Source organism: Hippopotamus amphibius, chromosome 1 (genome assembly GCF_030028045.1).
Source record: "Hippopotamus amphibius kiboko isolate mHipAmp2 chromosome 1, mHipAmp2.hap2, whole genome shotgun sequence".
NCBI lineage: Eukaryota > Metazoa > Chordata > Mammalia > Artiodactyla > Hippopotamidae > Hippopotamus > Hippopotamus amphibius.
The window spans coordinates 75,527,092-75,599,180 of record NC_080186.1 but is presented as its reverse complement, the minus strand read 5'-3'; positions in this window follow the sequence as shown (position 1 = coordinate 75,599,180).

The window sequence follows — 72,089 nt, the reverse complement described above, 5'->3', positions numbered from 1 at the left end:
TGATTCACTGATGTATTTATTTAACACAATATATCAAATGATCATTTCAAAATATAATCAATATAAAAATTATGAGAAAGATAGTTTCTTTTCTTTTTAATACTGTACCTTTATTTTTAAATTACTTTATTTATTTGGCTGCGCCACACAGCTTGCAGGATCTTAGTTCCCCAGCCAGGGATTGAATCTGGGCCCTTGGCAATGAAAGCATGGAGTCCTAACCACTGGACCACCAGGGAATTCCCCTGTACCATACCTTTAAAATCCAGAGTTTGTTTTATACTTACAGTTCATCTCAATGCAGACTGAATCCCCATTTCTAGTGCTCAATGACCACAGATATATAGTAGCTATTCTTTTAGATAGGACATTTCTGGGGAATTGCATGGAGAGAATGACATAGCCATTAGATGGGAAAAAACTCTGGGTTATTGAATGACTATGGAGAAGTGTTATACACCGCTGATCTACACCAAACTGTAATGTGAGTAAGAAAGAAACTTTTGTTAAGATATCGAGATTTCTGGGTTTGTTTGTTATCAGCTAGTGCACTGTGTAACATTAGATTACTGTACAGTAAACATTCACTACCTTGCTCCATGTCTTCTCTTGAAGGAGGATCCACTTGCCCCAGAAGAATGAGGAACATATAGAGAAGTCATGAACTGAACCTGTGATTGGCAGTTAAGCTGAGTCTAGTCTAGAACTGTTGAACATCAACCTATCTGCAAATGTGTGAGCAGGTAATACATGCTTATTGTTGTATGCAGCTGTGTTTTGGGGTAGCTTGTTGTACAGCATTATTGTGACAAATAGCTGAACTAACCTAATAGAATTTCATTTCTCATGGAAGAATCTCCAGCCCTTCACCATTCCATAGCCCTCCCTCTCTGTGGTACTTTCCTATGTTGCATCTCCTCTGCTGTCCTTTCTTCTCTTTTACAGCCACCTAACCCATATCCTTCTGTGTTAGCATCCACTGTTGGTCTGATTTTGTTTTATAATTATTTATACCTATAACTCAGAGATTAGCAACTTGAGAATTTATAACTTAAGATCTGAATATACAGTCAGCCAACAACTTTTAAAAAAACTTGATATATTCCAGGCACTGTTATAGTCTACAAGAACACAGTAGCAAACAAGAACTGTTCTCATGATACTTACAGTTTTTGGTTGGGGGCGGGGGGTTATAGACAATACACAAGTAAAATACATGGAGATATAATATTCATATAAAGAAAAATGAAGAGGAATTAGAGATTGGAGATGGGTTATTTCTATAAAAATAATTTCATAAATCCATTATTCTATACCCTGAAGAAGTATAAACGCTTTCTAAGATCTTTGCCCATTACTTGGGGAATATGTTCTTATTGTTCTCTGTGCCTTCCACCAGCTTTCACTGAATTAGTTGAGTTTAAGGATAATTTTTGTCATTTTGTTTGTGTCTGTTCTACCTTGCATTAACTGAGTTAATTAAATTAGTATCACACAAACCATTCACACAAATGTGTGTGTGTGTGCATGTGTGTGTAAGACCTTATTGAAGATTTTGAGGATATGGAAGTATTTTCATCACAGTAACACAATTTAAAATTCAATATTAGCTATTCCTTATCCTAAAAGTAACAAAGATATACCCTAGCCTCCTGTCATATATTTTTTTTTGCTTATATTTTTCTGTATTCTTTTGTTCTAATCTCTGAATTTTTTGTTTTGTTTTATTTTATTCAGAAGAGCAATTTACCTAGCCCTTTCATTTCCTTGGTTATAACAACCCAGGCCCCCAGAGTCTCTATTTTCTACTAAGTGGCTTACAAAGTTAATTTTTCTACATTTGAAAACACTGAGGTTTAGAGGCATTGCATTATATGCTCAAGGTCACACAGCTAGAACATGGTGGGACTGAGATTTTGTTCTAGTCTGTCTGAATTTAGAGCTCATGTTTGCAAAGTAAAAACAAATTTCAGTCACATTTAAGTGAGCAAACACCTTATTTTTTAATTTTTTTTGATAAAATTATTTGCTGCCTATCTGCCTATAGAAAGTAACTTAATCTAGTCCCTTTCATGTAAAATCATTCATACCATATGAACTCAGTGAAATAGGAATTTACACATAGACATATTGGTAAAGTCTAATTCCACGGGGTTATGCATTGTTGGACATCATGGGGAGACATGTCTTATCTGTGGCTATCCTCTGTCCATTGCTGGCATCCATTGAGTTATAAGTCATTTAGCCCGGTCATGAGGCAATGGCCACTTTTTTTGACATATCTATTGTTTGTGTCCTTTGTCTTTCCATGGTCATTGACGGAATGTGCCACACTGTACACTCTGACCTGGCTCTTCACCATATTCTTGAGCCTGTCCCAGTCAGCCTGCTCTCTCTCAGTCACTTTCATGCCCTCTGAGAAGAAAGTAAATATATGCTACTTCCCAAAGTAATACGTAGGGGTACTTCAAGACTACTCTCAGGCCCATCTACTTATACATCTTTCTCAGGCATTGCCTGGCAGGCATGGTCTCCTAAACATGTTCACATGTTTAATCCCTGGAACCTGTAATTTACCTTACAGAACACAAAAAATACTTTGCACCTGTGATGAAGGTAAAGATCTTGAGATGAAAGGTATATTCAGTTATCCATTTGGGTCAAATATAATCACAGAGGTCCTTAAAAGTGGAAAACCTTTCCCAACTGAGGTCAGAGTGAGATGTGACTAAGAAAGGACAGTCATAGAGATGAGACAATGTTAGCTTTGAAGAGGGAGGAAAGGAGTCATAAGCCAAAGAATGAAGGTGGTCTATAGACTCTGGAAAAGGTGAGAAAATGGATTCTCCCCCAGAGCCTCCATAAAGGAATATAGCTTTGCTAAGACCTTGATTTTGTCCCAGTGAGGCCTGTGTTGGACTTCTAACCTGCAGAACTGTAAGACAATAAATGTATGTTGTTTTAAACCACTAAATCTGTAGTAATTTACTTCAGTGGGGAAAGAAAACTAATATACTTGGCAATATACTGGACCAAGACTTTTCTGTGAGGCATGCCAGCTCTCAGAAGATTCCAAGATTCCCCTGAACTTTTCTAAGGATTCTAAGATCCTTTGCTCTGGGAATCATCCTGAAGAGGGACAGGATCCCAGCACTTTCCTTTACTCACAACACTCGACAAATTTCCTTGTATTCTTCACTAATGATAAAACATCTCCCTGCTTTTCCTAGTTAACTGAACATTTTCAGTGGCTCTTAAAAGACCATGCAGTTTTTCTAACACTGTCATTTATGATACAAAATTTATGTCCTATGTTCTTCATGCTTTTTAGCATTTTAAAAAAATTCAAATATTGCTTTCTATAAAGAAGTCTATTTACTCCAAAGCCTTGGCATTCAGGACTATTGATTCTTTTTTTTTTTTTTTTTTTTCCTGTAATGTATCCAGTTTTATTTTCTCATTGGTGCAGTGTGACAAAAGTTTGGCTGTTGCCTACTATATTCTTTTTTTAAAAAAAAACTTTTATTGAGATACAGTTAACAGACAATAAACTGCATATAGAGTGTACAATTTGGTATTCCAATCTCCCAATTCATTCTCCCCAACCCTCCCCTCTTTCCCCACTTGGTGTCCATATGTTTGTTCTCTACATCTGTGTCTCTGTTTCTGCCTTGCAAACGGGTTGATTTGTACTATTTTTCTATAGTCCGCATATATGTGTTAATATACAATATTTGTTTTTCTCTTTCTGACTCACTTCACTCTGTATGACAGCCTCTAGGTCCATCCATGTCTCTACAGATGTCCCAGTTTCATTCCTCTTTACAGCTGAGTAATATTCCATTGTATATATATACCACATCTTTTTATAGGACTATTGATTCTATACAGAGTTTCAAGAACATATTTTACAAGTTGGAAAGTTAAATAATAATTCTTAATTTTGCTGTGCAGTTTTGCAAACCAAACCAACTTACAGCTTACAGAGAAAATTCAAACATTGCCTGAATAAGGGCAAGGATGGGATGTCTTATAGTATTCATAGAATTCCTTGTTTATCCTTTTAATTTTCATTAGATCCATAGTAATGACTCCTCTTTAATTTCTGATATTGGTAACTTGTATTCTCTCATCTGTCTCTGTCTCTCTCTTGTTAGTCTGGCTAGGGGTTATCAATTTTTTTTTATATTTTTAAAAATCACCTTTGGAGTTCCTTGATTTTATTTATTATTTTCCTATTTTAAATTCCATTGATTTCTATTCCAGTTTTTATTATATCTTTTCTTCTGTTTGCTGTAGGCTTAAATTGCTATTCCTTCTTTAGTATCCTAATGTTCAAGCTTGATTTTAGACCTTTATTCTTTTATAAAACATGTATTTAATGCTATAAATTTCCCTCTAAGTATTGCTTTCACTGCCACCCACAAAACTTGATAAATTGTGTTTTCATTTTCACTTAGTTCAAAGTATTGAAAAATTTCCCTTGATTTCTTCTCTTGACTCATGTGTCATTTAGTAGTATGTTCTTTAATTTTCAGATATTTGGAGATTGACCCAGTATCTTTCTCTTATTGACTTTGAGTTCAATTCTATTGTGGTCTGCAAACATACTTTCCGTGATTTCTATTCTTTAAAGCTGTGTTTTAGGGCCGAGAATGTGGCCTATCTTGGTGAATGTTCCCTGTGAGCTGAAAAAGAATGTGTATTCTGGTATCGTTGGATGGAGTATTTTATAAATGTGATTTAGATCAGTTTGATTGATAGTGCTATTCAGGTCAAATGTAGCCTTACTGATTTTATGTCAGCTTGATCTATCAATTACTTACATCTATCAAGTCTTCAACTGTAAGAGTGGATTTGTTTATTTCTCCTTGCAATACTGTCAGCTTTTGTTCCTATATTTCAACACTGTTTTTAGTTGCATACACATTTAGAATTGGTATGGCCTATAGAATCGATCCCTTTAATAGTATATAATGTCTTTTGTCCATGATAACTTACCTTGTTCTGAAATCAGATGTGTCTGAAATTAATATAGCTATTCCAACTTTCTTCTGATTAGTGTTACCATGGTATATACTTTTCTCTATCCCTTTATTTTATAGACCTATCTGTGTCTTTACATATAAAGTGAGTTGCTTGCAGACAACATTTAGTTGGGTGTTGTTTTTTAATCCACTCTGACTTTTAATTGGTGTATATAGACCATTCACATTTAAAGTAATTTTTGAAATATTTGGATTAATATCAACTGTATTTATAACTGTATATATTCATTGCCAGAGCCTTCTTTTTCTACCTCTCATTTTAATTGAGCATTTTATATTATTCCATTTTTATCTCCTCTCTTAATGTGTCAGTTATACTTCTTAAAACTTATTTAATTGTTGCCCTAGACATTACAATACGTATTTTATAAATAATTTAAGCCCTCCTTCAAATAACCCTATTCTGCTTTATGAATAGTAAGGTACCATAACAGAGTAGTCCCAATTCCTCTCTTCTGTATCTTGTGACACTGCTGTCATTCATTTAACATCCATATTCTATAATCACTCAATACATTATTATTATTGTTATTATTTTAAATAAGCAATTATTGGTTAGACCAACTAAGAATATGAAAAACAAAAGATTTTATTTATTCATTTATCTGTCTCTGGTTCTATTCCTTTCTTTATATAGATCTGAGTTTCTAACATAACATTTTCTTCTTCCTAAAGATCTTCTTTTAATATTTCTTGCAGTTGCTGCCTTTGAATTCCTTCAGTTTTACTTGCTGATAAAGTATTTTTGGTTAGCCTTTGAAGGATAATTTTGCTGTATATATAATTCTGGATTGGTGGGGTTTTTTTCCCCAAGTATTTTAATATTTCACTCCACTCTCTTCTTGGTTCTGTGGTTTCTGTTGAGAAGTCCACTAAAATTTTAATCCTTGTTCCTCTGAAGGCAAAGTGCTTTTCCCTCTCTGCCCTCTTTCCATATGTTTTCCCCTTTATCTTTGGTGTTTTGTAGTTTGACTATTATAGAGTTTTTATTTTGTTTTCTTCTGTTTGTTCTGTTTAATGTTTTCTGAGCTTCCTGGATCTATGGTTTGGTGTTCATCATTAATTTTGGAAAGTTCTTTGAGTAGGGTATTTTCCACTACTCTTGGAGGAAAACATAAGCAGAACACTCTGACTTAAATCACAGGAAGATCTTTTTTGATCCACTTCCTACAGTAATGAAAATAAAAGCAAAGATAAACAAATGGAACCTAATTAAACTTAAAAGCTTCTGCATAGCAAAGGAAAGCATAAACAAAACAAAAAAACACAAAATGGGAGAAAATATTTGCAAACAAAGCAACTGACAAGGGATTAATCTTCAAAACATACAAACAGTTCATGCAGCTTATGTCAAAAAAACAAACCACCTAATCAAAAAATGTGTGGAAGATCTATATAGACATTTCTCCAGAGAAGACAAACAGCCAAAAAAGCACATGAAAAGATGCTCAACATCACTAATTATCAGAGAAATGCAAATCCAAACTATAGTGAGGTATCACCTCATACCAGTCAGAATGGCCATCATCAAAAAGTCTACAAACAGTAAATGCTGGAGAAGGTATGGAGAAAGGGAGCCCTCCTACACTGTTGGTGGGAATGTAAATTTGTACAACCATTTTGGAGAACAGTATGGAAGTTCCTTAAAATAGAACCAAAAATATGATCCAGCAATCCCACTCCTGGGCATATATCCAGAGAAAACTCTAATTTAAAAAGATACATATATCCCAATGTTCATAGCAGCATTATTTACAATAGCTAAGACATGGAAGCAATCTAAATGTCCATCGACAGATGAATGGATAAAGAAGGTATGGTGTATATATGTACAATGGAATATTACTCAGCCATAAAAAGGAATGAAATAATGTCATTTGCAGCAACATGGATGGACCTAGAGATTATCATACTAAGTGAAGTAAGTCAGACACAGAAAGACACATATCATATGATAATTTTTATATGTTGAATCTAAAAAAATCATACAAATGAACTTATTTACAAAATGGAAATAGAGTCACAGATGCAGAAAACAAACCTATGGTTACCGGGGGGAAAGGAGGTGAGGGATAAATTGGGAGACTGGGATTGACATATACACACTACTATATATAAAATAGATAACTAATAAGGACCTACTGTATAGCACAGGGAACTCTACTCAATACTCTGTAATGACCTATACCCATATAGGTCATACCAAAAGAATTTTAAAAAGAGTGGATATATGTATATGTATAACTGATTCACTTTGCTGTACACCTGAAACTAACACAACATTGTAAATCAACTATACTCCAATAAAAATTTTAAAAAAAGTTACAGGACAGAGATATGGGTCCATTAAAAGACTGAGACTTAATTAAAAGATTATGAAAAGGGGAAATAAGATTGCAAATGGAATTAACATTGTCAATAAACTGATCTTGAGATGGAGACATTATGCTGAATTTTCCAGGTAGGCCCAATGTAATTAGAAGCCTAAGTGAAAGAGAAAAGCAGAGTGAGATAACCAGAGTGAGAGAACCAGAGTGATGGCCGCTTGTAAGGATTCAGCCAGATATTGGTGGCTTTGATGATAGAGTACATAATGGGGCCACTAGCCAAGTAATGCAGGTAGCCACTGGAAGCTAGAAAATACTTCTGACTTTCCCCTAGAGCCTCTAACAAAGGAAAGCTAGCACCTTGATTTTAGCCCAGGGAGATGTATTTGGACTTCTGACCTCCAGAATTGTAAGACAAATTTGTATTATTTTGTCACTAAGTTTGTGATACTTTGTTATAGCAGCAATAGAAAATTAATGTAGTTCCTCTTACCCAATGCAATATGTCCTGTTTTCAACAAAAAATCAAAAGGCACAGCAAAGGGGGAAAAAATCACAGCTGAAGAGACAAAGCAACCATTAGATTCAGATATGTTGGAATTATCAGGCAGAGAATTTTAAGTAGCTATGTTTACTATGTTAAGGAGTCTAAGGAAAAGTAGGCAACATCCAAACACAGATGGGTAATTCAATCAGAGAAATGGAAATTCTAAGAAAGAATCAAAAGGAAATGCTAGAAATCCAAAATACCGTAACAGAAATGAAGAATATCTTTGGCGTGATCATCAGTAGACTTAACACAGCTGATGAAAGAATCAGTGAGTTTGAAAGTCAGTCAACAAAAACGTTCCAAATTGAAATGCAAAGAGAAATAAGAATGGAAAGAAAGTTTATAAAATAAACGTAAGAATTTCAAAAGATGTAACATATTTGTAATTGGAATAACAGAAGGGAAAGAAAAAGAGTAGAAAAAATATTTGATGTAGTATTTTCTACCTCAAAATCTTTAATCTATTTTGAGTTTATTTTTTTGTATAGTGTTAGTGAGTTACTTTCATTCTTTTACGTGTAGCTGTCCAGTTTTCCCAGAAGAACTTATTGAAAAGACTGTCTTTTCTTCATTGTATATTCTTACCTCCTTTACCATAGATTAGCTGACCATAGGTGTGTGATTTATATTTCTGTTTTTGTGCCAGTACCATAGTGTTTTGATTACTGTAGCTTTGTAGTATAGTCTAAAGTCAGGGACTCTGATTCTTCCAGCTCTGTTTCATCCCCCCCCACCCCTGCCCCCAGGATTGCTTTGGCTATTTGGCGTCTTTTGTGTTTACATATAAATTTCAGAATTTTTTCTTCTAGTTCTGTGAAAAATGCCATTGGTAATTTGATAGGGATTGCATGGAATCTGTAGATTGCCTTGGGTAATATAGTCATTTTGACAATATCAATTATTCTAGTCCAAGAACATGATATATCCTTCCGTCCGTTTGTGTCATCTCTTATTTCTTTCATCAGCATCTTATAGTTTTCAGAGTAAAGATCTTTTGTCTCCTTAGGTAGATTTATTACTTGGTATTTTATTCTTTTTGATGCCTTGGTAAGTGGGATTGTTTCCTTAATTTCTCTTTCTGATCTTTTGTTGTTAGTGTATAAGAATGCAAGAGATTTCTGTGTATTAATTTTGTATCCTGCAACTTTACCAATTCATTGATTAGCTCTAGTAGTTTTCTGGTAGCTTCTTTAGGGTTTTCTATGTATAGTATCATGTCATCTGCAAACAGTGACAGTTTGACTTCTTCATTTTCACTTTGGATTCTTTTTCTTCTTTTTCTTCTGTGATTGCCATGGCTAGGGCTTCCAAAACTATATTGATTAAAACTGGAGACAATGGACATCCTTGCCTTATTCCTGATCTTAGAGGGAATGCTTTCAGCTTTTCACCATTGAGAATGATGTTAGCTGTGGGTTTGTCATATATGGCCTTTATTATGTTGAGGTAAGTTCCCTCTATTCTCACTTTCTGGAGAGTTTTATCGTAAGTGTGTATTGAATTTTGTCAAAAGCTTTTTCTTCATCTGTTGAAATGATCATATGGTTTTTATTCTTCAGTTTGTTAATGTAGTGTATCACACTGATTGATTTGCAGATATTGAAGAGTCTTTGCATTCCTGGGATAAATCCCCTTGATCATGGTGGATGATCCTTTTAATGTATCGTTGGATTTGGTTTGTTAGTATTTTGTTGAATGTTTTTGTGTCTATGTTCATCAGTGATATTGCCCTGTAATTTTTCTTTTTCTTATGGTATGTTTGTCTAGTTTTGGTATCAAGATGATGGTGGCCTTATAGAATGAGCTTGGGAGTGTTCTTCCCTCTGAAGTTTTTTGGAAGAATTTGAGAAGGATAGGTGTTAGCTCTTCTCTAAATGATAGAATTCTCCTGTGAAGCCACATGGCTTTTGTTTGTGGGAAGTTTTTAAACCACTGTTTCAGTTTCAGTATTTGTGAATAGTCTGTTCATATTTTCTATTTCTTCCTGATTCAGTCTTGAGAGAGTGTACCTTTCTTCAAACTTGTCCATTTTATTGGCATATAGTTGTTTGTAGTACTCTCTTATGATCTTTTGTATTTCTATGGTGTTAGTTGTAACTTCTCCTTTTTCAATTCCAATTTTATTAATTTGAGCCATCTCCCTTTTTATCTTGGTGAGCTGGCCTGAGACTTTCATAAGTGTTTCTTCTTATATAGATCCCTCTTCCCCTTATGTGAGATAGAAAGTCTAGAGGGTGCTGGAGAGTAATTTTATTTTGCCCCTGGAGAGTAGGTTTTTCTTATGGAGAGGACTCTGGTATTGTTTCACAGGGATTACTCTTTTCCTTCCCCTGCTAGAACCATGAGGGGATCTTTCTTGGCTCTTCACCATGAGAATCTAGTAGGTTTCCTGGAGGTAAAGGCTATAAAAGTTTGGATACCTCCAGGAATTTCTCATATTCACACTCCTCCATACTCATCCTCCAACTGCAGTGCCTTCCGCTTCAGGTAAGGAAATCTTGGCTGTGACTGTCTGGAGTTTTTTGTTTCTCCAGATTTCAGGGTGGTAGTTTGCTCTGTAAATTCACTTCTCTGATAGGTTCAAGAAAAGTCATTGAGTTTGTTTGTCTAGATATTTCTTGTTGTAGGATGACAGCAACAACTTCCAAGTTCTTTATATGTCAGAGCTAAAACTGGAAGTCACCTGTACCTGTTAAACTCTATTCATCTTTACCTTACTTTCACTTAGGTTTCTCCTCACAGAAATATCTTCTGAGTTTTTCATCATTATAATTCCCCTTCCTCAGCAACGGAGACTCCAGTAACCCTTTCATTCTCTGCTTATAGCCTCTGACCTCATCACCCACCCACTAACTTTCCATATATCTTCTTCCAATTATGGGTCATATATTTCATGAAATACTTCAACTTTCTGTATTCTAAGAGCCTCCTATAGACTTCTGTTCAATTTCTTTACAAATTGTTCACTTGATTTTCCTATACCCATCTAACTGTTGTTCTCTTCTGGTGAAGTGTAATCATCATTCATTTTGCCTTCTCCTTTCTTTTGTTTTTAAAAATTATTTATTTATTTAATTGAAGTATAGTGGTTTTACAATGTTGTGTTAGTTTCAGGTGTACAGCAAAGTGATTCAGTTATATATATATATATATACATATATATATATGTATATATATATATTTTTTCAGATTATTTTCCATTATATGTTATTACAAGATACTGAGTATAGTTCCTTATGCTATACACTAGGTGCTTGCCTTTTCCTTTCTTACCTTCAATTCACCGGATGATATACAACAATGCAAATTTATGCTCTCTTACCTGAGCTGAGTCTTTAGAACAACTTTCAACCCGTTTACTTATCTTCGATTCACTCCTTCTCCCACTACATCACTAAGTATTGTAAGTATGTACCTCTTTCCTGAACCCCTCTTGTTCTAATCTTAATAGATAGCATATAAATCCTTTCAGCAAAAATTGAGGCCATCAGTCAAAATCTTCTTCAACTTCTCTTTTTCTCTATCATTGACTCAGAAATGGCATAGGCACTATGTAATTGACGAGGAAGAATAAGATATGGTCCCTGCATCAAAGGAGCTTTAAAAAATTACGTGCTTAAGTACAAAATGAGTGTTATATGCAGCAAGTCCTAAACTTTGTACTGTTTTTAAAACTTTAAATGTATTATTTTCTTTTATGCATAAAACCACTCGGAAGGTGAATATAATTATTACCCTCAGTACATAAACGAGTGAACTGAGAGTTAAGAGATGTAATTCGATGGAGATGCTGAGTGAATAAATGGTAGAATGAAGGCTACAATCATGTCTGACTTATAATAGACTCCATTATAAACTTAAGTGTAGTATTTTGCTAATAGTTTGTTGATTCTCTTCTATGCCACCTCTCTGGGTTATCCCAAACCTCTGGAGGAATGCAAAAGCAGTCAAGAATTCCCAGCAGTGGGCTACAGATATTTCCTTGAACCTTATTCATAGCCTCAGTAAAGCATATGTCTCTCTTTTCCCAGCTGTGGATTCCTGATTTCTAGAGTTTCTTTCCAAGCAGCAAAGTGAAAATGGATGGGTGAGATATAGCTGTATAATAATGGGACTTATTACTAATCCTGCCTCTGACCAGTAGCAGGAGAAACAAAATATCAGTAGTAGTTGAAAACTTCCTCAAGCAAACAGGCTAAAATCATCCTTTTTTTAAAAAAATGTAAGTTATATTCTTTCATTTGTTGGCATTCTTTTTGTCAGGAGTACAAACTGTTTCCTGTACCTTCTCATGGATGGAGCCTTCTTACCTGTGTGAGGTCCTCCCACTTTTTACTTTTATTTCAAGTGCATGTAGTTTTTCTTATTATCAAAACATGAGGCTCGCCTTTCACAGATATCTGAAAGAGGAATATACTTAGTGTAGCTTTGACTGATATCTTTATACCCATCTAATTAGAATCCCATCATGTTCATGGCTACTGTCACTCCTGTGGTTAAAATCAAACAAACAAACAAACAAACAAACAAACAAGCAACAAACAAACCAAACCACTGGAAAATGCAGCCTGCTTTCTCTTCTTGTTTTGACTCTATCCTCCTCAAAATTTGTATAAACTGATTGTTTCTTCCTAAATTTACTACATAATGCTTCCTATTTCTACTAGCTAACTTGATGCCTTCCTTTCATCTTCTCCCTCAAATTATCCTTCTGATCAATACTTCCCACTTAGCATTCTTATTCAAGCATAGTCTTGGAGTGCATAAACTATCCTTTAATTGAAAGTTATACCCTTCTGAGAGCTATAACACTTCCTTTAGACATGACAGCTTAATATTTTGCTTCAAGATTTTTTTTAATACTCAGTAGCAGAGGCCTAAGACTTCTTCTGCAGCTTTCAAAGTACTTAACTTTCAACCAGGGACTTCCTTAGGTAAAGGGACAAGGGATCATCAGCATCAGTATGCTATTCAAATACCACAATTCCCATCAGTCACTTCTTTGCCAATTTTAAAAAAAGATCTTTGTTTTGTTTACAGCTGATATAGAGTTACCTGCCAAGTATGATTTCAAGCATGTGCCTACTGGGCATAAAAAGAATAGAGATGCCACACATTAAATCTCAAATATATTTCTCTCAGCTCATCAGAGTTGTCTTTTGAAAAAGGTAATATAAGTCTCTGAATTATTATAAACAATTATAAATTTACAAAATATTATGATGGGCCTGTAGTTGTCATTGCTAAAAGGATTTAGAAAGATATTACTCAAATACTTAATCCCTCTCTCTGCACGAGTGAAGAATTTTCCTTCATGCTTTTTGGGGAGTGTGGGTCACCTGTGAAACTTTCAGAAGCAAATAGAATTTTTTTTTTGAGATATAAGTGACATACAATAAACTGCATATATTTAAAGTGTACAATTTGATATATTTTTTCTTATTAGTAATGTATATATGGTAATCCCAATCTCCCAATTCATCCCACCCCACCTCACTCCTCCTCCCACTTTCCCCACTTGATGTCCATATGTTTGTTCTCTACATCTGTGTCTCTATTTCTGCGAGAATTTTTAAATACAGAAATTATCCAGTTTGTTGTCATTTCTATTATTGAAATAAATTGCTATCCCAAAACTGCAAGCCTGCAAGATTTCTTTGTTTTCCACTTTAAGCAAAACGTATTCTGAGTAGACATTACCTAAGCCAGTATCTATGGAGTGACTACTATAGGAAAACTACTTTTGGAGGAATCAAGGAAGCAAGATCTTATGTAAACTTCATGAATTCCCAAAACAACTTTTAAAAATAGCAGTTTTAAGCAGAAGAACCCTGTTAGCTCAAAGTCCTTGAATATACATTAGTCAACTGGTATCAAAACTAGATTGTTTTGTACCAGTTCTCTCCCATATGAAATTGTTTGGTGCAATAAGAACGGACTCAATAGTTTGTTGGCTGTAATGAGAGGCAAAGCCTGGAGAAACACACCCTTAAGATGAGGTGAAGGATAGATTGTCTTGAAATGGGAGCACATATTGTAAAGAACACTGAACAGCTCCTCAGGACACCCTGGGTGCACATTTTACTTCAGGTTACTTTATTGTGAGGTACAGTCTAAGCAATCTAATGTCTCAATTCCAGGAGCTTCTAAACAGCGCATATTTTGCTCTGGCAAGTCTTTACATTGTGTGTGTGTGTGTGTGTGTGTGTTGCACACCATTCTTATTCTTATTAACTCATGAGGCTTGGCAACATGTGATACGACAAAGACTTCAAATATATAATCATTCTGGCTTTCAGGGTCTTAGACCAAAGTGGAAGCTAAATTTGATAGTTCTTTGCTGAGAAAGATGGGTAGGTCCCCAAGGTGCAATTTTTCTGACATGGTTGACAGTGTATTATGAGAATATTTGGCTTGGTGTTCCTTCATATAGGCACAGTTATCTTTCATGAAAGTTAGGCACAGGAATAAAGAAAGGAGTGGGAGTATGTGGTGGGAAATTAGATGGTTCAAATTAATCAGGGATAGGAGCTAGTTTAAACAGAGAAGTGAATATTCTTGAATGGCACCTAAATTCTTGAGACTTAACCTGTACTCGCTGCATAATTTGCCTAATTCACATTCATGAATAAGCAGAAGAGATCCAGTAGAATACAGAATTTAGAACCAGGGAAGCCTGAGCTGGAATACCAATTCTTCTATTTATCAGTAAAAAGACCTTGAACAATGTAAACAATCTTTTTCGAACACCAACATCCTCATCTGTGGCAGGGGAAATGATAATGAACAATTCTGAGTTTTGGTATGGAATATTATAATATATGCAGAGTTTCAAGTGTTTATCTCACAGTAGGCATTTAGAAATGATACTTATATTTCTCCTACTGCCCAAAAAAAATAGGGTTATGTGTGGTATTGTTTTGTTTTTGCATTTCAATTTTAAGGCTCTTAAGGTTATGGTATTTTAAAGAAATTGCATTCTTAACATTCAGTTCTCTAGGAGGATGTCTGAATAGTCAAGTTAATGGCATGCACCTAAATTTGAATCTTCTAATACATCCTCCAAAAACTATATGAGAGGGATTAGCAAACGTATTTTGTAAAGGGACAGAAAGAAAATATTCTAGGCTTTGTGAGCCACAGAATCTGTTATAACTAATTTATTCTGCTGTTGTAGTGTGAAAACAGTCATAAAAAAATGCACAAATAAAAAAAGCAAGACTTTATTTCAGAAACAGGTGGTGTACCAGATTTGGCCTGGGAGCCAGAGTTTACTGAATCCTGAAGAAGAAGAACAAATATAACCACACAAATCCCATACCTTTAGTATAATTATAAGTCAGAGAAATTATATACTTTAAAATGCCCACAAGTAAAAATTAAACATCATTTGCAGTGGAGCTATTTCTTGGATCTTTATCACAAGCCTTTGCAGAAAGCAAGATGGGTCCAGAAATATTGTGGAAGAAAGTAGAAGGAAATGAAGGGCCTGGAACTGAACTAAAATCAACAACAGAAAGAGAAAGCCAGTCTATGTAAGGAAATACTGAAAAGAGAGTTCTGGTAATTTTGAGCACTGAGTATAAGAAAGATAGTTACTTAAAGGTGAGGGAGGCCTATAAAGTGGCAATTGGAAGGGCAACATTTGTGAAGAGAGTAAAAAGAACAAAAGAAACACATTTTGGAAATTGTATGGCGAAGAGAAAAAGAACAAGGGAGGAAATTTATGATCTTGTAAGATAAAATAAAATTTCTTCACTACCACCCCTCAAAAAAGGGCCATCTAAAAAGAAACTGTATATTGTAACATTGACAGAAAAGTGCTCTTGAAATAGCAAGCTTTCAAACCACCCCAAACTGTCATCCTGTTCACAAAAATGCAAAAGTATAAGCAGCTTTATATATAAAAAGGTACTATAAGAAAAAAATAGAACACATGAATTCTACAAATTTTTCAGATGAACAAAATCCCACTCCCCAACCCCTAATTAACCAGGAGGCAGAAGATAGCTGTAATATATAATTCCATACTGAAGCATATGTCATCAAAGAAGTACATGAAGAAATAGCTTATATCAGATATTTTAGAATTTAGTACAAAAATGAGCATAAAACAACAAGAGAAAATAAATTAAGAATGGGTTGAATTCAGGAAAAAGTAAGAAATGACAAAATCATATAACAAATGAAGACTGTTACACGAAATCCAGAAGGAATAGATTTGAATAAAACCAAGATACTCTAAATAAATTCATAAAACAACAGTAAAAACATAAAAAGAATCAGAAATAAAATAATACTGTCAAAGAAGATACAATGTAGTAATGACTGGAATCTCTGAAGATGAAAAATTAAACATTGAAAGAGGATTAATGTTTAAAATTCGGATAGAAGAAAAATTTCCTGAAATAAAATATATATGTAATAAAATATTTATTTACTTATTTATTAAAAGGACCTACCAGGTACCTGGAAAAATTGTCCAAGAATTACCAACTCTGATATGTATTCAAGTAAAACTACAAGTTATAAATAGAAGATTCTCAGGTCCTCTAGAAAAGCAACATGTAAATCAAGCTATCAAAGGGGTGCATTTTCAAGAAGCTTGAAGAAATAAAATGTGAATCAAGGATTTTATAACCATCTGAGTTGTTCTTTAAATATCATGGCCATATAAACGTAGTTGTAAACTTGCAATAACTCAAGGAATATTGTATCCTTGAGCCCTTCTTGGGCCAAACTATTACAGAGTGAACTTCATCCAGCCAAGAAATTACTAGAGAAATTTTACAACAGAAGTTTTTAAATTTAAAATATAAGATTAATAAAAGTGAGGATGGGTAGAAGAATAATGTATAAATATATGCTCTTAGAAAATAGAAATAATGCAGTTAAAAACAGGAGTAGGGAGAAATAATGAGACAATAGAATAAGCTCATTAATAATTATATAAGCAATATTTGAAAGTTAAAGGGTGCTATTAGATAGTAAAAGATTAAATAAGAAAATAGGATTATAAGGAAATTTTAACAATTGTATAAGTGCAAAAGTAACCAATACAATCAAAACATAGATCTTTCTAAGTACCAAAAGAAACAAAATTAAAAACAAGGAAAAACACATAATGTAGGTAAACAAACATGGAAAATAAACATAGTATATGTAATATTTATATTAAAATTTATCAGTTGTATTAATAAATATGAATGGGCTTAACCAAATAAAAAGAGATTTTAAATTTGGTCCACAAAATAGATCTAAGTATGTGCTTTATACAGGAGACAAACCTAAAAGTGATTTATAAAGAGTGGCATTGGAGGGAGTGAGAAACATATGGAGGGTCTGCACCGCAGCACAGTGTTCCCGGACTGAGACGTCTATCCTCAGCTGAACAGAGGCTCCGGGAGCGGGAGCGTGGGAACTGGAGAGCTGGTTCAGGGTGAGAAACATTGTTGCCAATAAGGTGACGGACCGAGAGGACAGGAGGGAGGAGGTCCATGGTGAGGAGGCCCTGCCCCTGAGAGCTGCCCGGCCATGATGGCTGCCGGAGGCTGCAGGCTCACAGGCGGTGGGGAGGAGCCGCGTGTAGCCTCTCTCTCTCTTTTGGCGTCTCTGAAACAGGCAGTGGAGAGACACCCTGTGGGCCACCTAAGGTGCTCAGGGATAACAAGCACCCTCAGGCACTCGGGCGGGGCTAGATTAAAACCCCTTGGAACTCTGGCAGCAGGGAGGCTGCCTAGAAGAAAAAACAAACAAACAAACAAAAAACCCGAGAGAGGCCCAACTCTAAGACTTTCTGTTTACACCTGAGCCACCGGTGTCCCTCTGCAACAGGCACCTCCAAGCCCGACTGAAACAATAGTGCGCCACTGCTCACTCACTCCCAGGGGAAGGAGCCACTATTGTACCCTCTCCCTCCCCACACACCGACGCTTAAAGATGAACAATAAAGAAACCTCTGCTGGTCACAGAATAATGCAAAAAACCCCAAGGCGAGTAGAAGGACACTTACAGCTGAGACTCTAAGGAAACAGAAATATTAGTATCGATCCCATTGAACTGGTCCATTCTGGGATCAGTTCTGGATTTTTTTTTTTCTCTCTCTTTTTTTTCTCTTTGTTAATTACAATCTTAGTCCTAAGGGATCTGCAAGTTTTATAACATAATTTTTTAATTCTATTCTTTATTCTATTTTTATTGTTTTGCCTTTTTATATACTTCTATATCTAGCTAAGTTTTTGGTAGTACGGACAATATATCTCTCATACTTTCGTTTCATCCCTATCTTTTATACATTTCTATTCCTTTCTTTTTATTTGCATATTTCCAACCACACTATGCTCTTCTGTTCCCCTTTCTTCCAGCCATTTTAAGTTTATTTTATCTTAACATACTTATAAGCAACACTATCGATCTGCTCAGACTCCTTGCTCTATTCTCCAGATGATGCACCACCTTGGTATTTAATATTAGGTTTTTGTCTTTATCTTAGTACAACTGTCTAATTTCATTCTGAGAATCTCCATTCTGTCTGGTGGTACTCTAGCTCTTTTCTATATTTGATCCTAGCTTACAAAATCTCCCTGGATTAGTGTTTGTATGTGTAAGGTGTTATTTGTTTGTTTGTTTGCTTTTGCTTTTGTCTCTGATTTGTTCTGTTTCAGTTGTCAATTTCTGTTGGGTTTCTCTTCGAATATCTGATAGCATACTGGGGTTCTGTCAGGTCTTTCCAGAGCCTTATGTCCTAATGGATTCCGTAATTGTGTGTCTTATACATGTATGTGTTTCCTAGACTTAGTATTTGCTTAATCCAATACTTGGACATTAGTCTGAGGCTTGGACAGTCTTCTATAAACAACTCTATCACCAGGACAAGCAACTCCAAAAGTTTGGACAACCATGAGGAAACAAAGAAACACCATGCAGGCAAGGAAGCAGGAAAAAAACCCACAAGACCAAATAAATGTGGAAGAAATAGGAAAAATGCCTGAAAAAGAATTCAGAGAAATGATAGTAAAAATGACACAAAATCTTGATAACAAAATAGAGAAAGTACAAGAAACAGTTCATAAGAACTCAGAAAAACAAACAGCAATGGATAACAAAATAAATGAAATTAAAAATACTCTAGATGCTATAACCAGCAGAATGACTGAGGCAGAAGGATGAATAAGTGAGTTAGAAGATAGAATGGGGGAAATAAACGCCACAGAGCAGGAAAAAGAAAAAAGAATAAAAAGAATAGAAGAAAGTCTCAGAGACCTCAGTGATAACATTAAGTGTACCAACATTCGAATTATAGGCATCCAGGAAGAAGAAGAAAACAAAAAAGGGTCTGAGAAAATATTTGAAGAGGTTATAGTGGAAAACTTCCCCAACATGGGAAAGGAAATAATTAACCAAGTCCGAGAAGCACAGAGAGTCCCATACAGAATAAACCCAAGGAGAAATACACCAAAGCACATATTAATCAAACTAATGACAATTGAACACAAAGAAAAAATATTAAAAGCAGCCAGAGAAAAGCAACAAATAACATATAAGGGAAAACCCATAAGGATAACAGCTGACCTCTCTACAGAAACTCTGCAGGCCAGAAGGGAATGGCAGGATATTCTGAAAGTCCTGAAAGAGAAAAACCTACAGCCAAGAATACTCTACCCAGCAAGAATCTCATTCAGATTTGATGGAGAAATCAAAACCTTTCCAGACAAGCAAAAGTTAAGAGAATTCAGCACCTCCAAACCAGCCTTACAACAAGTGCTAAAGGAACTGTTTTAAGTAGGAAACACAAGAAAAGGAAAACACCTACAAATACAAACCCAAAACAATTAAGAAAATGGTAATAGAAACACACATGTCAATAATCACCTTAAATGTAAATGTATTCAATGCTCCAACCAAAAGACACAGACTGGCTGAATGGATACAAAAACAAGACCCTTCTATATGCTGCCTACAAGAAACCCACTTCAGACCTAGGGATACATATAGACTGAAAGTGAAGGGATGGAAAAAGATATTCCATGCAAATGGAATTCAAAAGAAAGCTGGAGTAGCAATCCTCATATCAGACAAATTAGACTTGAAAGTAAAGACTATTACAAGAGACAAGGAAGGACACTACATAATGACCAAGGGATCCATTCAAGAAGAACATATCACAATGGTGAATATCTATGCCCCCAACATAGGAGCACCTCAATACATAAGGCAAATGCTAACAGCTATAAAAGGGGACATCGACAGTAACACAATAATAGTGGGAGACTTGAACACCCCACTTACATCAATGGACAGATCATCCAAACAGAAAATAAATAAGGACACACAGCTTTAAATGACACATTAGACCATCTCGACTTAATTGATATTTATAGGACATTCCATCCAAAAACGACAGACTACACTTTCTTCTCAAGTGCACATGGAACATTTTCCAGGATAGATCACATCTTGGGTCACAAATCAAACCTCGGCAAATTCAAGAAAATTGAAATCATATCAAGCATCTTCTCAGACCACAACGCCATGAGACTAGATATCAATTACAGGAAAAAAACTGCAAAAAATACAAACACATGGAGGCTAAACAATTCACTCTTAAATAACCAAGAAATCACTAAAGAAATCAAAGAGGAAATCAAAAATATCTAGAAACAAACGACAATGAAAACACAACCACCCAAAACCTATGGGACGCAGCAAAAGCAGTTCTAAGAGGGAAGTTTATAGCAATACAGTCCTACCTTAAGAAACAAGAAAATGATCGAATAAACAACCTAACCTTACACCTAAAAGAATTAGAAAAAGAAGAACAAAGAAACCCCAAAGGGAGCAGGAGGAAAGAAATCATAAAGATCCGAGCAGAAATAAATGAAAAAGAAAGGAAGGAAGCCATAGCAAAAATTGATAAAACTGAAAGCTGGTTCTTTGAGAAAATTAACAAAATTGGTAAACCATTAGCCAGACTCATCAAGAAAAAAAGGGAGAAGATGCAAATCAACAGAATTAGAAATGAAAAAGGACAAGTAACAACGGACACCTCAGAAATACAAAAGATCATGAGACTACTTCAAGCAACTATATGCCAATCAATTGGATAACCTGGAAGAAATGGATAAATTCTTAGAAAAATACAATTTTCCAAGACTGAACCAGGAAGAAATAGAAACCATGGACAGACCAATCACAAGTACGGAAATTGAGGCAGTGATTAAAAATCTCCCAACACACAAAAGCCCAGGACCAGATGGGTTCGTGGGCGAATTCTATCAAACATTTCGAGAAGAGCTAACACCTATCCTTCTCAAACTCTTCCAAAATATCGCAGAAGGCAGAACACTCCCAAACTCATTCTATGATGCCACCATCACCTTGATACCAAAACCAGGCAAAGATGTCACAAAAAAAGGAAATTACGGACCAATATCACTGATGAAAATAGATGCAAAAATCCTCAACAAAATCCTAGCTAACGGACTGCAACAGCACATTAAAAAAATCATACACCATGATCAAGTGGGGTTTATCCCTGGGATGCAAGGATTCTTCAATATACGCAAATCAATCAACGTGATACATCATATCAACAAATTGAAAGATAAAAACCATATGATCATCTCAATAGATGCAGAAAAAGCTTTTGACAAAGTTCAACATCCATTTATGATAAAAGCTGTTCAGAAAATGGGCATAGAAGGAAATTACCTCAACATAATAAAAGCCATATATGAGAAACCAAAAGCCAACATCATTCTAAATGGGGAAAAACTGAAAGAATTCCCTCTAAGAACAGGAACAAGACAAGGGTGTCCCCTCTCACTATTATTATTCAACACCGTTTTGGAAGTTTTAGCCACAGCAATCAGAGAAGAAAAAGAAATGAAAGGAATACAAATTGGAAAAGAAGAAGTAAAATCGTCACTCTTTGCAGATGACATGATGTTATACATAGAAAACCCGAAAGACTCTACCAGAAAACTGCTAGCACTCATTGAAGAGTTTAGTGAAGTAGTATGATACAAAATTAATGCACAGAAATCTCTTGCATTCCTATACACTAACAATGGAAGAGCAGAAAGAGAAATTAAGGAAACTCTCCCATAAACCATTGCAACCAAAAGAATAAAAGACCTAGGAATAAACCTGCCTAAGGAGGCAAAAGATCTGTATGCAGAAAACTTTAAGACATTGAAGAAAGAAATCAAAAATGACACAAACAGATGGAGGGACATACCATGTTCCTGGATTGGAAGAATCAACATCGTGAAAATGACTGTACTACCCAAAGCAATTTACAGATTCAGTGCAATCCCGATCAAATTACCAATGGCATTTTTCACAGAATTAGAGCAAGAAATCTTACAATTTGTATGGAAATGCAAAAGACCCTGAATAGCCAAAGCAATCTTGAGAAGGATAAATGGAGTGGGTGGAATCAGGCTTCCTGACTTCAAACTCTACTACAAGGCCATAGTGATCAAGACAGTATGGTACTGGCACAAAAATAGAAAGGAAGATCAATGGAACAGAATAGAGAACTCAGAAGTAAGCCCAAACACATATGGGCACCTTATCTTTGACAAAGGAGGCAAGGATATACAATGGAGAAAAGGCAGCCTCTTCAATAAGTGGTGCTGGGAAAATTGGACAGCAACATGTAAAAGAATGAAATTAGAACACTTCCTAACACCATACACAAAAATAAACTCCAAATGGATTAAAGACCTACATGGAAGGCCAGACACAATAAAACTCCTAGAGGAAAACATAGGCAGAACACTCTATGACATCCATCAAAGCAAGATCCTTTTGGACCCACCTCCTAGAATCATGGAAATAAAATCAAGAATAAACAAATGGGACCTCATGAAACTTCAAAGCTTTTGCACAGCAAAAGAAACCATAAACAAGACTAAAAGGCAACCCTCAGAATGGGAAGAAATAGTTGCCTATGAAGCAACAGACAAAGGATTAACCTCCAAAATATACCAGCAGCTCATGCAGCTTCATACCAAAAAAGCAAATAACCCAGTCCACAAATGGGCAGAAGACATTTCTCCAAAGAAGACATACAGATGGCCAACAAACACATGAAAAGATGCTCAACATCACTAATCATCAGAGAAATGCAAGTCAAAGCCACAATGAGGTATCACCTCACACCAGTCAGAATGGCCATCATCACAAAATCTGGAAACAACAAATGTTGGAGAGGATGTGGAGAAAAGGGAACTCTCCTGCACTGTTGGTGGGACTGTAAGTTGGTACAGCCACTATGGAAAACAGTTTGGAGGTTCCTTAAGAATCTACAAATAGAACTACCATATGATCCAGTAATCCCACTCCTGGGCATATACCCAAAGAAAACCATAATCCCAAAAGAAACATGTACCATAATGTTTATTGCAGCACTATTTACAAAAGCCAGGACATGGAAGCAACCTAAATGCCCATCAACAAATGAATGGATACCGAAGATGTGGCATATATATACAATGGAATATTACTCAGCTATAAAAAGGGATGAGATGGAGCTATATGTAATGAGGTGGATAGACCTAGAGTCTGTCATACAGAGTGGAGTAAGTCAGAAAGAGAAGGACAAATATTGTATGCTAACTCACATATACGGAATCTAAAAATGGTACTGATGAACTCAGTGAGAAGAACAAGGACTCAGATGCAGAGAATGGACTGGAGAACTCGAGGTTTGGGAGGGGGCGGGGGGTGAAGGGGAAGCTGAGACGCAGCGAGAGAGTAGCACAGACATATATATACTACCATGTTTAAAGTAGATAGCCAGTGGGATGTTGTTGTATAACAAAGGGAGTTCAGCTAGAGGATGGAAGATGCCTTAGAGGACTGGGACAGGGACGGTGGGAGGGACTCGAGGGAGGGTGGGGGGGGAGTAAAGTGAGGGAGGGAACACGGGGATATGTGTATAAAAACAGATGATTGAACCTGGTGTACCCCCCAAAAAAAATAAATAAATAAAATTAAAATTAAAAAAAAAAAGAATATTGATAGTACCCAAAGGGGAAAAAAAAAAAAAGAGTGGCATTTAGGAAGAGCAAGGATATCCACGTAAACGAAAGCAATAAAAAAAAGATATGCAATCGTGATGACAAATAAAGTGAAATTTAAGGGAATGAAAGTATTGAACATAAAAAAAAGTAGTTGTAAATTCTAAAAGTCACAAATCATAATGAAGATATAAAAATTAGTAATTAGGCATAGGAAGAAACACACTGATAAGAGCAAGCTTTAAAACACCAATCTCAGTACAAGACAGGTCAAATAAGTAAGATAAAGAAAACCTAACAAAGTAATAAATAAGTTAAGAGTTATGATAACATAGTTACTATTGTTAATACTAGAGAATAAAGCTTATTCTCAAGCCTATGTTGGGTATTTACAAAAATCAATTATATATTAGTTAACAAAGAGAGTATCAGAAAATTTAGTAAATTAACTCTGTGGTCATAATGAAATAAACTGAAAATCAATAACAAAAATATTTTTCACCTAAGTATTAAAAATACTTCTATCAAACAACTCTTGGGTGAAAAGGAAAATGCAAACAAATTATATATTAAAAAATCCGTGATGAAAACAGTTTATATCAGAATCTATGTGTTACATGAAAGGACTGAGTTGAGAAAAATATTGATATTACAGCTTTGAAAATATAAAAATAAAAGAATGAAAACAGATGTATTAAAGTCTCAACTCAAAAAACTATATAAAGAATGAAAAAAATGAAAGCTTAAGAAAGGAAACTATAAAGCTAAAAAGAAATTAATGATTTAGCGATTTGAAAGTCAGTATATATAACTAAATGAATAATGAAATTATTCATTCATAAATAATGAATAAATGAAATTTTGGCTTTTGGAGAAGAATTAACAAAATAGACTAACCTCTAGTTAATCCTGAAAAACTGGGAGAAATCACAAGTAATGCAAAATAAGAAATGACAAGGGAAAAGTAGTTATGGAAACAGAAGAAATTCTAAAACAATCAAAAGAGAACTATATTGCTAGCCTCTATGCAAATATGTTTGAAGATCTAGATGAAATGGATGATTTCCTATAGGAATACGTTTACTTGTTTAATTGAACCCATTAGAGATAAAAAATTTAAACAGACCAATTTTCACAGAAGAGATATCAAAAGTTATCAATAAACAACTTCAGAAGGGAATTCTATCAAATATTTAGTAGTCCTAATGCTACATAAATTGTTCCAGGACAAAGGAAGTCAAGGGAAATATCCAGACTCTTCTTAGAAAGCAAATACAACCTTAGCAGCTAAAAGTAGTAAAGATAGAACAAAAAAATTACTGGTCAATGTCATGTAAAAGTATCACTGCAAAAAATGCTAAATAAAATATTAGCAATCAAAATCCAACAGTACAATAAGAAAATAAAATACCCACAACCCAGCATGATTTATTCTAGGAATGCATCTTTAGTTTAATATTTGAAAATCTACCAATGAAATATACTCTATTAATAGCCCTAAGGAGAAAAATAGAATTAATGAATATTTTCTTAACAAATATATGTATGTATAAACCTCATGGTCTTAGAGGCAGTGTACCTACCATATTCACTAGTCTTTAACATTATACTAGAGGTATTAGCAAATGAAATTAGACAAGAGAAAACATTCAGAGTTATCAGAATTGGAAAAGAAGTAAAACTATCTTTATTTGCAGGTAATATAATAGTATATCTGGGAAATACTACAGAGTCAGTGATAAGATCTAAACAATAAAAGAATTCAGTAAGATAGCTGGTATAGAATTAACATACAGAAATGAATGATTTCATATTCACAATAAACTGGGTAGGGGATATAATGGTAGAGAAACCCCACTTACAATAGTAATGAAGAAGATAAAGTATCAGAAGTAAACTTTAAAAGAAATATGCCTTTGTTGTGCAAAAGCTTTTAAGTTTAATTTGGCCCCATTTATTTATTTTTGTTTTTATTTTCATTACTCTAGGAGGTGGGTCAAAAAAGATCTTCCTGTCATTTATGTCAAAGAGCACTTTTCCTGTGTTTTCCTCTAAGAGTTGTATAGTGTCCAGTCTTACATTTAGGTCTTTAATCCATTTTGAGTTTATTTTTGTGTATGGTGTTAGGGAGTGTTCTAAATTCATTCTTTTACATATAGCTGTCCAGTTTTCCCAGCACTACTTATTGAAGAAGCTGCCTTTTCTCCATTGTATATTCTTGTCTGCTTTGTCATAGATTGTGGGTTTTTCTCTGGGCTTTCTATCCTGTTCCATTGATCTACATTTCTGTTTTTGTGCTAGTACCATACTGTCTTGGTTACTGTAGCTTTGTAGTGTAGTTTGAAGTCAGGAAACCTGATTCCTCCAGCTCCATTTTAATTTCTCAAGATTGCTTTGGCTATTCGGAGTGTTTTGTGTTTCCATACAAATTGTAAATTTTTTCAATCTAAGTCTGTGAAAAATGCCACAGAATTTGATAGGGATTGCATTGAATCTGTAGATTGGTTTAGGTAGTATAGTTGTTTTCACAATATTGATTCTTCCAATCCAAGAACATGGTATATCTCTCCATCTGTTTGTGTCATCTTTGATTTCTTTCATCAGTATTTTATAGTTTTCTGAGTACAAGTCTTTTGCCTCCTTGGTAGGTTTATTCCTAAGTGTTTTATTCTTTTTGTTGCAATGGTAAATGGGATTGTTTCCTAAATTTCTCTTTCTAATCTTTTGTTGTTAGTGTATAGGAATGCAAGAACTTAAAAGCTCTTGCACGGTAAAGGAAACCATAAACAAGCTGAAAAGACAATCCTCAGAATGGGAGAAGATATTTGCAAACGAAACAACAGACAAAGGATTAATCTCCAAAATATATAAACAGCTCATGCAGCTCAATATCAAAAGAAAACAAAACCCAATCAAAAAATGGGTGGAAGGTGTAAGTAGATATTTCTCCAAAGAAGACATACAGATGGCCAAGAGGCACATGAAAAGGTGCTCAGCATCACTAATTATTAGAGAAATGCAGATCAAAACTACCATGAGGTATCATCTCACACCAGTCAGAATGGCCATCATCAAAAAATCTACAAACAATAAATGCTGGAGAGGGTGTGGAGAAAACGGAGCCCTCTTGCACTGTTGGTGGGAATGTAAATTGATACAGCCACTGTGGAGAACAGTATGGAGGTTCCTTAAAAACCTAAAAATAGAACTACCATATGACCCAGTAACACCACTATTGGGCATATACCCTGAGAAAATCAAGTTCAAACAGTCACATGTATGCCAGTGTTCATTGCAGCACTACTTACAATAGCCAGAACATGGAAACAACTAAATGTCCATTGACAATAACTGGATAAGAAGATATGGTACATATATATAATGGAATATTACTCAACCATGAAAAGGAACAAAATTGGGTCATTTGTAGAGATGTGGATGGACCTAGAGTCTGTCATATAGAGTGAAGTAAATCAGAAAGAGAAAAACAAATACCTTATGCTAACGCGTATATGTGGAATCTAGAAGAATGGTACAGATGAGCCTATTTGCAGGGCAGGAATAGAGATGTAGACATAGAAAACGAATGTCTGGACACAGTGGGGGAAGAGGAAGGTGGGATGAATTGGGAGATTAGGTTTGACTTAAATATACTACCATGTGTAAAATAGACAGCCAGTGGGAATCTGCTGTATAGCACAGGGTGCTCAGCTTGGTGCTCTGTAATGACCTAGATGGGTGGGATGGGTAGTGGAGGGAGGTCCAAGAGGGAGGGGATATATGTATACATATAGCTGATTCACTTCATTTTACAGCAGAAACTAACACAGCATTGCAAATAAATTATACTCCAATAAAAAAAAGGAATATGCCAAACACATGAAAAACACTGCATGGTCCTAGATACAAAAGTAGACTTAAATAAATGAAGAGATAGTTCTTATTTTCAAACAGGATAAGTCACTATTATGCAGATGTCAGTTCTCCCTAAGCTAATTTATAAATTTAAAGCAATCCCAATAAAAATAAAATTTTTAAATGGAGTTAGACAAGTTGATAATAAAGCTAATATTGAAAATAAACATGCAAGACTAGCTTGGGAACACTGGAAAAGAAAAACAAGAGACAGCTAGCCCTCCCAGATATTAAAACATGCTATAGTCCTCTTTTGTTAAAACAGTGTGCTACTGGTACATCAATGGGTATACAGTCCAGTGGGATATAATAGGAAGTCTAGAAAGAAACCAAAGTGCATATGGAAATTTGGTTTATGATGGTGACATGACAAATTACTGGGAAAAGGTGGACTTTTTGAAAAATGCGTCTGGAATAATTGAATGGACTTTTAAAAACCAGTAAACCAGTAAAACAAAATCCATTTCTCTAGTTTACATAAAAATTAACTTCAAATGGACAAGAGCTGTAAATGTAAACTAATTAAAAATTATGCTAGAGGAAAACATAGATAAATTCCTGTATAACCCTGGTATAGGTAAATACATTCTTAACTATGCCTTGAAATCTAGATTCAGTAAAAACAATTAATACATTTGACTATGCAAATAGAAAAGCTTTGTATAACAAAATCAAATGACAAAATGAAATGATGTGTTTGTAACCTATATCTCAGGTAAAAGAGAATTATTTCTAGTTTATAAAGAACTCTAGAAAATGGAAAAGAAAAAGACCTTATATAAAGTTGGCCGGAGACATGAACAAGCAACAAACATATTGAAATAATCCTTTAACATAAGAAAATATATTTATCCTCACTTATATTAGGAAATTGAAATTAAAATATTTCTTACCTGGGCTACAGAAACTCACCAGTGCAGTGTATTTTGTTTGTTTCACATCTTTCAGGGATTACTGTTCTTTGTTGCCTGGTGTCCCATGTCCTGAAAGCCATTTCTTCTTGTATTTTCTCTCTTTATTTCATGGGGCAGGAAGGTAAATCTAGTCCCTGTTACTACATCTTCCAGAAGTGGAAGTCTCTTTGATTTGAGCCATAGCTTATTGCTTGCTTGACCTGGAGATTTTTACTAACCAGCAAATGTCTCGAGAGGAAATATTAGCTGGAGAATGTCAAGCTCAGTTTTAATGAGATTTCTCTTTTCTCCAGGATATTGGCACTTAATGACCTAGCTGCCTTGGTTGCTTGCAGATAGCTTTACATGGTTGTTTATTTATCCAGTATTACAGTTGTTCTTAGTAGGAGGTTGGTCTGATAAAAGCTTTTTCTTTTTAGCCAGAGGCAAAAGACTCAGCCAATAACTCTTTCTAATATGGCTCCCCACACCCCATGCTTTATAGTCTCTTCATTTGGAACTCTGATACTCTATGTATTTTAATGTCTTTTTCATATATACTACCTTGTATATTCTCTGTGTTGAATTCTTTATTTTTAAATGCCTATTCTTTAATTTATGAATTCCATCTTTAGCTGGTTAACCTATTAAGTTTTAAATTTCAATTAAAATATTTCCAGTATGTTTGTTTTGTCTTTTTTTCAAATCTGCCTGGGCCATGTTTGATAGTCTTTTATTTCTCTTGTTATTCTTTCTTTTAGTTCTCAAAACATATTTTATAGTTTATGTCTGATAATCCTAATATCTTCAGATTTTTGTTTTTTCTATAGAATTCTCATTTCCTAATGATTTATTTCCTTGGTTTTCTGTAGTTTCTCTGTTGTTAGATAATTTCTGTGGAACTTCATTTGTGGGAATTCCTGGTTTTTATGTGCCTTATGTCACAGGGCAGTTGTATTTTCTTTTGCCTGGTACTGGTTGCATGACCAGCCTGTGTCTTTTCAAAACTGTACTATTGATCTCTTAGGAAAAGGGAAGACTTACAGGTAGTGTGAGTCCAAGCCGTAATACTCTGTGAGTGCTGGTTAGGAACTTTAGGGGAGATTTTTCTATGCTATACCCAAACCTTCCTTACTTTCTATCTCTATTTGTTTGTTTGTTTTAGTTTACCACTTGGTGATACCTCTCTTCTGGAGTTTTTGCTTCATTGAGTGTTTCTGATCTGACCTCCCACAATGATTGGCAGCAAACGTTTTCTCTTGTTCTTGATAGGTATAAGTGGCTGCCCTGTTAATATCTAGGCTCCTGAGTACTCAGGATTGGAAGATAGCCCCACCTTCTGAGAAAATGAAAACCATGGAGCTCACCTATATTTAGAAATCATGCTCTTTTGACAGTTTGGGCTTCAGATGATTTCCCTTTATTTCTATTTCATTCAGTGTTAAAAATGTTATTTAAATGTAAACAGTCATTGTTAAACATTATTATTATTATTTTTTGTACTGGAAGGATTTTACACGATCTAGTCTACCATCTAGTCCCCATGAAGTCTCTCCAACCTATGTATCATACTGCAATCCAGGTTTATACTCAACTGCAAATATTATCAGATCTCTCATATGTTCAAAGCATTTGATTCTTCCTTAATGTCTTCAAAATCAAAGACACACTCCTTTTCAAGGCAACTGATTTGACTTTCTTCATGATTTGATCCTTGCTTAGCATTTTAGCTTGAACTTATATAACTCTTCCTTCCCGTCCTTTTTTTCTATTAAAATACTTGCATTTCTTCTCATACAACATCATTTATCATGACTGGGTGCCCTCGTCTGTTTAACTCTCAGCCAGAGATTTGATTGTAGTTTTTGTTGATTTGCTGAACCCATGTCTTAGGATTGAAGTGATGCTTTGTATAACATCTAATAGGAAGCATCCTACTCCTTTCCCTCTTATTCACCATGTTCCATCTGTCCTCTGACTGTATCCTGTCTTTAAGTTGTAGTGCTTAATCATACTGAGAACAAATTGAGGTCAAAGATTTTCTTTTTTGTCTCCACATTCCCAGTACCTATTTTGCTACCTTCCACATGTTAAGTCCAACAAATATTGAATGAATGAATACACTTGTTAAAAATCTCATTACTTGATCCAGCAGCTTTAATTGTTATTATTATTATTTCTTTTGTCACCAGTTTTTAACAGAGAGTGTGTAAAGAATGTTATTTTATACTTTAGTTTTCTTGGTGATTTTTGTATTTTGATAAAACACTTTTCCACATATGACCACATTTTGTGCTTGAAGAAATCCTCTGAAAATTAAGTAACTCCTCCAATGTTTAACAAAAGCAACATTGTCTAGACAAAGAGGTTTTTTAAAAAAATTCCAAAGCCAGATTTAGCCCTGCCCACATCTGCTAGTCCATGAGAATCATATAATCTGAAGTCACTGTTAAAGATGTCAAGATGATAACAATGTGTGATTCTGCTGGTTGCTGACTTGGTGAATATTTCTAAATCGTTCCTGTTCTCTTCATTGTACCTTTTATTTTACAGTTTCAAAAAGTTTTGTTCAAATCAAATTGGGTTTTCTTAGTTTTTCTGTGGTGCAGTTTGTATGCTAACAAAATCAATTTAGTATTGATATTTTTCTCCTGGATAACAGTCATTTTCTCAGTGCTTTGATGACATCAAAAGAGATTTGATTATCAAAACTTTTCTCATGATATTTACGGGGAGAAGGTCAAAAAATTTTTAATATGTCAGATTAAAAGGCCAAGGACATAAGGACATTTTATTAGGTAAAAGATGTGGATTTTGGACATTACTTAAAGATACAGGAGCTAAATGAAGTGGGGTGTTTGATCTCCTTGTGACCTAGTTATAGTGGTGAAAAATTAAATATATGAAAGCAAGGAACTTAGATAGGGAATATAATAAACACACAGATCATAGTCTACCCAAGTTTATCTCAGAAGTAAAGTAGCAAAGATGTTTGAGCTCATAACTGAGCTCAGAACTGCTCACTTGTTTTTTCTTGAAGTGAAATTCAAATAACATACAATTAACCTTTTTAAAGCATACAATTCATTCATTTAGTGCACTCACAGTGTTGTGAAACCACCACCTCTCTAGCTTCTAAACATTTTCATCATGTAAGAAGAACATCTCTACCTTGCACTCCATAAGTAATCACTCTCTATTTTCCCCTACTCTCGTCTTCTGGCACCACTAATTGATTTCTGTCTCTGAGGATTTGCCTATTCATGATAGTTCACGTCAAAGAATTCATACATGTGATCTTTTACATTTTGCTTTTCTCAGCATAATGTTTTTTAGGTTCATTCAAGTTGTAGTATATATCAGTATTTGATTCCTTTTTATGACTGAATAATATTACATTGTATAATACCCCACAATCTGCTTATCCATTCATCTGTTGACAAACATTTAGGTTGTTTCCACCTTTTGACTGTTGTAAATAGTGCTGCTCTGAACACTCAGGAACAAGTGTTTGCTTGAGTATATATTTTCAGTTCTTTGGGGTATATACCTAGGCGTAGAATTGCTGATTTAAATTGTAATTCCATGTTTAACCTTTTGAGGAAACACAAAACTATTTTCCAAATTTGCTGCAACGTTTTACATTCGCATTAGGTATGTGTGAATTTTCCTATTTCTTCACCTCCTCACTAACACTTATTAGTTTATGTATGTATGTATGTACAAGGGTGAGTCAAAAATTATCTGCACTCTGGCTGTAGAATTTATAGAAGTTTAAATATTACCAGAGTGCGGATAATTTTTGACTCACCCTTGTATGTATGTATGTATGAACTTAATAGCCTTCCTAGTGGGTGTGAAGTAGTATATCACTGTGGTTTTGATTTGAATTTCCTTAATGGCCAGTTATATTGAACATCTTTTTATATACTTGCTAGCCATTTCTATATCTTCTTTGGAGAAATGTCTATGTAAGTAGTTTGCCTATTATTTAATTGGATGGTTTGCCTTTTTGTTGTTCAGTTTAAGTGTACTTTATATATTCTGGATACTAAACCCTTATCAGACATATGATTTACAAATCATGTCTTTTATGATTTTATCTTTTAATTTATCTTTTGTTGCTTGTGCTCTTGGTGTCAAATCTCAGAATCCATTGCTAAATCCAAAGTTGTAAAGATTTATTCTTTTTTTTCTTGTAATAGTTTTATAGTTTTAGCTCTTACATTTAAGTCTTTGATCCATTTTGGTTAATTTTTATATAAGTTGTAAAGTGGGGGGTCCAGATTCACTATTTTGCATGTGGTTATCCAGCTTTACCAGCATAATTTATCTAAGAGACTATTCTTTCCCTATTGAGTGACCCTTGTCAAAATTAATTGTCTGTGTGTGTATGGGTTTACTTCTAGACTCTCAATTCTATTCCACTGGTCTGTAATTATATCCCTGTGCCATTGCTACATTGTACAGATGATGTTTTGTTTACTTTTGGTACATGAGTACCTCCCCAAAGCAAGAGAGGCTTTCCCTTCTTCCTACTATCAAATGACAGAAAAGTGACATTACAGAGTATTCCCACCTTTCCTAACTCTAATGCCTGCCAAATATCTGTGACAAGAGATGAAAAAAAGATGGGTGACCACATTCATAAAATCAAATTGGCGTATGGTGGTGGAAAATGAAAGTAGACTTTATAGTCCAACATACTTAGACTGGAGCCCTAGTTATCAGCTATAACATCTTAAGCATGCAATTTTACCATCTTGAACCTTAGTCTGTATTTCTGTTAAATGTGGATAGAAATACCTACCCTGTAGTATTTTTGTAATGAGTAGGCATAATATATGTAAATTTCTCCTAGTTCAGTGCCAGACACAAAATAGTTTTAGAAAAAAATAAAAGCTATTAATAATAGCCTAAACCTTGAAAAATGGTCTTCTGCAGACCTTAGAAAAGCAGCCCATCTTACCCAATTCAAATTATGCTTCCTAGGAAAATGGCTTCTTACCTGCTAACCATTAAATGTTGGCTTTGAGTGTCAGGAGTTAGCTGCTTTTCATTCAGATGCCAGCAGTTGTATTTGTGTGTGTGTGTGTGTGTGTGTGTGTGTGTGTGTGTGTATGTGTGGACTTCTGTGAGTATATATCCACTCTGCTTTTGTTTTACGTGTGGAGTCTGTAATCCTAGATTCAGTCACTGTCTTCTATTTCTGTGCTGTGTAAATGTGCCCAAGATCTGTAAAAGACTATGTTGCATATCAATAAAAACTAGAGAAGTAATCCATTACTGGCAGTTGAATGGGGGTCTTCTGACTACCATCCCCAGACTATCCAGTTCTCAGATTTGTAACCAAGCCACTTTCTTAATACAATTGGATTGTAGGTAAGAGAATTTAGAACTAATTTTATTTCTTTGGAAGTATTATTTTATTTCCATTGCTCCTCTGGTACCAGATACATTGTTAGTAGGATATGGTCTCATTAGAGAGCCAGAGATTTGCATATAGTGAGACCTGGGTTCAAGTCCACATGCCACCATTCACTGGCTTTATATTCTTCTAGAGTCATTTTACCTCTTCAAACCTCAGTTTCTCATTTGGAAAAGAAAGGATAATTACCTCATAGGGCAGATTGTAGGAATAAAATGCAATAATTGAAGTGAAAGTGATTTTTCAAACATAAAGCATCATACACATGTGAACTCTCATTATCATTAACATTTTGTACTATTGATGAAATTGTGAAATTTTAAATTAGAAAAGCACCTTATAGGCCACTTTGCCAATTATACACCACTGTATTTGCCTCTCTAGCAAGGCTTATATACTGCTTTGCAGAGTGATAATATTTATTCCTTGCAATGGATGCTTGAACATGGTACCATTCTAGTGTGAAGTGGTATATCCAATTAAAAATTTGAGCCATTCAAAACAAGCCACACTGTACTCGGTGGTCTGCATAAATGACTTTTTTACTTTTGGAGGCAATTAAAAGCCTTTTGTGAATCCAAGAAAGAACTGGTTCTTTGGAGTTGGCTTCATTGATAGTCCAGTGCCAAGCTCTCTGTGGGAGTACAGAGAATGCCAATTGGTCCTAATGGTAACTTGGCTAACTTCCTGTTCCTTGTGCTTTTATTCTCCTGTTTAGCTAAGACAGACTTCTGCAGTTTGAGCACAGGGAATATGGAGACAGGACATCTTTAAAAAAGAAACTTAAATACTGTAATGATAACTATTATTTATTTTATTCCCCCATCTCTAATACATGTTATCATCTTCAATATAGTAGTAGGTTATTTGTGTATTTTTCCAAAGTATAATTAAAGACTGTGTCAGAAAGTAAGCAGTTCTGAGATTGCCATTGGTAGAGGAAAGACAAATCGTTTGCTTTTCCAAATTCTTGATGATAAACAATGTAAATATGAAACAATAACATCTAGTAACACGAGTAAATAAGTTTTGATAATGTCTTTCTATGCTGGAGAGTTGTGTGTTTGCATTCAGTATTCACTCTCTATTATAGTAATAACACCATAACTTCTTTGGAGAATCACTTTTCCTTTATTCTTAGTTCATGCACTACATTTATTACTTCAACAATAATTTATTTTAAATTAAAAATTTAATCTTGAGATAATTTTAGATTTACATGTAGTTATAAGAAATAATACAGGGCTTCCTAGGTGGCACAATGGTTAAGAATCCTCCGGCCAATGCAGGGGACACGGGTTCGATCCCTGCTCCAGGAAGATCCCACATGTCGCAGAGAAACTAAGCCTGTGTGCCACAACTATTGATCCTGTGCTTTAGAGCCCGTGAGCCACAACTATTGAGCCTATGTGCTGCAACTACTGAAGCCCATGCGCCTAGAGCCCGTGCTCCGCAGCAAGAGAAGCCATGGCAATGAGGAGCCCACGCACCACAATGAAGAGTAGCCCCCACTCACTGCAACTAAAAGAAAGCCCGCGCACAGCAAAAAAAAAAAAAAGACTCAACACAGCCAATAAAGTAAATAAATAAATAAATTTATTAAAAAAACTAAAGAAAAAGAAATAATACAGAGAGGTCCCATAAATGCTTCACCCAGTTTCTCTCAGTGATAATGTTTTGCAGAACCACAGATGGCTGTCTTCTTGCTGGGTCTTCACATGGCAGAGAAAGCGAGAGAGGAAGCAAGCTCTCTTCTGTCTCTTCTTATAAAGTCATTAGGCCCATCATGAAGGCTCCACTATCATGACCTAACTACTTCCCAAAAGCTCCATCTACAAATACCATACGATAGGGATTAAGGTTTCAACATGTGAATTTTGAGGGAGACAAACATTCAGTCCATAGCTGCTAATCTTGTTCCTTTGCCTTACCACATTAATTTTAGAATAGTCTTATTGGCATCTATAAAAATCTTGCTGGGACTTTAACATGAATTATCCACCTGTGTGTCCATTTTGGGAGAATTGATATCTTTAACATATTAAGTCTTCCAATTCGTGAACATGATATATCTCTCTAATGAAATAAATCTTTGATTTCTTTTATTAGTACGTTGTGTAGAATTGTGTTAATTCTTCTTTAAATGTTTAGTAGAATTCTCCAGTGAAATTATTTGGGCCCAGTGATTCCTTTTTTTTGGAGTTGTTAAATTATGAATTTGTTTTTCTTAATAGTTAGAAGACTATTCGAATTATCTATTTCATTGGATGAGTTGGGGTCGTTTGTGTTATTTGAGGAATTGATACACTCATTTCATCTAAGTCATCAAACTTATGGGTGTAGAGTTGTTTGTAGTATTTCCTTATTATTCTTTTGATATCTTCAGGGTCAGTAGTGATCTTTCCTGTTTCATTCCTGATATTAATAATTTATGTCTTTTTTCTTCTGTTATTATCACAACTTCACCACTCTTTTCAAAGAACCAGCTTTTTGTTTCACTGACTTTGTTGATTTTTGCTTTTTATTACTTCTCATTCTGCTTGCTTTTGGTTTATTTTGCTCTTCTTTTTCTAAGTTTTTGAGATGGGAGCTTAGACTATTGATTTGAGATTTTCCCTCTCTTCTAATATAAGCATTTAGTGTTATAAATTTTCCACTCCATTTTAGCAGTTATCACATTGCATTGCAGTTGACTGACTTTAGTGCCTTAGTTTCGTCTCACAAAATTGTTAGGAAGTATTTTCATTTTCATTCACTTCAGTGTACTCAAAAATTTTGTTTTAAGTTCCTCTTTTGCTCATAGATTATTTAGAATTACTGTGAGTTTGGAGATTTTCTGCATCTTTGTGTTATTGATTTCTCATTTGATTCTATTGTGATCAGAGAACATTCTGTATAATTTCAATTCTTTTATATTTGTTGAGGCTTGTTTTATGATCCAGAATACAGCTTATCATGGTATATATTTTGTGGGTCCTTGAAATAATGTATAGTCTGTTGTTGAAAGGAATATTTTAGAAATATCAATTAGATCAAGTGATGATAGTAACAACTTCTAAATTATTTATACGTCAGACTGAAATTGACTAGTCATTTACATTCCTGGTATTTTTTTCCATTTTGCACTTATTTTAAGGTGTAACTATTCAGGGATATCAACTGAATACCTGGAATGTTTACTGAGTTTGTTTACCTCAGTAAATTCTGAAATCCAACATCTGCCTTCTCAGTTTTGTAAGACTTCTGAAAGGTTACCTCCATTTGTCAGCCTTTTAGCTTCTAGCCAATAACTTGAGGAAAACAGTGCCAAATATAGATCTTACTATCTTCTCGCCCTTCTCTCCTTCATGGGATCTTGGCTACTGAAACCTTTTGGAAACTCTCTGGGGTGTGTGTGTGTGTGTGTGTGTGTGTGTGTGAAAACATGTTTTTGAATCAAAGTTTCTTCACTTTTCCTACTTAGTTAGCAGTAGAACTAGTTTGATACAAGAATAGCCAGAATTGGAACTCTTAACAATTATTTACTGAGTACCTATTATCTGTCAGGTACTCTTCTAGAATCCCTACTATAGATTCTCTCCCTTAATGGAGCTTAGATTCAAGTGGAGCTTACATTCAGTGCAAGGAGGGCATATCACTAAAACTCAGGCAATCAGAATAGTGTCTCACTGGTAAGTGGTTTCTTTAGTGATATGCTTTATGAAAAAAAAATGTCCCAGTTAGAGAGATTTTAAGGGACTATTGTTTAAAAGAAATATTATTTCTTCAGGACATGGAGTTAAAAGAATGTAAGCCTGAAGATGCTGGGTTGCAAGAGAGGAGAGAGTTTTTTTTTTTTAATATGCAGAGGCATGAAGTCAACATAGAGAAAAGCAGGGCCAAGAGTTGGAGAGAGTCACCATACTGATAAAATTGTTCAATTTCCCAGCACTACTTCTGCGTACATCAGCCATGTGAAGTATATTGGTTTTGCTTAAGCCCATCTAATTTGGGTTTTTGTCACTGAAAACTTCATAAACACAAATTTTAACTAGCAAAGTCAATGGATACTTTTTGGTACTTATTTACTTGACTTCTTTCCGTCTTTGGCTTTGTTTGACTTTCTTTCTTCTTGAATTTTCTTTTCCTTTGGCTTTTATGATATCACTGTCTATTGGTATTCTAAGGTTCATAGTAGTTTTCCTCAGACTCCATCCCAGATTTTTTTTTATCTCCTCTCTCTTTTAACACTTGTATCCCTCATGTTTATATCCATGGTTCTAGGTCCTGTCTTATCTAAATGAATATCCTTGCATATGTTAACTAAATGAACATCAACTAGAATTCATCCAGAAACCTGAGAGTTAGTTTTGACTCATTGATTTTACCTCTTAAATGTCTTTTATTTCCATCCCTTGATTAGATTTAACCCTGCTTCTCTATATTAACTTAGGTTTCATAAATTTTCACTCGTGTTAATTAACAATAGCCTTCCAGTCTCATCATTTTCTAAGTAGTCACCAGCGTGGTACGGCTTCATTACAAAGTGGACCATGACATTTCCTTACATTACACATAGTCAGTAGCACCCAGGATATGATCCTAGCTGACTTCTTTGTCTTCTCAACATTTGTTGATCTTCCTTTCCACCCTTTGCTCTTGTGAGACAAAATTGCTTGGAGTCCCATGAAAATAGTTATGCTTTATTATGCTTTGGTTTCATTGCACCTGCTATTCCCTATAAAATGTACTTTTCTGTGTGCCAGTCTGCTGAACTCATGATTGTACTTCAAATCACAGCTCAAATTATAAACTCCTCTTTGAAACTTTTTCAAACTCTCTCAGGCAAAATCAGGTAGTTCTCTCCACATACATTACAGACCTAGTATTATTCCATTACAGGACTTATCACATTACATTATAACTGACAGTAGCTCTGCCTACTTCCTAAAGAGAAAATTTAATTCATCTAAGGAGAAATTTTAATTCATCTTTGAATTTCCAGCATCTTGAACAGTATCTGACAGACAGTAGGCACTCAATAGTCTAAGTGAATGCACTAGATGATTGGGCAAGTCTTATTATTTTTATACTCTAGTTAAGTAGGTTGTGACATAGTTTAACTTACTTTTTTCACTTATAACTTTACTTATGGACAATTACTATGTTTCTCATTTTTTTAATCCTGAAAATATCTTCAGAAACATTAAGGAAATAAAACTATATGCTTATACCCATCTATTTAATACCTATTATAATATTGGGTTGGCCAAAAAGTCTTACAGAAAAACCCAAACAAACTTTTTGGCCAACCCAATATAAAGCTAATCACAATCCCAATCATATGAAAGGGATTTATTACACTCAGTTTTTTAAACAGATGGGTAAATTAAAGTGAAGAGAGTTAAGAAAATTGCTTAGGGATATGAGACTAGTAAATTTTGGAAGTGAGACAAGAACTTAAATTTTTCTAACTCTGAAATATTCACTTTTTTAGTACAACACAATTTGCTCTTAAAGGCCAAGGGGATAAGCATACATCATCATGCTTATCCTTCTAAAATGTTAAGAAGTTTTGAAGGATAGTATAATGAGCCAAAATTTTATCATAGGGCCGATTTTCAACATCATTGCTAAATGCCAAGAAAAATCATTATGCATTCCTACCTGCTTCAAATCTTTCCTCAGGTGTCTTTTTATTCAGGCAACCTTATTCGATCCCTTTTATAAACTTAACTGCTACCCACCTCCCTAACCCTTTCACCACGCTGTCTTTTTTCCAAAGCATTTATCTTTTAGCTTAATAACAAATCAATTTATTATTTATATTATTATTTTCTGTTTTGCATCCACTTGAATTTAAATTCCACAAGAGAAAAAAATTGTCTGTTTTGTTTACTAATGAAAACAGAATCAATAAGAGGGTCTTGGATGTATTAGGTGATGGTTTAGAAATAAGTGAATAATAATAGATTCACTCATATATAAAGTGAATTAAGAATAAATAAGCAAATGAATGAATAAAAAGACATGCAAGGCCAAGAGTAAAATAAATAAAGCTGACAGGATGTATCTGCAACATTTCTTAGAAAAAGTCAGTTAATGGAGCGTTTGAGAAGCTTGGATATTCAGAGCTGTTTGACAGTAATGCTTGCCAAATATAAATAGGTTCTTACAAATTTAGAATCTTTGTGAACAAACAAAATATAAACAAAACATTTACCTCATTCCTACCCATGACTACCAATTGAGGAAAGAAAAGGCTAAAACAAAACTCCCAACTGAATTAAGTAATGGTGGATTGTGAGACTGGCAGTATTTTTATATGTAGCCTTTATCCTTTCTTCAGCTTCTTCCCAAGAAATGAAAGAAAATAAGGAAGGCAGAGCCATAGCTCAATGTTTCTTTCTGATGAGATGATTTAGGGCGGTTATCAGAAATAGCATTTGAGTTGTTAGAATCAAATAGAGCTCAGGTGAGGACTCAAAGTGGCAAGGGATAATTGACAGACAGAGCGGGAAAATTAATAATAGAAGACTAAATTGGTTGTACTCCCATCAGGGATTTTTATTTTGTTTTTTTTAATATTTGGGAGAAATAGAAAGAGTATTTATGAATAGGAGTAAATCACAATGTCTTTTCTAGAAGTTTAATCTATCTGGAATTGATTTTAATGTGTGGTCTGAGGTAGGATCCAGTCTCATTTCTTCCCCATGTGATTAACCCATATATATTTTCTATGTATTTAATGTACATATATATATATATATATATATGCATGTGTGTGTATATATATATACACACACATACATATATTCTGTGTTTATAAAACGTGTGTGTGTATGTGTATACTTTATGTTTATGTTATACTGGTCAATTTATCTATCCCTATGCCTATACCACACTGCATTATTGTATTGTAAGTCTAGGTATTTTATTCTTTTTCAAGAACGTTTTGAGTAATCATGAGTTTTTGTCTTCTATAGAAATTATGGGGTCCTTTTGTAACATTCTACTTGAACACTGTACTTTTCAGAGATGGCTCCACCAATTTATCTCATCCCAAAGGCTTCTGTTACAATCTGACACTGATTCCCCTCTATCAGGAGTGTGGTCTATGTTCTCTCTTTTTTTGAATCTGGCATAAAAGCTGTTAGAGCTTCCACCTGGCTCATGCTTCTTGGGAGTCCTGAACAGACATGTACATATAATGTCTGGCTACCCTAACCTCATCGTTCAAATGATATGAACTGCTCTAGTGTTTAGGTGAACAGAAACTAGCAGTTCTTACTGAGTTCAGCCCAAATTGCAGATTCATGAATTAAACAAATATTTCTGTCATTTTAAGCCACTGACTTTTCAACTGGTTTGTCATACAGCCAGAGTAATGGAACATCTCAACATTCAACACCACACACACACACACACACACACACACACACACAGCCACCCTTGATTGTTCTGACTTTAGTAATAATTGCATTGAATCTATAGCTTAATTTGGGGAGAGCTGGTATCTAATTGTCATTGATAAGAACTTTGCAACCCATGAACATGATATACATATTTTTATATATTGGGACTCTTAGAAGTCTAGTCTTTCAATAGGTTCATAATTTTCTCTGTAAAGGTCTCATGCATTTAGATTTTTCCTGAATATCTTATGTTTTTTATGCTATATTATATCACACTTTATATTGATTTTTTTCTAACAAGTAATTACTCATTAGTAGACATCTTTTTAATAGTGATTTTGCATCTAGTTCCTTGCTAAATTCTTATTAATTCTAAAAATTCACTATTAATATTTTGTTCTCCACATAAACACTTTTTCTAACATTTCTGATTATTAACAATTTATTTCTTCTTATCTAAGGCTTACATATTTTAGCATCCTTCATAGATTCTAAGATACCATTGATTATAAAATGCACAAAATACATTTATGCAAAAATGTAAAAAATGCACCTTATTATTAATAAAAAACTATTTTTTTCCTTGCCTTACTGGGCTGATTTGGATTGCCACTATAATATTGAATAGAAGTGGTGAAAGGAAGCACCCTTGTTTTATTCACATTTTTGTAAGGAATGCTTTCAGCTTCAGGTTTTTTGCAGGTTTTGGAAATACAAGTCTATTACTGAATTTTATTGAATGTTGAATGCTTCAACTGAGATAATCATTTGCTTTTTCTCCTGGTGTGATGAATTATGTTAGTTTATTTTTTAAAAATAATAAGTAACCTCGCATTCCTAATATAAGCTCAACTTAATTATTATATATCATATTTCTTATGCATTACTGGATTCAGTTGGCTAATAGCCAGGGTAGGATATTTGTGTCTTTTTTTTTTTTTTTTTTGGTGAAATTTTTCTTTACTTTTCCTTCCTTGTACTATCCTATTAAGTTTTGGTATAAAATTTAGTATGAGGTATTTGTATCTATGTTTGTGAGCAAGATCTGTCTTTATTTTTCTCTCTTGTATTGTCCTTTAAAGGTTTTGGAATCAAATTAACCTAGGATCATAATATGAAATGCAACTGTTTCCTCTTTTACTTTATAATCTGGAATATTTTGTTTGATAATAGATTTGTTTGTTGAATATTTTATAAAATACATTCAAACTTGCAAACTAGGTCTTTTGGGCCTGTAATTTTGTGAAAAGATTTTGACATACTGACTCAACTACTTAATGGTTGTAATTAATCCTAGTTGGGCTCTCTATTTCTTTTCAAATGAGTTTTTATTGCATTTTTAAAGAAATGTATCTATTTCATCTAAGTTTTCAAACTGTTTTCATAAAGTTGTTCAGAATATTTACTTAGCTTTTAAATATCTGCTGAATGTACAGTTATGTATCTTTTTCATTTACAATATTGCTTATTTTGCTCTCACTTTTGATTAATGAACTATTAGTCAAAGAGATCAGAGAACTATTTTGACAGTTTTTTAAAGATCCAACATATGTATTTTTTAAGGATCACTATTTTGCTCTGTTTAAAAACATTTTTTTCTTTCTTTTAGTTTTTCTTATCTTCTCAAAATGGATTATTTGCTATTTAATTTTTAGTTAGTCTTCTAAGTTTTAAGCTTTTATATATTTCATTCTAAGAACAGTTTTGAATTGTACTATTTCTCACTAGTTTGAAGTCCTAAATATTTTCTAATTATCATTATGATCCTTTAACTCATGAAGTGTGTTTATTAATTTCCAAACTCATGATGTTTTACTATTTGATGTTTTGTATTGATTTTAAGTTAATTGTGTTGTGGTCACAGATTGTGACATAAATAATACTAATCCTTTTAAATATATTTAGGTTTGACTTTTTGCATAGCAGAGGATCAATTTTCATCAATGTTCCATTGTGCTTGAGAAGAATGTACATTCCTTTGGTGTTAGTTTGCAGTGTTCTATGTATTGCCATTAGATCAATTTATTAATTATTTAATTTAAATGAATTCTATCTTATCTTTTTCTGCTTAATCTATCAATTGCTGAGAATGCGATACTAATCTACGCTTATCTACTATAATTGTATATTTCTCCATTTCTTTTTAGTTCTCAAATTTATACCATATATATTTAAGGTTTTATATATATAGATTGTAGAATTATGTCTACATAATGAATTAAACCCTTTATTATTATATAGTACACTCTATCTCTTGCAGTGTTTTTTCCCTTAAATGTGTTTGTTTCAGTTATAGTTATGTATACCAGTTTTATCTGGTTTACCATTTGCATGATAGAAAATTTCCATTTTTTTCTTTTACCTTTTAATATTCTAATGTTTCAGGTTTATGTAGTATTTAGTTGTACTTATAAAATTCAACATGACAAACTTTCTTTTTCATCTATTTGGTCTATTGATATATTTTATTGAGGTATACTTTCTAGAGAGTAAATGAAACAGGTCTTATCTATACTACATTTAACATAATTACAGATTTACTTAGATTTAAATTCACCATCTTTTTGATTTCTATTGTTACTCCTTGTTCTATTTTTTCTTCTCTCTTTTCTTGCCTTCTTTTGATTCACTGCTTTTTTTTGGTCTATCATTTCATTTTCCTCTTTAATAGTTTGAATTTATATATTCTGTTAATGCTCTTCATGGTTATCTGAGAAATTATAACATGTTCCCATATCTTATCAAAGTTAAAAACATTTACCCACAGCTCGTATTCAGAATATTTGATACTAGCACACGATGAGCTCTGATAATTTTAAATGGAGGTTGAACAGTCTGAACTGATAGCAGCCAAAACATCTGATTATCAGCTCTGCCTGTCTGCCTGCTATAATATACACATACCTCAGGATACTTTACCTCCATTCATCCTTTCACACCTTATATGCCATTGTTGTCATATGTTTTAGTGTATTATTTTAAAATATTATGTTTTATTCATTTTTGTATGTCAAAATATGTTGAGAATATTTAAAATATTTACAATTCTTTTTGCTGTTCATTACTTCTTGAAATTCAGACCTGCTTTGACATCACATTTCTTCTGTCTGAAATATCTTCTTTATAATTTCTTTTAGTGAAAATTTGTTGGTGGAAAGCTTAAAACTTTATTTTCCTGATGTCTTTACATTCTCTCCATTTATGAAAATAACTTTGCTATAATAGTCTAGAATAAGAGTTATTTTCCTTCTTTATAATGAAAATATAATCTACTGTCTTGCTTCCATTGTTGTTGAAGCTAAATCATCCATCAGTCTAACTGATTCTCCTTTGAATACAATCTGTCCTTTCTGTCTGATTTTAAGATCTTATTAACATTCTACAGTTTCAACATTCTTCTTACTTGGAATATTTGGGGTTCTTGAGTTTCTGATATTACAATTGCTTAGTTCCCAGCCATTATCTATTCAAATACTGTCTTTGCCCTATTCTTACTCATCTTTGCTATGGAACTCCATTAGATTAGCTTTTCCCACCTTTTTTTTTTTTTTTTTTTTAGCTTTTCCCACTTTATCATTCACATTTGCTGATCCTTATTTATCTCTCTGTGCTATATTCTGAATAATTTCTTCAATGCTATCATTCAGTTTACTGATTATCTCTTTTGCTGTGTCTAATTTGATTTTAGGTATGTCCATTTATTTTTTTATTTTTTATTTTTTTTAGTTTCTGAAAGTTCTTTTTTGTCACTTTTTGAATAATTTTGTTCTTCATTCATAATATCAAACCTCTATTTTAGTTATTTGAATGCATTAAACATGGGTGGTCAATACATTGTTTCTGCTAAATTTAGTATTTAAATTTTGTGTGAATCTGATTCTGTTATGTTTTTTCTGCTTGGTTTTACCTCATGATGCATTGTTTTTCTCCTTGTCAGTTTACTAACTCTTGATAATTAGGTATAATTTTTCCAAGGACACCATAAGTTCTTGGATAAAAGAGAGTTGGTCTAGGTAGAATTGGTGTTTGCTTCTGGCAGGTATCTGGAGGCCTTACCTGATTAGAACCAGTCCCAGAAAATTCTCAGCTTGAGGCTTTTCTGACCACCAATGTACTATGAACTCAATTCACAAACAATATGAGGTCTAGCTTTTGGTTAGAATTTCTCAGGGAAGGTGGTTTTTATTCACTAACACAAAGTTTTGAGATCATCAATTTTTTTGAGTGTGTGTGGCCTATCAGAGAAGGGATGGTAGAGTATTGCCCTTTGGTGCTTTTTTTTTTTTTTTAAGAACTTTTATTGAAATACAGTTAACATACAATAAACTGCATATATTTAAAGTGTACAATTTGGTATCCCAATCTCCCAATTCATTCCCCCCAACCCTCCCCGCTTTCCCCACTTGGTGTCCATTTGTTTGTTCTCTACACCTGGGTCTCTATTTCTGCCTTTCAAATGGGTTGGTCTGTACCATTTTTCTATAGTCCACATATATGTGTTAATATATGATATTTGTTTTTCTCTTTCTGACTCACTTCACTCTGTATGACAGTCTCTAAGTCCATCCATGTCTCTACAAATGTCCCAGTTTCATGCTTTTTACATCTGAGTCATATTCCATTGTATATATGTACCACATTTTTTTTTATCCATTCATCTGTTGATGGACATTTAGGTTGCTTCCATGTCCTGGCTATTGTAAATAGTGCTGCAGTGAACATTGGAGTGTATGTTTCTTTTTGAATTATGGTGTTCTCTGGGTATATGCCCAGCACTGGGATTGCTGGGTCATATGGTAGTTATATTTTCAGTTTTGCAAGGAACTTCCATACTGTTCTCCATAGTGGCTGTGTCAATTTGCATTCTCACCAGCAGTGCAAGAGCGTTCCCTTTTCTCCACACCCTCTCCAGCATTTACTGTTTGTCAATTTTCTGATGATGCCCATTCTAACTGGTATGAGGTGACAACTCATTGTAGTTTTGATTTGCATTTCTCTAATAATTAGTGATGTTGAGCAGCTTTTCATGTGCCTCTTGGCCATTCATATGTCTTCTTTGGAGAAATGCCTGTTTAGGTCTTCTGCCCATTTTTGGATTGGGTTGTTTGTTTTTTTGATATTGAGCTGGATGAACTCTTTATATATTTTGGAGAATAATCCTTTGTCTGTTGCTTTGTTTGCAAATATTTTCTCCCATTCTGAGGGTTGTCTTTTCATCTTGCTTATACTTTCCTTTGCTGTGCAGAAGCTTTGCAGTTTCATTAGGTTATTTTTTTATTGCTTTTTAATTTATTTTTGTTTTTATTTCCATTAATCTAGGGGGTGGATCAAAAAAGATCTTGCTGTTATGTTGAAGAGTGTTCTTCCTATGTTTTCCTCTAGGAGTTTTATAGTGTCTGGCCTTACATGTAGGTCTTTAATCCATTTTGAGTTTATTTTTGTGTATGGTGTTAAAGAGTGTTCTAATTTCATTCTTTTGCATGTAGCTGACCAATTTTCCCAGCACCACTTATTGAAGAGGCTGCCTTTTTTCCATTGTATATCCTTGCCTCCTTTGTCATAAATTAGTTGGCCATAGTTTATCTCTGGGCTTTCTATCCTGTTCCATTGATCTATATTTCTGTTTTTGTGCCAGTACCATACTGCCTTGATCACTGTAGCCTTGTAGTATAGCCTGAAGTCAGGAAGCCTGATTCCACCAACTCCGTCTTTCCTTCTCAAGATTGCTTTGGCTATTCGGGGTCTTTTGTGTTTCCATGTAAATCATGAAATTTCTTGTTCTAGTTCTATGAAAAATGCCATTGATAATTTGATCGGGATTGCACTGAATCTGTAAATTGCTTTCAGTAGTATAGTCATTTTCACAATGTTGATTCTTCCAATCCAAGAACATGGGATGTCCCTCCATCTGTGTTGTCTTTGATTTCTTTCATGAGTGTCTTATAGTTTTCTGAGTACAGGTCTTTTCCCTCCTTGGTTAGGTTTATTCCTAGGTATTTTATTCTTTTTGTTGCAATGGTGAATGGGATTGTTTCCTTCATTTCTCTTTCTGATCTTTCATTGTTAGTGTATAGAAATGCAAGAGATTTCTGTGTGTTAATTTTGTATCCTGCAACTTTACCAAATTCATTGATTAGCTCAAGTAGTTTTCTGGTGGCATCTTTAGGATTTTCTATGTATAGTATCATGTCATCTGCGAACAGAGACAGTTTTATTTCTTCTTTTCCAATTTGGATTCCCTTTATGTCTTTTTCTTCTCTGATTGCTGTGGCAAGGACTTCCAAAACTATGTTGAATAGTAGTGGTGAGAGTGGACATCTCCATCGTGTTCCTGATCTTAGAGGGAATGCTTGCAGTTTTTCACCATTGAGAATGGTGTTTGCTGTGGGTTTGTCATATATGGCCTTTATTATGTTGAGGCAGGTTCCCTCTATGCCCACCTTCTGGAGAGTTTTTATCATAAATGGGTGTTGAATTTGTCAAAAGCTTTTTCTGCATCTATTGAGATGATCATGTGGTTTTTATCCTTCAATTTGTTAATATGGTGTATCGCATTGATTGATTTGTGTATGTTGAAGAATCTTTCCATCCCAGGGATAAACCCCACTTGATCATGGTTTATGATCCTTTGAATGTGTTGTTGGATTCTGTTGGCTAGTTTTATTGAGGATTTTTGCATGTAAATTCATCAGTGATGTTGGTCTGTAATTTTCTTTTTTTTGTAGTGTCTTTGTCTAGTTTTGGTATCAAGGTGATGGTGGACTCATAAAATGAGTTTGGGAGTGTTCCTTCCTCTGCAATTTTTTGGAAGAGGTTGAGAAGGATGGGTGTTAGCTCTTTTCTAAATATTTGATAAAATTCACCCGTGAATCCATCTGGTCCTGGACTTTTGTTTGTTGGAAGATTTTTAATCACAGTTTCAATTTCATTACTTGTGATTGGTCTATTCATATTTTCTATGTCTTCCTGATTCAGTCTTGGAAGATTATACATTTCTACGAATCTGTCCATTTCATCCAGGTTGTCCATTTTATTGGCATATAGTTGCTTGTAGTAGTCTCTTATGGTGCTTTTTATTTCTGCAGTGTCCATTGTAATTTCTCCTGTTTCATTTCTAATTGTATTGGTTTGAGTCCTCTCCCTCTTTTTTTTTTTTTTTTTTTAAGAACTCTTATTGAGATACAGTTAACGGACAGTAAACAGCATATATTTAGAGTGTAGAATTTGGTATCCCATTCTCACAATTCATCCCTCCCAACCCTTCCCGCTTTCCCCACTTGGTGTCCATATGTTTGTTATCTACATCTGTGTCTCTATTTCTGCCTTGCATTTCCTCTTTCATAGTTGTTAGCATTTGCCTTGTGTATTGAGGTGCTCCTATATTAGGTGCATATATATTTATAATTGTTATCTCTTCTTCTTGGATGAATCCCTCAATCTTTAGGTAGTGTCCTTTCTTGTCTCTTGTAATATTTTTTATTTTAAAGTCTATTGTATCTGATATGAGTATTGCTACTCCAGCTTTCTTTTAATTTCCATTTGCATGGAATATCTTTTTCCAACCCCTCACTTTCAGTCTGTGTGTGTCCCTAGGTCTGAAGTGGGTCTCTTCTAGACAGCATATATATGGGTTTTGTTTTTGTATCCATTCAACCACTCTGTATCTTTTGGTTGGGGCATTTAGTCCATTTGCATTGAAGGTAATTATCTATATATATGTTCCTATTACCATTTTCTTAATTGTTTTATGTTTTTGTAGGTCCTTTACTTCTCTTACGTTTCCCACTTAGAGAAGTTCCTTTAGCATTTGTTGTAGGGCTGGTTTGGTGGTGATGGATTCTCTTAGCTGTTGCTTGTCTGTAAAGCTTTTGATTTCTCTGTCGAATCTGAATGAGATCCTTGCTGGGTAGAGTATTCTTTGTTGTACGTTCTTCCCTTTCATCACTTGAAATATATCTTGCCACTCCCTTCTGGCTTGCAGAGTTTCTGCTGAGAAATCAGCTGTTAACCTTATGGGCGTTCCCTTATATGTTATTTGTCATTTTCCCCTTGTTGCTTTTAATACGTTTTCTCTGTCTTTAATTTTTGTCAGTTTGACTGCTGTATGTCTTGGCATGTTTCTCCTTGGGTTTCTTCTGCCTGGGACTCTCCATGCTTTCTGAACGTGGGTAGCTATTTCCTTTTTTATGTTAGGGAATTTTTCAAGTATCATCTCTTCCAGTAACTTCTCGGGTGCTTTCTCTCTCTCTTCTCCTTCTGGGACCCCTATAATGCGAATGTTGGTGTGTTTGATGTTGTCCCAGAGGTCTCTTAGGCTGTCTTCAGTTCTTTTCATTGTTTTTTCTTTATTCTTTTCCACATCAGTGATTTTCACCATTCTGTCTTTGAGGTCACTTATTTGTCCCTCTGCCTCAGTTAATCTGCTATTGGTTCCTTCTAGTGTATTTTTCATTTCAGTTATTGTGTTGCATATCTCTGTTTGTTTGCTCTTTAATTCTTCTAGGTCTTTGGTAAACTTTTCGATCTTTGCATCCAGTCTTTTTTCAAAGTCCTGGATCATCTTCACCATCATTATTCTGAATTCTTTTTCTGGAAGGGTGCCTATCTCCTCTTCATTTAGTTGTTTTTCTGGGATTTTATCTTGTCCCTTTATCTGATACAAAGTCTTTTGCCTTTTCATTTTCTCTATCTTTCTGTGGCTATGGTTTTCGGTTCCACAGAATGAAATACTGCTGATATTGCTTGATACTGCTGTCTGCCCTCTTGTGGAGGAAGCTATCTAGGAGGCTTGTGGATGCTTCCTGATGGGAGGGACTGATGGTGGGTTGGGCTGGGTGGGCGTAGCTCAATAAAACTTTAATCCATTTTGGTGGGTGGAGCTCAGTGACACTTTCATCTGCTTGTCTGCCAATGGATGGGGCTGTGTTCCCACCCTGTTGCTCATTTAGCCTGAGGCAGCCCAGCAGTGGAGTTTACAGGCTCTTTGGTGCAGCTGATGGTGGACTCTGGGAGGGCTCACACCAATAAGCACCTCCCTGAACCCCTGCTGCCAGTGCCCCTGTCTCCTCAGTGAGCCACAGCTGTCCCCCACCTCTGCAGGCAACCCTCAAACACCAGCAGGTAGGTCTAATTCAGTCTCCTATGGGGTCACTGCTCCTTCTCCCAGGTCCTGGTGAGCACACTTTTTTGTGTACCCTCCAAGAGTGGAGTCTGTGTTTCCCCCAGTCCTGTGGAGGTCTTGCAATCAAATCCTGCTGGCTTTCAAAGTCTGATTATCTAGGGATTCCTCCTCCCATTGCTGGATGTTTAGGAAGGTTAGGAAGCCTGACATGGGTCCCAGAACCTTCACTTTAGTGGGTGGACTTCTGTGGTATAACTGTTCTCCAGCTTGTGAGTCACCCACCCAGCATTTATGGGATTTGATTTTATGCGATTGCGCCCCTCCTACCATCTCATTGCGGCTTCTCCTTTGTCTCTGGATGTGGGGTGTTTTTTTTGGTGAGTTCCAGTGTCTTTCTGTCGATGATTGTTCATCAGTTAGTTGTAATTCTGGTGCTTTTGCCTGAGGAAGTGAGCGCACGTCCTCCTACTCTGCCATCTTGATTCCATCTGGTGCTTACTTTTTAAAGAGGGGGTGATCTATTAGAATCCTCACCTTGAGCAAGCCCTAGAATTTTTATTCCTGTGCCTCAAACTGTGTAAGGCTGAACAGCAAAGGCTTAATCTCCCTGGTTTTGTAAATACTCTCAAGCAAAAACTATTTTATATAATTATCTTGCTTTTCTAGATTCTTTCCTTCACCTTGTTTTTCACCCAAATGGCCCATATGTTTTGTTAGTTTATGGATAAAGTTAAGATGAGTTAAAAAGACATCCCATGTATTACTATACGTTTATTTAAACAAGATAGCCTGTCCAGGTCCCTAGTACACCATATTCCTAAAATAGAAATCCAATGCCTTTTCTTTTTCAATCATTTTATAAACTTTTATTGGCCACCTCTTATATGCCGGTCATTATGGAAAGAGCTTGAGATATAGATTTCAGTAAGTTGTAGGCCCTATCTTCAAGTTAATCACAGTCTAAAGGGTGGAAGAACTCACATAAAACAATATTATAACATGAAAAATGACAAAAGAATTGTATTCAGAACATTATGATGTCAGAAAGCAGACATAGCAATCCTGTTTCAGCCTAAAGCAGGTGGTGTGAGAGAATGAGTTTTGAAGGAGTTAATATCTGAGGAATATAAGCAGGATGTGAGTTTCATGAGGGCAAGTCCCTAATTTGACTTAGTCAATATTGTATTCCTTATGTTTAGAACTGGTACTTACTAAATATTTGCTGAGTTAACAAATGTTTGAATAGGATGTAATTAAAATCTGGCTAAATTTATTGCACTTGCCTGAAGGAATCATGACTGTTAATGAATCACCATGTCTTTATTTTTCCTAATTTTCTCTGATTTATCCTTCCACAAGTTAAAAATTATGTGTACATTCATCATGTCTTTCTTGAGTATACAAGAATAGAAGAAAGGAAGTGGTTCTGGATTTCAAAGGGTCTAAGTCCTATGACAGAACAAGTTATTAGTCCATATTTTTGAATATTTAATATTTTTATTTATTCTCAGCCTTCCTTTAATATACAAGGGTAGAGTTCACTCTGGCTCTTGAATTAGCATTTAAATAGTTATGTTATAATGGAAAGAGCTTTGGAAAAGATCTTGATTCAAATGTTAGCTCTACATCTTGTTAGCTATATAAACTCTTAAGCTTTGTTTCCCTTATTTATAAATTAGAGTTAAGGGGAATTCCCTCGCAGTCCAGTGGTTAGGACTACATGCTTCCACTGCCGAGGGCCCATGTTCAACCCCCGGTCAGGAAACTGAGACCCTGCAAGCTGCACAGTGCAGCCAAACACACACACACACACACACACACACACACACAAAGAGCAAAACTTTAAAATAGAATTCGTATTTGAATTATTGCAACTTTTAGAAATAATTGTGTGATACATAAACTTTGTAAATAAATATAAGTATATACAAATAAATTATACATTATATATATACATAAATTTGAAAGCACTATCAATATATGGAGCATTGTTATTTTATTAGCATTATTGTTATTCTTGTAATGTATCTGAAGATTTTCAGAGCTGAACTTTTCCTTACCTTTCCTCTACTTACCTCCAATTAAATAATTGGAGATTATTAAGTATCAAATAATAAATTTTAAAAATTTACAGGACAATATGCTTTTGGAGGTTGTCTGTTGGGATTTTTGGTGAGTAGATCATGTAATATTGGGTTATAATATTAACTCTAATCTTGGTACTCTATCTCTTCAGCCCTAATATTGACAAATAGCAACAAGTTCACTTCATTAGTTGCATGGAGTGGTGAAAGTTGTAAATGATAGGATGAATTTTGGCACACGAACTTTGATTTTATTTATATCTACATTATAAATCCCCAAATAAATGTTTATTGTAAAACATATTATTTTATATTCCCATTTAATTTTTTACATAAATACAGAATATTATTTGAAATAGGTTATACTCCCTGTCCCGCCTAATTCATGGACATTTATTTCCAAAGGTAAAGTAGGAAAATAAAAATAAATAGCATGCAAATAGTAAAACACCATTTCCTTTCTTTTTGGTATATTAAAAAAAAGAAACACAAAATTTTGATTCAGAACCTCATGGATGTATGTTTGTTAATATAAGAAACTCAAAGCGTCAGGAAATATGTACTAGAGTTGATGCATATTAATAATATCAATTTTCTTTTAAAATGTATACCTAGATTATTTTTTTTTCTGGAGTACCAAAATTATGCATATCAGAAGACTAGAGAACTGTGGAAATATAAACTCTGACTTTGTACAACTTTGAGGTGCTTTTTTGGTTGGCTATTCTAACAATTAATTTCCTTCTTTCAAGTGTTCTCTTCAGTTTGGAACATACTCTCGTTTTGAAATTGTCAGAGCCATATTAAAATGTTAGCAAGTTAGCAAGGCAGTAGTGGGGTTTATGTTCTCATTTCATGTGAGTGAAAAGTCAAGTCACTTTTGACTGGATTTACATAAAGTTTAATAATCTTTCTTGTATTCTCTAGTACTGTCTTGGTATTTTTTTCTCTTGAGATTGGCAAGGTCAAAATTCAGGTACTCAGAAAGGGATAGAAAAAGATAAAAAATTTAAGGGAAATTTTACCAACATTATCTTAAGAGAGTGATGATTTCCACATGCTATAATTTAACTTAAGCTGTTCTGATATTTAGAGTAGGAGTCTCAGTTCATCCTGTCCTTATTGTGGGTATAACATCATCAAATGCTCCCTCTGTGATCAATGGTTGGAAAGAATTTGAAAATCAAAATAGTTTAGATGCAAAAGAAGCTTTTCTTATTGGAGATAGAACTTTAATCTCTCCAGAGATAGGTTCTTTCTGATAAAAACTGAATCAATACAACTATAATTTCAATTAAAATATAATTTGTGTATGATCTTTTTAATGTGCTGTTGGATTCTGTTAGATAGTATTTTGCATCTATATTCATCAGTGACATTGGCCTGAAATGTTCTTTTTTTGTGACATCTTTGCCTGGTTTTGGTATCAGGGTGATGGTGGCCTCATAGAATGAGTTTGGGAGTGTTCCTCCTTCTGCAATATTTTGGAAGAGTTTGAGAAGGATAGGTGTTAACTCTTCTCTAAATGTTTGATAGAATTCACCTGTGAAGCCATCTGGCCCTGGGCTTTTGTTTGTTGGGAGATTTTTAATCACAGTCTCAATTTCATTACTTGTGATTGATCTGTTCATATTTTCTGTTTCTTCCTGGTTCAGTCTTGGAGGATTGCACTTTTCTAAGAATTTATCCATTTCTTCCAGGTTATCCAATTTATTGGCATATAGTTGCTTGTAGTAGTCTCTCATGATCTTTTGTATTTCTGTGGTTTCTGTTGTTACTTCTGCTTTTTCATTTCTAATTCTGTTGATTTGCATCTTCTCCCTTTTTTCCCTGATGAATCTGGCTAATGGTTTACCAATTTTGTTTATCTTCTCAAAGAACCAGCTTTTAGTTTTATTGATCTTTGCTATTATTTCCTTCATTTCATTTTTGTTTATTTCTGCTCTGATCTTTATGATTTCTTTCCTTCTGCTCACTTTGGGGTTTCTTTTTCTTCTTTCTCTAATTGTTTTAGGTGTAAGGTTAGGTTCTTTATTAGATATTTTTCTTGTTTCTTGAGGTAGGACTGTATTGCTGTAAACTTCCCTCTTAGAATTGCTTTTGCTGTGTCCCATAGGTTTTGGGTTGTTGTGTTTTCATTGTCATTTGTTTCTGTCATTTTTTGATTTCCTCTTTGATTTCTTCAGTGATTTGTTCATTGTTTAATAATATATTGTTTAGCCTCCATGTGTTTGTATTTTTTACAGTTTTTTCCTGTAATTGATATCTAGTCTCATGGCATTGTGGTCAGAGAAGATGCTTGATATGATTTCAATTTTCTTAAATTTACCGAGGTTTGATTTGTGACCCAAGATGTGATCTATCCTGGAGAATGTGCTGTATGCACTTGGGAAGAAAGTGTATTCTGTATTTTTTGATGGAATGTCCTATAAATATGAATTAATTCTAGATGGTCTAATGTGTCATTTAAAGCTTGTGTGTCTTTATTTTTTTTCTGTTTGCATGATCTGTCCATTGATGTAAGTGGGGTGTTAAAGCCTGCAACTATTATTTTGTTACTGTCTATTTCCCCTTTTTCGGCTGTTAGCATTTGCCTTATGTATTGAGGTGCTCCTATGTTGGGTGCATATATATTTACGTTCTTATATGTTCTTCTTGGATGGATCCCTTGATCATTATGCAGGGTCCTTCCTTGCCTCTTGTAAAAGTCGTTACTTTAAAGTCTACTTTGTCTGATTATGAGTATTGCTACTCCAGCTTCCTTTTGACTTCCATTTGCATTGAATATCTTTTTCCATCCCCTCACTTTCAGTCTGTGTGTGTCCCTAGGTCTGAAGTGCATTTCTTGTAGGGAGCATTTAGAAGGGTCTTGTTTTTGTATCCACTCAGCCAGTCTGTGTCTTTTGGTTGGAGCATTTAATCCATTTACATTTAAGGTAATTATTGACATGTATGTTCCTGTTACCATTTTCTTAATTGTTTTGGGTTTGTTTTTGTGGGTCTTTTCCTTCTCTTGTGTTTCCTGTCTAGTAATGTTCCTTTACAATTGTTGTAAGTCTGGTTTGGTGGTGCTGAATTCTGTTAGCTTTTGCTTGCCTGTAAAGCTTTTGATTTCTCTGTCAGATTCTAATGAGATTCTTGCTGGGTAGAGTACTCTTGGCTGTAGGTTTTTCTTTCACGACTTTCATTATATCCTGCCATTCCCTTCTGGCCTGCAGAGTTTCTACAGAAAGATCAGCTGCTATCCTTATGGGTTTTCCCTTATATATTATTTATTGCTCTTCTCTTACTGCTTTTATCATGATCAAGTGGGGTTTATCCCTGGAATGGAAGGATACTTCAATATATGCAAATCAATCAGTGTGATATAGCATATTAACAAATTGAAGGATAAAAACCATATGATCATCTCAATAGACACAGAAAAAGCTTTTGACAAAATTCAACACCCATTTATGATAAAAACTCACCAGAAAAAGGGCATAGAAGGAAGTTACCTCAACATAATAAGAGCCATACATGACAAACCAACAGCAAACATCATTCTCAGTGGTGAAAAACCGAAAGCATTCCCTCTAAGAACAAGGATAAGACAAGGGTACTCACTCTCACCATTTTTATTTAACATAATTTTGGAAGTTTTAGCCACAGCAATAAGAGAAGAAAATGAAATTAAAGGAATCCAAATCGGAAGAGAAGAAGTAAAATTGTCACTCTTTGCAGATGACATGATATTATATACTGAAAACCCTAAAGACTCTACCAGAAAAATGCTAGCACCAACTCGATGAATTTACTAAAGTAGCAGAACACAAAATTAATGCGCAGAAATCACTTGCATTCCTATACACTAACAATGAAAGATCAGAAAGAGAAATTAATGAAACACTCCCATTTACCATTGCAACAAAAAGAATAAAATACCTAGGAATAAACCTTCCTAAGGAGGCAAAAGATCTGTATGCAGAAAATTATAAGACACTGATGAAAGAAATCAAAGACTATACAACCAGATGGAGGGACATACCATGTTCTTGGATTGGAAGAATCAACATCGTGAAAATGACTGTACTACCCAAAGCAATTTACAGATTCAATGCCATCCCTGTCAAATTACCAATGGCTCTTTTCACAGAAATAGAACAAGAAATCTTACAATTTGTATGGAGACACAAAAGACTCTGAATAGCCAAAGCAATCTTGAGAAGGGAAAAGCGGAGTTGGTGGAATTAGGCTTCCTGACTTCAAACTACACTACAAGGCTACAGTGATCAAGGCAGTATGGTATTGGCACAAAAATAGAAAGGAAGATCAATGGAACAGAATAGAGAACTCAGAGGTAAACCCAAGTACATATGGGCACCTTATCTTTGACAAAGGAGGCAACAATATACAATGGAAAAAGGACAGTCTCTTCAATAAGTGGTGCTGGGAAAATTGAACAGCTACATGTAAAAGAATGAAATTAAATGCTTCCTAACACCATACATAAAAATAAACTCAAAATGGATTAAAGACCTAAATGTAAGGCCAGACACTATAAAACTCCTCAAGGAAAACATAGGCGGAACACTCTATGACATACATCAAAACAAGATCCTTTCTGACCCACCTCCTAGAATCATGGAAATAAAATCAAGAATAAACAAATGGAACCTAATGAAACTTAAAAGCTTTTTCACAGCAAAAGTAACCATAAACAAGACAAGAAGACAACCCTCAGAAAGGGAAAAAATATTTTCCAATGAAGCAACTGACAGAGGATTAATGTCCAAAGTATACAAGCAGCTCATGCAGCTCAATATCAAAAAAGCAAATAACAATCCACAAATGGGTGGAAGACCTAAATAGACATTTCTCCAAAGAAGACATGCAGGTGGCTAACAAACTATGAAAAGATGCTCAACATCACTAATCATCAGAGAAATGCAAGTCAAAGCCACAATGAGGTATCACCTCATGCCAGTCGGAATGGCCATCATCAAAAATTCTAGAAACAATAAATGCTGGAGAGGGTGTGGAGGAAAGGGAACTCTCCTGCACTGTTGGTGGGAATGTAAATTGGTATAGCTACTATGGAAAACAATACAGAGGTTCCCTACAAAGCTAAAATAGAGTTGCAATATGACCCAGCAATCCCACTGCTGGGCATATACCCAGAGAAAACCATAATCCAAAAAGAAACATATACCATAATGTTCATTTCAGTACTATTTACAATAGCCAGGACATGGAAGCAACCTAAATGCCCATCAACAGATGAATGGATAAAGAAGACGTGGCACATATATATAATGGAATATTATTCAGCCGTAAAAAGGAATGAAATTGAGTTATTTGTATGTGGTGGGTAGAGCTAGAATCTGTCATACAGCGTGAAGTAAGCCAGAAAAAGAAAAACAAATACCGTATGCTAATTCATATATACGGGATGTAAAAAAATGGTACTGATGAACCCAGTGACAGGGTAAGAGTAAAGATGCAGATGTAGAGAACAGACTTGAGGACACAGGGTTGGGAGGGGGCAAAGGAGAAGCTGGACCTAAGAGAGAGTAGCATTGACATATATACCCTAGCATATGTAAAATAGATAGCTAATGGGAAGTTGCTGCATAACATAGGGAGATAAACTTGATGATGGGTGATGACTTAGAGGGCCAGGATAGGGAGGGTGTGGGGGAGTCATGGGAGGAAGGAGATAGGGCAGGAGTTGATTCAAACTGAATCAACTGATATATGTGTAAATACAATTGATTCAGTTTGGTGTACCTCAAAAACTGGCACAAGAGTGTAAAGCAATTATATTCCAATAAAGAGCTTTTAAAAGAAAAACCTTATCTAACCAAACTATATATATATATAATTTGTGTTTTTGACAACTTTAGGCATTCTGCGGAGTTGTTTGTTTGTTTTTAATAAAGCACCTCCTCTCCAGAAATTGAGGAAGACGCTTACCACATTTAAGATAACAGGTATTTATTGAGTGTCTATTTTATGTTAAATGTTCTATCTGCAGGAGATAAAAAAAATAAGACATTTTTCTTGACTTCAAATAGCTTTCAACCTATTAGGTAATTGGAGAAATGTAATGATCTATTAAATAAGGTACAAAATTAGCTCTAAGGGCGTTTTGATAAGGGAAAGATTGTTTCCCCCTAGAGGTAGAAGAATAAAGAAAGAGATCACAAACCTGTGGCTTTTAGAGGTAAACTTTAAGGGCAAACAGAATTTTGGCAGTTGAGGATATGAAATGTTACAGGAATTACAGTCTAGGCTAACAGCATAAGATGACAGGAGGCAAGGAATTTTGGGCATATTTAGAGAACATGTATCATAGGTTTAATACATGGAGAATATATATTTTTAAAATTTTTACTGAAGTATAGTTGCTTTACAATGTGTTATTTTTGCTGTACAGCATAAGTGAATCAGTCATGGAGAATACTGAGAAGCTGAAAACACATGCTTCATCTAGTAGGAAGAGAAATTTAGGCTGTATTAGCTGTCAGGAAGAAAACCTGCAGAGATTTTTTAGTAGGAAAGGGTCATCATGCAAGCTATTCTTGAAGAATAATTCTTTAGCATCATGTTCAGAGACCTAGAGGATGCAGTAGCATAATGTACACTGAGAACCACAAAGACTTTGACACAATTGGAGTGAAGCAGGCATTCGGGGGAAGGTAGAAGGTGAGGCTAGAGAGGAGGCAAGAACCTTAGGTTCTAGGAAGTATTAAATTGATCTGTGAGAAGGAATCAAGAACGATCCTTAAATAGAGGTTTAACAATAAGAACATTCTAGAAGTTTGGGAGTGGAACCATCTCTCTCTCATCTTGTGCTTTTGCCTAGGGACTATTCTTCCTTCTCTTTTGATTCCTCTTTTCAATATCATTTTTCTTCTTTTTTAGTTCCAGGAAAATCTACTTCAGAAAATGTGTCCTTTCCCATTTCTCTGTGCACAACACATTCAAAGACCTCATGTTTGAGGACATGAGGACACAATAAAGAAATAGGCCCAGATGATTCTAACCTTCACAGGAGAGATTTCATGACAGAGAGGAGAGAATTGAAACTATTTCAGTGGGTGAGACTGCCAAAGGAGAGAATGCAAACAGAGGAGAAAAGGAACTCAAGGACAGAGCCTTGGGGAATGCTCTGTCCTTGACTTTAGATGATGAGAGGAGGACAAAGAGTCTGAGAAGGAGAAAGGACAGATCAGAAAAATAGGAGCAGAACCAGAGACAAAGAACATAATGGAAAAGAAGAGAGAAGAGAGTTGCCAAGAGAGTTGTGTGAACAGGGTTGATGGCATAGAGACAGTAATAAAGAGGACCACTTGGATAAAGCAGATGAATTAAGAGCAGATTTAGCACTGCTGTGGAAGTGAGAGTGGTAAACAGATTCTAGATTGCAACAAGTGAAGGCAGGGAGAGGATTGAGACTGAAGATGGAAAGAATCAAAGATAGATGGATACAGAAAACACAGAAATGAGACATTGTTAGGAACACAATGGGAGATAGCCTTGGAAGAGAGGACAGAGACCAAAAAGAAATGAGAAGGGGAGGTTGAAGGTGTTCAGTGTGATGCACGTAGTGTAGTGGTTAAGAGTGCTGTCCCTGGGAGCAGACCCTAGCTCTACCTCTAACTTTGAGACCTTATATATGTCACTTGACCTAACCTCATCTCCTTTCTAACTCTCCCCTCAAACAGGAATAATGACTGTACTTATAGAGTTGGAATGAAGACTGAGTTAAAACTTAGAGCAGTAGTTGCCCACAATCATTACTTATTATCGGGGGACTGCATGGGTGGTATTCTCTGTGGAGTTTCTTGTAAAAATATCATGGCAAGTGAAGGCATAGAGATAGAGCCAGGGAATGAGGACCTTTGACATGGTTGATCATGTGCTCCAGGTGAGTAAGGGGCCAAATGGAATCACTGAGCATCACTGAGACAGACTTTGAGAATATGGGAAGAGGAGGGAAGGGCCCGGAGACTAAATGAGAAAAGAGTCTTAAACCTTATACAAGTACATATATGAAAAGAAATGTAAAAAATGGGGAACAAATCACCTGCAGGAGTAAATCTTGGATTTTCATAAGTCAGGTAGGCACAGTACTGCCATCCTATGAATTACAGGTGGTTCAGGGCTTGTTCATGGGAAGCTTCTCAGATTTCTTACATCTGGGATATTTTTCTGAAGGGATCTGAATAAATTAACAGAGAAAACCAGGTAACTGCTGGCTTATCATGTAGTATAACATTAGACTCCTCCTTCCCCTAAAGTACAGAAGAAAGGGTTATAGAGCCTCAGTGTTGGAGGATGCTAGCAAAGTGGTTCAATAGAACCAACAAGCAGATACTCAAATCCTGTATCACTGGAGCAGATGATTATTGGTTGTTTTTTGTTTGTTTTTTAGTCTCTGTTTTAAACTATGCACCAGCAATAGAGAACTAACTGATCATTAGAAGGAAATGCCTAAAACTTTCCTTTTTTATGTCAAATGGTCTTTCTGTAAAATATACCTCAAGGTCGTAGCTCTACCATTTGACACTCCATATAGTATGTGTAATTTCGTTTCCATTGCCATTTTGTTAAATATTTGAACACAGATATTTTGTTCTTTCTGAATCTTTACAATGGGAGTAAAGTGGTGTGGTGAAACAGGCTCAACTTACTCCACCACTCCTTCCCTGAGATGTTTTTGAATTCCTGTGTTGCTTTGGCTACTTTGAACCTCAGTTTTTCAGTGTTCCAGAAGGGTTGTCCCCAGGAAGAAAAGGATAAAGGTAGTGCACAGGTTGTATTTCATTAATGTGAAGGTGAGGAGGACTAGAATGTAAATTTGTATGATTTGATAAAAAATTGCCTGCTGACCAAGTGGGAACAGAAGGTAAACAGAAGGTTTATATGAGAGTCTCAGTTATCTTACCTGTGAAATAGGGGTGACATTACCTACCTCTTCAGGTTGTTGTAAGGATTAAATGAGCCTATAGCCAGAGACTGACATCTTAGAGGTACTTATTAAAGAGTACCTATTATGGTTATCAGTATTATCAAGTAGTGTCACCAATAATTGTAATAAAAACTATTGTTTTGTATGTGCATTGGGTAAAATTTAATTCTTTTCTAAGTTATCAGTATGGAGAACATGTACCTATAAATTCTTTATAACTTTTATGGAGCCACTTAATTAGAACTGTAATATTTTTCATTTAAAATGGAGATTATTTCAAAAGTGAATATGACGTATCATCAGGCTTCTTGTTGATCTTTGTAATCAGAATTTAAATCCATGGGATAGATCACATTGCAGTTTACGTTGATATGCAGAAGGAAATGGCAATTCTGTATTCATGACAGCCTATTTAAAATGGGCATGAAAGAGTCTCTTACAACAAGGTTACATTGTTTTGATTTGCCCTTCAAGTATTTATTTATTTGTTATATGTGTCATTTCTGAAAAATGAAAAGTGCAACAAAAATTCATGGCTATTTCCAGGTTCCAAGGAGCAGGATAGATGTGAGAGTGTATTTATGGGGTATTTATTTCCTAATGTATGCAATGGAGTTGATTCCAAATGATTTGACTTAGAATCAGAATATAAATCTCTACAGGCAGAAGTAGAGTTAGGGTTTGCACTAAATCTTTGCCTAAAATACCCCAAAGCAAGTTATGAAAAATTCCTTCCCATGTATCAAATTAATTCTAACCCTACCGAGAAGCCAGTGATGAAACAGGATCCCTGGACCACTTTGTATCTGTCACAGCATCCATCACCAACTTATTTGATTTATAGAAGAAATATCTTATTTTTGCCACTATCATGTACATTCTTTAAAGACAATACTTTCGGCCTTCAGTGCCTTGCATATAAGTGAAGCTATGGGGTAAAGAAATACCCCCCATTTATCCAGCTCCTCCTATGTGCCTGGCACTGTTCTGGTCAGTTAAATAATAGTTAACATTTATGTAGTACTTACTGTGGGATAGTCCCAAATGCTTTATATACATTATGCATTTAATTCTTCAAATAACCATATGACTAGATATCATCTCCATTTTCCAGATGAGGAAACTCAGATTCTGAGAGATTAAATAGCTTGCCAAGAGTAAGCCATAATTGGTGAATTCAGGCGAAGAACCCAAATTTGATTGATTGAAAAGCACATCTTTCCATTACTCCCCAAATAGTTTTTAATATATTTTGATCTAGGAATGAATGCATAAATGAGAATTTTGGGAATATATCTTTTTCTGAACATAAGACCACTGCTAAAACATAAAAATCCTCACTTACCTCAGAAAGGGAACAAATGAAGAATAAAATGTTCATTCATTCATTCATTCATTCATTCAATAAGTTACTTATTGCAATTTACTTCATGCTAAGCATTTCAGTAGGAAATGAAGACATTGAGGTAAAAGATTGTCCCTGATCCCCATTATCTTAGGGCCTTTAGGGGATTCAGATAATTAAAAACAAGCCTTCTAATATGCAGCTATTATAAAAACTTTCACAGCGCAGGGGTGCAAGGAGACTTTCCAAGAGTGGCTGACAGCCCAGCTGAGTCTTAGAGAACAGGAGCACTGAAACAAGGGAAGAGAGAAAGTAGGAGAATGGAAAAACAGAAACCTTTGTTTTAAACCTCTCAATTCAGTCAAAATCTGTTTTCAACTCATTCACTTGCAACCCATGGCAGCAGCTTGACTTGAGAAAACTGTTGGCAGTGGTGGAAGTGTGTGTGTGTGTGTGTGTGTGTGTGTGTGTAGAGAGAGAGAGGAGGGGGGAGAGAGAGGAGATGGGAGGGGAGAGGGAAAGAGAGACAGAGAGACAGTGAGAAAGAGAGAGAACAAGTGAGAGCCTCCTTAGATTTCACCGCAGTTTGCAGTTTGGCTTTGTCTTTTTATCTGGTTTGGGAAATTATACCCTTTCTCAGGAATTGATTGTCATTTTTGATTTTATGTAAAGGAGGTTGACAGTTGAAAGACTGCTGAACTTTTCTGAGATTCTGCACTGTCACTTGCTTCCCTTCTCCAGCATTCCTTTCCTTTCCTAGACTGACACCATCAGTCACTGCAAAGGGTGATGCTGATTGCCTTAATAGCCAGATTGGGATGTGAACACAAAAGCTGTTCTGGATCAGAGCAGGTGGGAAGAAATGAGCAGCTAGTTAAACAGCAACCATAATTGCATTTATTCCTGAACTCTTGGTAAAACCAGAGTAGTTGGGGAGAAATACTGGAGTTGCTGGATGTGCTACAAGAGTGTATTACAGGTGGAGGGCTCTAAACCTTATGCAGACTTCAAAGCTGGCAATTGTCAATCATTTCAATCATAGCGCAGTTAGCAAGGGGACCCTTTCCTTTGGAATGTTATATGTACTCTTTCCCCCTCCTACACACACACACTCACTAGTATAGATTTTAACATACAACACGAGCTCAAGAAATGTATGCTCTATAAATGTTACACTTAAGGGAAGAATGATAATGCTTGTGGGAAAATGGGAGCATTATTTTCCAACTCCTTCCTCTGGTCCATTCCCCTCTTAGTCCAGCACTGCCACAGATTTTCTTGTTTTTACTTTTTCCATACCTGGGCTTTTTTTTAGTACTCTTATGACCGACTAAGTATTGTTTTCTTATAGTTCTATTCTTGTTGACTTGCATATTGTCTAATGCAAACCTTATCCTCTTAGGACTCTGCAGTCCCTCGTCTTTCCCGCCCCCTCAGCCGTCTTCCTTTTCTATATATACATCTTCGATTTTAAGCAGTTTTCCTACCTTGTCACAGTCCCATGTAGAGACACATTAACTGCAGCATCTGTGTGGATGCTTTTCTCTGTTGTGAGGTTTTGAATTGCATGGAATTCTCTTCTAAGACAATGATTTCCCTGTTTAGGATTTGAGAATTGACAGCATTTATCTTCTTCAATATGATTTTATTTTTTCTCACTCCCCTGCCTTGAATCGATCCTAATGGGTGTTTACTGATGGTTTGGTGCAACTGTAAAATAGAAAGAGAAAGTTGGTTAAATCAGTGCCTATTAGGCATACCCAAATACTTTCTTGCTAGAAAAATATTTGTTTAAAAAAGGAGAAAAAAATACCACTGGAGAAGTATCTTAGATCTGGGATGCTGTTAATTTTGAAGACATCTAATTTCAGGCAAATGTGAAAATTTCTATATTTTTCATACCTCAGTCACAGCCTGTATCAGATTATATGTCAATTATTAGTGTAAATTTTTACCTTTCTTATTAAATGGTGTGTACTTCGAGGACAGAGATTTCTTCTGTTTATTCCTCTTTATGTCCCTAACACCTAGCATAATGCCTGGCATATAGCAGGCCCTCCATAAAGATTCTTGCATGTATCTTTTATCACTTTTTATCCTAGGAGTAGCAGAGTTTTACTTTCCCCAGTGAATATTATTTAAAATTCATACCATTCAGATTCAAGTCATACTTTGTTGATTTGCACTGTTGTGTCACAATTTAAGGAACTGTTCCACACATCCAAATGCCCTTTTAAATTGTGAATATGTTTTGTGCAAACACATATTAGAACATTAAATTATGCAGCCAACTTGAGAGAATGCTTCTGAAAATATGAACATATGTGATTTAAAAACAGAAAGGTAAAAATTAGCATCTCAAAATAAAAATTCTAAGGAAATTTAAAGGATTTAAGTGGATGGGCTGTGTCTGTATGGTATCATATAAAAGATTAAGAAGAAAGTCAGTCTTTCACCCAGGTGTTTAATTATTAAGTCAAATGTTTAGATGCTACACTGTCCTCACCCAGATTTCTATTATTTAGCAAAAGCTAAAGCTTTCTAAGCCGGTGCAGATGGGTTTCCTAGCTGTTCTGATTGTAATCAACCATAAAAGGAAACAAAATGCCCAAATGTATTTCTGTCCATTGATTCATTTGGGGCAGAGTAGAAGATAAAAAATGTACCAACTGCTATCAAGCACAAATACAAAGGTACTATCCCTGAAACAGAAGTAAGAAACCTGAATAAGAACACCCAAGTACCATTTTTGTGAAGACAACAGAAATGCTGCAGTCTGAGGGGGAGGAATTCAGATTGAAATGAGCTAGCAGAGGAGCTGTGCCATGGAAACTCCTCAGCTGCTGCCTGGAAGAGATTTTCAAAAGCCCTAAAAAGGAAGAAAAAGCACCTTACGTATGAATATGATGAAAAAAGTAGGGAGAAAAATTTAGAAGCTGGTTTGTTGATAGGCATGCATGTTTCCAAGCTTACTCCAACAGGGAAAGGAAAGGGATTGAAAAAATGAATTCTGGATGAAGTGCTTTTGGGGGATGGCTAAAAGATCTAGATGTTAGCGTATTCTTTTGTCTAGACTAAGGTAATATTGTCAGCTTAATACGTATTACTTGAAGTGGTTTCTCTCTAGGTGTCTTCCATGGTTTTACATCATATAGGAAAAGTTAGATGCTATCTAGCCTCTACATATTTCCTTAAAGTTTTGTCTGCAAGACATAGAAAAAAAACACATGAAAATTTAAAAGTAAACCCAAATAATTTTCTACATTGTGCTGATAATAAACATACACTAAGAAGGTAACTGGACAGGTTATTTGGAATTCATGATGGCAGGAATAGGTTATGGAAAAGAATGAAGTAGGTGGAGGGAAAAGCATGGGTAATGGAGTTAGGCCTTTTTACATTCATTCAGTAAGTATTTATTGAGGGTCTAATATAAGTCAGGCATTGTGCTGGCTTCTAGGTAAATAGTAGAGAATAAAATAGAGAAGGTCCCTGTCCCCATGGCACCCGTAGATTCATAAGTGAGAAAATCATTAACAGTCACACAACAAATTTATGATTGCATTTTGCCAACAGATACAAAAGAAAAAATATTGAGAGAGAAAGAGTTTAAGGGGTTTGATGAAATAAAGAAGTGTACTAGTCCTATTTTGAAAGTTACTTGTGTTTTTACCATGGGATAGTTACTTAATCTCTCTGAGCCTCAGTTTTTTCAGTTGTAAAACAGATTTAAAAAGAGCTACTAAATAATGTGGTCTGAATAAAGTGAAATGAGATGGGTAAAGTATCTAACACAGACCCACTTTGGATGTTTACATAAATAAGAATTAACTAGAAAGCCTTTTATTCTAGTTATATTGCCAATAATCTAATCTGCATTTTCTTCTCCCTAAGTGTCAAAGAACCTGACCCCAGACTTAGGGCAAAATAGATTACTGAAAATTGACCATCAAGGTCAAATCCATTATATTCCCTGTGCTTTCAAGCAAGGATCCTGTTCTGTCATGGCCAATTAGGCATAGATACAAGTTCTATATAAAAATGTATCCAAAATCTCCCTCCTAATTACTCTATTTTATCATCAGCAAACAGTCTATCCTTTATTTTTTTGAAGTGGTAGAAAGGACCTAAGCTCTTTATTTTTGGACTAGTGTTCTGATTAATCTGTTGTTAGCCTATACATTTCATCTTTTAAACACCCTTCAGGGAATTGGATATTGGGTATTGGGCATTCAGGAAGGCCTGAAGTCCAAGGTTGTCTGGCATAAAGAGGAGTGTTAACATTTCAGGCTAACAGCACAGTGGCATGAACAAACCTGAACACTGCTTTGAAGATTCAGAGTCCTGCAATGCCCTTGGGTCAACACGCTAATGACTGATAACTCAGCATGTTAGGAGCTGAAAGTGAATGGGACACAAGCCCTGGATCACACCTCAGAAGTTGATTTCTTTAAAATGGAATTCTTGTATGTCCTTATTTTAAACATTTTGCTCCTTTCTCTTAAAGGAATGAGTTTTATTTCATTAAGTGATCTGGGAAATATATTTCTGATTATTTCAAATTTTAAGAATTGAATTCGGGAGGATTTTAGCATTTAAAGAAAAAGTTGTAGATGTGTAGATATATTTCCTCCATCCCTGCTTCAGTGCCACATATTTTAATGGCATATACTGTAGACTCAGAGTGAATTTTTCCCAACCTGGAAGACATCCTTAGTTCAGGTGGTATAATGCATATCCCAATTAGGGAGGAAATGACTGACAAACCTTATAATACATTGTGTAATAGAAGCTTTTCAAAAATACTGTTTCCTGGGCTCTATCTCAGATACACAGAATGAGAAATTCTAGGGGCGGAGCCCCCAGATCCATAAGTTAAAAAAATCTCTCCAGGTGATTCTGGTGCCTGAGGTCTGTGGATACACCTTGGAGTACTAGCTGAGAGCAAGTGGAGAGTGGTGTGTGTATTTTGTACTAATGCGAACCCCTTTTTTGCCCACAGGCACGTTTCTGACAATCGTTATAGGTGTAATCAGTGATTCTGCTGATTGCAGTTGTTCCTCTCTCTCCAGTTATGCCCCAGATGTGTTGTAATTCAAAATGAAGCTCCATTTCAAGCATTGGGAGGGAAGGTAACGCTGCTTACAGAACGGAATCCTTGCTCACTTATAAATATTCTCTCTCTCTTTCTCTTTTTGGAAGTATTCTACTGAGAAAATACTGAGAATAAGGTGCAGATATGTGTGTATTTATGTGCATATATGAGTGTGTATTTTCCCCTAGAATAATAACAGCCTTAATGAGAAGCCCTTTCAATTAGGATTATAGCATAAGGGGCTATAAAAACATTCTTAGGTAAATTTGCCATTTTGTAAACTCCTTAGTTTGAATTATTCAGCTGTGGTTACTATGGAACTGCGAGCCTTGTTCACTTTGCAAAGGAAAATTCTAATGGTCCGCCAGTGTCCCCAGACTGTGGAAGAGCTCATTAAAGGAAAAGTACTGCTCTCCCTGCTAAAGACACATGAGCCAAGCGTAGAATGTTGACATCAGGGTTTTAGGTGTACTTTTCATTTGGCAGAGCTTGTGCTTTCAGATGGGGCTTGTCCTTAGAAGTGTTAAGGTGCTTCCTTGCTGGAAATAGTTATCATGCTTAGGTAGGTCCACTCAGCCCCAGGGGTCTGATATTTTGGCATAATGAAACTAGCTTGGTCTTCTTTTTGGATAGTATAAGTGAGATAATGATTTATTTACCATTTACTTATTTAACACAATATTTTCTCCTTATACTCCTAGTGGTTTATGTATACAATTTCATGTAATTCTCCTAATGATTCTAAGGGAGGGTTACTCCATGTTACAAAGGAGGAAACAGATTCAAAATAGTTGCGTAAACTACCCAAGTAGGTAAAAGAGCCTGGGTTTGAACCAGAGTCTAACTCTAAATCCTAGACTTTATTTCTAAGTTAGAATGCACAGTGTAGGCTCAGTGGTGTAGAACCTTTGATTGCTACTTACTATTCTTCAGGAAACAGGAATATAGTAACTGCTGTCTCAGCTGAGGAAAGATTTTGAGCAAATTGTATTCAGCAAAGCCCAGTCTCTCATCCCAGGGCTGGAGCCAGGAATTTGTACCTCACTAACTGACCACAGCTCTGACCTCCTTCATTTGAATTTGTGAGGTCCTGTGATACTGAAAGGGAAATGGGTTTGTGGTCCCCTATTCCCCCACCCTTACAAGGTGAATTGGATGGGAGCAAGTGAAATTGAGCCCTGGATGGGCAAATGTTGACCTTGGAAGCAGGCAATGGTCAGAATTTGGTAGGGAGGAGGTGGGGCAGTCTCCGAATATCCTATTAGCTCAGTCTCAAATATTGGGTTGAATTTTTCAGGTTTACAAAAGAAACTAGTGAAAAATTAATTCAGCAATGCATCAGTGACTTCTTTTTATTCATTTGTAAAATAAAAATATTTTTATGACTGTTGAAAAAAATTCTATGTCGAAGATGGAGTCGCTCCTGCCCAAGGTGCCATACCAGCAAACTGAAACTTAGATAACTTTTGTGTCCCTATAAATGCTTCACTTGGCCAGAAATGCAGTATATCCAGTTGGCCAATCCCCAAATGCCAAGTTAACTCTGGACTCTGTACTTATTTCCTTATTCCTTGATCTTTCTAAATATGTGAAACCCAAGCCAATCAACTTAAGCCAAGTACCTTTTCCTTGTTAACTGCTTGTTTTTTTCTATAAAAAGCTTGCAGACCTTTTCCCTTATGGTAGTTCCCCCTTATCCTCAGGAATTTGTTTCTTTTTTTTTTTTTTTTGGACATACAATAAACTGCATATATTTAAAGCGTACAATTTGATTTTTTTTTCTTATTAGTAATGTATATATGGCAATCCCAATCTCCCAATTCATTCCCCTCCCAACAAGCCCTCCTCTTCCTCTGCTTTCCGCACTTGGTGTCCATATGTTCTCTACATCTGTGTCTCTATTTCTGCCTTGTAAACCAGTTGATTTGTACCATTTTTCTATATTCCGCATATATGTGTTAATATGTGATATTTGTTTTTCTCTTTCTGACTTGCTTCACTCTATATGACAGTCTCTAGGTCTATCCATGTCTCTACAAATGTCCCAGTTTCATTCATTTTTACAGCTGAGTAATATTCCATTGTATATATGTACCACATCTTCTTTATCCATTCATCTGTTGATGGACATTTAGGTTTTTTCCATGTCCTGGCTATTGTAAATAGTGCTGCAATGAACATTGGGGTGAATGTGTCTTTTTGAATTATGGTGTTCTCTGGGTATATGCCCAGTAGTGGGCTGGGTCATGTGGTAACTCTATTTTTAATTTTGCCAGGAACCTCCACACTGTTCTCCATAGTGGCTGTATCAATTTACATTCCCACCAACAGTGCAGGAGTGTTCCCTTTCTCCACACCCTCTCCAGCATTTACTGTTTGTAGATTTTCTGATGATGCCCATTCTAACCGGTGTGAGGTGATACCTCATTGTAATTTTGATTTGCATTTCTCTAATAATTAGTGATGTTGAGCAGCTTTTCATGTGCCTCTTGGCCATCTGTATGTCTTCTTTGGAGAAATGCCTGTTTAGGTCTTCTGTCCATTTTTGGATTGGGTTGTTTGTTTTTTGATATTGAGCTGGATGAACTCTTTATATATTTTGGAGATGAATCCTTTGTCTGTTGCTTCGTTTGCAAATATTTGCTCCCATTCTGAGAGTTGTCTTTTCATCTTGCTTATACTTTCCTTTGCTGTGCAGAAGCTTGAAGTTTCATTAGGTCCCACTTATTTATTTTCATTTTTATTTCCATTACTCCAGGAGGTGGGTCACAAAAGATCTTGATGTGATTTATGTCAAAAAGTGTTCTTCCTATATTTTCCTCTAGGAGTTTTATAGTGTCTGGCCTTACATGTAGGTCTTTAATCCATTTTGAGTTTACTTTTGTGTATGGTCTTAGGGAGTGTTCTAATTTCATTGTTTTACATGTAGCTGTCCAGTTTTCCCAGCACCACTTATTGAAGAGGCTGCCTTTTCTCCATTGTATATCCTTGCCTCCTTTGTCATAGATTAGTTGACCAAAGTTTATCTCTGGGCTTTCTATCCTATTCCATTGATCTATATTTCTGTTTTTGTGCCTGTTATATTGTCTTGATTACTATAGCTTTGTAATATAGTCAGAAGTCAGGGAGTCTGATTCCTCCAGCTCCATTTTTTCCCCTCAAGATTGCTTTGGCTATTTGGGGTCTTTTGTGTCTCCATACAAATTTTAGGATATTTTGTTCTAGTTCTATAAAAAATGCCATTGGTAAATTGATAGGGATTGCATTGAAGCTATAGATTGCTTTGGGTAGTATAGTCTTATTCACAATGTTGATTCTTCCAATCCAAGAACATGGTATATCTCTCCATGTGTTTGTGTCATCTTTGATTTCTTTGATTAGTATCATAGTTTTGGACCCACCTTCTGACCTAGAGTTTTTAGTTCAGAAAGCCTGGGCTTAGCAATCTGCTTGCTTAACAAGGGCCCAGATGATTTGGCTCTAAGGCGTTCCTGGACTGCACTATGAGAAATTCTCATTTAGATTCTTGCGATTTAAAGTGCTGTACTGATGCATGGGCATCATCTGGGAGTTGACAAAAATGCAGAATCTCAGGTCTTACACCCAACCTTCCAAATCAGAATCTGTATTTTCTTTAACAACAGAAATTTATTCTTCCACAGTTCTGGAGGCTGAAAGTCCAAGATTAAGCTGTCAGCAGGCTTGGTTTCTTCTGAGGCCCCTCTGCTTAGCTTTCAGATGGCCGCATTCATGCTGTGTCCTCACATGGTCCTTACTCTGTGTGACTGTAACCTTGGTGTCTCTCTGTGTGACCAAATTTCCTCTTCTTATAAGCATACCAGTCAGATTGGATTAGAGCCCACCCTAAGGACTTCATTTGAACTTAATCGCCTTTTTAAAGGCTC